Consider the following 51,092-nt stretch of genomic DNA (forward strand, 5'->3'; position numbering starts at 1 on the left):
TTCGTTAGGGTTTTGATCAGTCATGCATTGGGAATTGCAGTAATAATATATATATATATACACTACAAGAAATCAGGCATTTTCCAACGATTTTACAATCGTAGCAAAAAAAATCGCTGCAAATATATGTTATTTCCGTCGATTTTCAAGTCGCCGCTCAATCTCCTGTGTGAAGTTGGGAAATGGAAAAATATAATTTTGGCTTGAATTTTTGTAGCGAATTTTCCATCTTTAGTGGCGACTTTTGTCGCTGCAACAAATAATTTTTATAACAAGCGGTGTTAATTATAGAAGGCGATTTTAACCACTGCAAAAAATATTATACAAGGTAATTTTTTAACACGCTGCAAATAATATGAAGGTATTTCCAGTGATTTTTTGTGTATTAGCGATGATGTAAAACGTTGCAAATATTTTTTCGCAGCAATAAAGAGCTAAAATGTATACGTTATTTGCTGCGTAATTTACAATATTTGCAACGAAAAAAATCGCTGCAAATAAACATTTTTTGCAACGATTTTTTAATTTCACTAGCTAAACTTTTAAATGTCTCAACAATTGCGACGAAAGTCTAGCGTAGTATAAATCGCTGCAAAAAGGTACTTGCAGCGATTTATATGGTTATTTGCGACGAATTTTCGTGCCCGAAAAGACCCTGTTTTTTATAGTGATATATATATATATATATATATATCTATATATAACCCAAGAATACATGAGCTCCAAAAAGAGCGTGCATATACGTACAGTAATATCCAATTAGTCACATAAGTAGTAGTAACTAGCTAGTTCATACATGATATTCACAATATTGCTGACAACCAGCTTATACAAATAACCACAATTTTGGGGCTTACAATGAAGTGCAGTAAACTGGCAGACCGTAAGATTCCACGATGGAATGTCCAGCTGCACAGTCAAAAAACAGTACCATCTGCAATCATACCGGTACACCAAGAAAGAAAAAATCCCACCGACACCAACCAGAGAGATTTCAGGTATGTGATGGCTCATCATGTAGGCCATCAGATCCCACGTCACATTCCTCTAAATCACTACAACCTGCAATTTCATTTCATTGGGGCACGGCTTGACATCACAGTAAATTAATAATGCATCACAGCAAAAGTTTTCAATCACATGATCATCAGGAATAATATAACTTCTTACAGAAACACGGGAGATGTGAGTTATAAAGGTGTCTCTCTTTCCCGCACCAAGACCTGGAGTCCGCCTCTAAAGGAAGCGGTGAGCCCCGGGGAGAACAAGGGCGTGCGGCTCGGTGTCTTCAATTCGATGTGGAATCGTCTAAGCAATAAAAGAGAGAGACATTTTAGCTCCACTAAAGCCATTTCTTTGCCCAAACAGACCCTAGGTCCAGCTTGGAAAACTGGGTACTTAAAAGGGTTTGCTGGGAAGAATACGCCATCTTTCAACCACCTTTCTGGCTTAAATTCTAAGCAATCTGGCCCCCAAATTTCTTCGATCCGACCCATTGCATAGGGATGGTAAGTAACCCTAGTGCCTCTCCTCACAAAGATCCCATCAGGAAGGACATCATCCTCTTGACAAAACTTTGAATCGAATTGTATAGGAGGATAGAGTCTCATACTCTCATGCACTGCAGCTTGTAAATAATGGAGCTCTCGGAGCTGTTCGAAGCTTGAGAGCTCCTGGTTTGCTCCGATGACTCCGTCTGCCTCCAGCTGGATTGCTGACCCCACGTCCGGATGGTTTGCCAATAGCCAGAAGAAGCTAGTCAAGGCTGACGCAATGGTGTCACGACCAGCTAAGAGGAAGCTTATAACGATGTCTCTCAAATATGTTTCATCACTTACAGTGCCCATGAAACGAGACAAGAGATCTTTATGAGTGGAAAATCCCATTTTGCGCTTCTGTCTTATGACTTCTTGAGCCAAAATGTTTATCGTACTAATAGCTTCTCTTAATTTCTTCTCGCTACCTATATTGAGCATCCGTTTGATCTTCCACACAAGCGGGGAAGCAGTCATGGCTCTCTCGGCTGACAATTTTGAAGCTAGGTCAAAGGAAACAGCGAATTCGGACATAGGAAGTGACAACTCCAGGCACATGGGGTCCAACCCAAACGAGAATCGGCATATGCTATCGAACGAAAATCTTCGAAACACGTCTTGTAAATCCAAAACTCCATCTTCTTTGCCTGCAGTAGAGGATAAAAGCGGGACAAGTCGACTTTTAATCTCGCAATTGACTATCTCGAACGCATACGATATCATGGAGTACTTGTTGAGCTCTAGATTCCCCATCTTTCTCTGGAATTTCCATAGGTCCCCGTCCACGTTGAATATACCTCGACCTAGAAAATCACCCAAGATCATGGAGAAGGGTTTGCCTTTTGGGTAATTCTCAAATCTTGTTTTGAGCATGTACTCGACGTTACCGGGGTTGGCGGTGATCGTGTTTCCAAGAACATGTATGTGGATGGTTCCACTCGGAGAGGTTTTCAGAAGATGGGCATACCAATCACAAAGATTATCGAATTGTTTGGACCAACTCGACGTGAGAAAACTATGACAAATTTCACAGTTGCACCAAGGCTTTAGTGTAACCAGGCAGAGCAAGAAAAAAAATATTAGAAAAAATAATGCAAGGAAGCAAAAGCAAGGGTACTGAAGAAACTGCAAGAACCAGGAACCTTCAAGCTCCATTGATGGAAAAGCATAAAAGAGGGTAGAGAGAGAGAAGAAGAAGAAGAAGAAGAAGAAGAGGAAGAAATTATATCAAGGGAGACAAAGGAGCGATGGGAGGAATTATTATATATTGGACGCTTTAGTATAATATTTGTTACAACAGTGATAGAGTGAAGTACCGGTATTCTATGTTTGCACTGAAAAATAAAATTATAGAAACTGATTAATAAAGGGAACAGATATAGGAGCATTTAAAACTCGTGCGAAAAAGAAAAAAGTCAATTACTATAGGCATCTTCGATCTGCGTCATATATATGTAATTTGTGAGGATTGACCCACGTGCTTTGGTTCTTATCGTACCAGCTTTTTCTAATCGACATGACCCAATATTTTCTCAAGCTTTTGTAAGATATGGCTCACCATACTAATTATTAAGTAAATACATATTTGCAAAAAGTATATTTATATTAGTTTTTCAAATGAGTTGTTGTACGTATCAGTCACTGTTCATAACTGATCTGCAATACACCTTGCCTGTATATCGTTTTGCATCCCATTCGAATCTTCCCGACCCACATCCTCCCGCGAAATTGGAACAAAATCCGGAAGCTATCACTCCCTCAGCCAGGCCCCTTGCTCTTCTTCTTCTCCCATTGAAGAAAGCAAACACGTACAAATCACTAACAATTTCTTCGGTATTTTCCATTTTACTCCTCCAGCCATTGTCAGCTACTCGATTTGGAACAAATTCTCCGGAATCAGCACTTTAGGGTCAGAAGGACTCGCTCTCTCTCGCTCTCCGATTCATCTCTTTTGGCGCTTTCATAACAGTATCTCACTGATACGCACACGGTGCAAAAGGATCTTATAGTGTTAACTCTCTCTCTCTCTCTCTCTCTCGTCTATGTGCGCAAAGAGCTTTGAAAATGCAGGCAAGCCAGTGATTTTTTTGGGTTTTAAAGCCGGTTGAAACATCTCTGAAGATTTGATCGAATCGGATCAGCTCTTGATTGGAGCTTTGTCTGATTTTATTTCATGGAGCTAATGGTTCATTGTGTAGAAGATATAGTCTCCTAGTGAAACAACAACAGCAAAACGGGGGGGAACAGAAAAGAATTGAGCAATGCTACACAGCCTTCCAACTTCCACACACTATATTTTTTAAAATATTAAATATTTTTTATTTTTTTTAATTTATTCTTTTTTAAACTAATTCAGTTCTTGTATTCATTATTCATATATTAAATATTTGATAAAAAAATAATAAAAATTAAAAAAAATATAGTGTGTGGAGGTTGTATGAATAATAAGAAATTGTGTAGATTTTTTAAAAAGAATTTGAGATAGGGTTATCTCCAGAATTGAGAGAGGAGGGAAAAAAAAATCGCTGCTGACATGTAAGTGTGCTCCAGTTGCTGCCAAATAGTGGCTGATACTAAGATTTTTTCTTTTTAAATTAATAATACATATGCATCATATATATATATATATATATATATATATAAGTACTAGCTAGTAGAACTTGAAATCACACACACACATACATATAATACATTCATTATTTGATAAATTAGTTGGATAAAAAATAGACTGCCTTCTTTGAAGGAGGAAATAAAAATTAAGAAGATAAAAACTATTTAAAGACATGTGAAAATAATGAGCTAGCTCCTCCTCTTGCCCGCCGACCTTCAATTAATGGTTTTTCCTTGTTTTGTCTATTTTTTGCTTATGCGCTTAGATATGTGTGACTTTATGTTACATGCGTGTCGCCCATGCACTCACCCCTTGCCTGGGAAGAATATTGACGTCTCGCAAGGTAGCTCGGCCACCACCCACATTAGTCGAATAATTCAGTACTTATATATAAGCCGGCAGCTCTGCGTTTTGCCACAACTTCATGCTAATTGTGGTCTTCTAATTTTAGAGAGTATATCTCTCAACAATCCAGTTTAAAAATTATTATGGCGATTAGAGCATTCATAATGGATATTATAAAATACAGTTTTTTTTTTTTTTTTAAATATAAAGAAATTTGTTCAAAAGATCACTCCAATATATCTTGTTATTCATCTTTATTTTACATTTTGCTACAGTACTCTCGCTAGATGTGGAGGAAATTGTTTATCACTGTAAACATTTTAAATTAATTTCTCTCCTCGGTTGCTAATTTTTCCCATTTATTTGAAAGTTTACTATTTTCATTTCAGACCATCTCTCTCGTTCCCACGCTTTCTTCTGTTTTTGCCGCCAAAGAAACAGTTGTGGGTGAAGGCACCATCTTTCTCTGACTATGCTCGTCGACTCCATCACCGATCAAGGTTGTTCTTAGGGGTGTAAATCGGTCCAAGGGGTGATGGACTGAAATTTTCGGTCCATCATTTTCCCTGGACCAGGCTGGTAGCTATCGATTTGGTCCGGTCCGGTCGGTTCGTTCGGTCCGGCTCAATTATTATTATTATTTTTTTTTCAAAAAAATTACTTAAATTACTAAATTAAAATTAAGTGAATTATTAATGTGGATTATGTAACTAATTCATTAAAACAATATTTTATATGGTCAATAATAATAAATTAGATCAAAGTTACATCATTAACTTATATAATTACTATATAAAAATAATATATTAAATTATTAAAAATAGTTTTAAAATATATATAGGAGTTTGGGTTGATTCTGCAAATTAAACAAGGCTTTAGCATATTTTGCTTATCAATCTTGTTTTGGGTTGAGTTTGAAGTGTCTTCTGTTGGAGCGAAACTTCCACTTTCAACAACATCCCAAAGATCAAGTGACATGAAGCGAGTCTTCATCTTGATACTCCAATAATCATAATTCTCACCACCAAATATAGGAACTGTGGTAGAGGAACCAAGAGTAGCCATAACGCCCTTCACATATTGAAGTGGCTCTGATGCTAATTGTTAGAAGACAATAAGAAAAACAGAGAATTGCAAGGTGAAACTTCAATCAACGACCTGTTTGATTGATTCTTAATGTTCTGCCCGTTACATTTCCAAGGGTACAAGTTTATATAAACACCTTGTAAATAACATAGCATTAATCAAAATAACTTCCAAGATAGGCTAATTAACAGCATGGTCTAAATAAATCAAACTAAACTATTAATATAGTTTATTGAAAAACTACTTCAGCTCCAATACGCATTGACTTCAATACAGCATCTGGAGAGAGTTTACGTCTAGGGATTTTTAGAGTTTAGGGAGAGTTTGCGTCTAGGGAGAAAGTTTGCAGTACAAAATCCATTATGAATATTTTAGAGTTTGTGAACATTTCAATTTGGTTACATAATGTGTATTCCATTTGGTTTCAGGCTAAAAGGGTCCTAAGTATTCGAGCAAAACTAATTTCCCCTATGGGTTTTTGATAAAATGCTCATCTTTCTCATTTGGGTTTCTCCAATTTAGTTCGGCTAATTTTTTGGTTTTCCTTTTTCACTATATTTATAAGATATGTATAGCATTTGATTTATTCTATTAGTTTAAAAAATCATATATCAGGATTCCCAGAGCAAACAACCCAATTAAAATTTGCCCTTAAATCCAAGTTCAGTTTGGATTTGATTTCAATCCTCGTCTTTGTGGCCATGTCTATACTACAATTGGACTGAATGTGTTTGTGAATATGCTGCTGCGTATGAATGTTGTGGAATTACCTATATTTTAACGTGATTGTGGAAGTGTCATTTCGTTAATGCACATGCATATGTAAAGTATTTCTTCCCCCTGGAGGATGATCTGCTGTTGTACGCTTTTTGCTCTTTTATGGCAATGGAAGTGGTTGGTTCAAGACCAAATTTAGCATTCCTGGAAACTCATGGCTCCCTTTAATCTCATAATTGATACCATTATTTGTTTTTAAAGCCTAGATCACTCCATATATTGATTAGAACTAGTTCCACTTTGGCTTTTATTTTCTATTTATCTGGTGGGGACGGGACTCTAAGGTGATCATGAAGAACTCTCTTTTTTAACTTTAGTTATCAATAATTATGTATTACCTTTGAGTTTTTGCAACAAGGTTGTGTGTTATTTAATAGAAATGGATAGAATATAGATGAGGCATGCCTCCAATGAAGCAAGAGTATTTTCATTGCCTTCAATTATAAATACTTAAGAAGTGAAGGTCTACAAAACTATGACTGGGTTTGGCATGGGCTGCAAATGAAACTTTTTTTTAGAGGTAACAATGCAGCCACTTTTGGAAATTCTATTGTGATCCTTTTTTGTAAAGGTCATAGCACAAACCTGGAAGCCCTGCTACAACACACCACCCAATAGTTAGTTATATATATTTTGATTCTTTTTTGTAAAGAAAGCAAACAAAGTTGGCACACTAAAATGTGAGTAGTCACTAACTACATGGAAGCTGCAACTTTAGTGTAGAAGCAGCCACTTTATATTTGAATCATGTGTTCTCTTCTCTCTTTCGAAATTATGAGGGTGGCACGCTAAACTTTCTATTTTGAATATTGTGGTGTATTTTGGATGTATACATATTAATTTCCATGAATGAATATTGTGGATCTGATCCTATACAAATTGTGAGGCTTCTGGTGTATGCAAAGGACAGGGCAGTGTGTATGTATGGGCTGTATATATGCAAATGAATAGAATGTATATAAAAGCAAGCATGTTTGAATGCTTCTTGCTATGTTATGGGCTGCTGTGACTCCAATCGGTCTATATATATAAAAGCAAGCATGTTTGGCCACAATGTCCTGACAACTTCAATCGATCTGTATATCCTTGTAGACGTGCAGGAACCCGATTGTATATATTTTAAGAATATTTTTATTATATAATTTCTTCTTTTTATTTCTTGAATTAATTTACATTTTGATTTAACTTATAAATTTAGATTAATTAAAAATAGGACCATGATTATATGACATTGTATATATATAGGAAGATATTACAAATATAAAGAAACGTGAGATACCGTTAGTACGTAGTTGAAATAAATATTTAAAATAAATAAAAAATATTACAAATACACCGCGCGTCTTGATAGCTTAGAATGCGAAAAACAAATATATATCATGATCTTATCCGTAAAGAAAAACAAATTAAAAATATTGTGTGACATATAGCATGCTTTTGTGACTTCGATAGCCTTACGTATGATCTCATGGTACTGTATGCGATATTATCAAGTACTCGGCTTTTTGAGAAACGAGGGGCTATATGATTTAACAAACGAAATGATAGTGCAAGTCCCACTAGCTCTCTGCACTTGCACTATGATTATCGTCACGTCTCAAACAGATCTGATGCATGAATCACGTGACCACATGCAGGTGTGTACTCAGCATTCCACTGCATGTCCCCCGCTGTATAGACACATATATATAATTGATCAACAAAGTTGATTATCTTTTCGACGATAACTCTGAATTTCAAGTTGCAACTAATTAATATATATCTAATAAAAAATTTACTCAACCTCCTACTATTCATATAACCTCAACATTCTATATTATTTTTATTTTTTATTTTTTTTATTAAATATTTATTATATAAATAATGAATAAATAATTTAAAATAATTTAAAAAGAATAAACTCAAAAAAAAATATTAAAAATTTAAAAAATTTAAAAAAGTGTGGAGTGTGGAGTGTGGTGGAGGTTGTGTAGCAAAGCTCTATATCTAATTTCAAGTTTCTACTTTCATGATTGTATTCATGTAATGATCGTCAGAAACAAAAAAGACACAGAACATGCATGTGTTGGATCTATTTTAAAGCAAGTTGTATTATGATTCATGATTAAACAGACTAACTCATGAACCAACGGCCGTGGAATATGTGGATATATAATATAGCAAAACGAGGAAACGGCGGCCCCCAGACGAATCTGGTCATCAAATGCAAGCAAGAGTTGCAACCAAATGCCTAAATTAACGTACTTAATTTACCAATTGAACAAAGTGAAATCGACATCTCTTTATCCAATCGATCCATATGTGGGCGGTCAGCACCTTTTGTTTTGTACCTGATAAGTCAATATCATGTGTGTATAATATATGTATAGATAGTATTTATATATGAGTACTGCTACAGTTTTAAATAGATTATATAAAAATAATTTCATAAATTGACATGACTTCATATAATCTATTAGATTTATTTTATAATAAAAATAACTTTACAATTTAACTAACCACATCATATCGCATCAGTTTGTGAAATTACTTTTGTACAATTTATTTGTAGTTAGAGTATTTATATATATATATGTATGCAGATCGACTTATACATCTTTTGGTGATTGAGGTCTTGTTTGTTTTTACAATTCATCTCATCTCATTTCATTTCATCTAATCATTACAACTTTCTCAAATTTTCACATAAAATAAAATAAACAATTCAATTTTTTCAAATTTTAAAATAAAAATAATATTAAAAAAATATATTCTTATAATATTTTATTTAATTTTTAATTTTAATTTTAATTTATCTCATTTTAACTGTGAAACAAACCAGTCCTAAATTGTCGTTCGGTCTAACCCCACCGCAACATCTCTATACGCCCGACCCTCTGCATGTGCTCGTACAGTAATACACCCCATATATAGAAACTCTATTATTTTAATTAATTCTGATCTTTCAGAATTCAAGGAAGACAATATGAGTACTGTACTTTGCCTTATAATGGACAGAATAAAAGCCTTCGCTTTATGGAAACCGTTTTTCGCAAGTGCGGCTATTCGGTGATGAAGTACTACCACAGATCCTATCAAATTCACTACAAGAAATTTGGCCTTTTCCAGCGATTTTAAAATCGTCGCAAAAAAAGCGCCGCAAATATAGAGTATTTCTGACGATTTTTAAGTCGCCGCTTAATTTCGGTGCGATGATGGGAAATCATGGAGGAAAAATGTACAAATTATTTTTTGCGGCGAAATTTGTACCTATTGCGGCGATTTTTGTCGTCACAACAATGTTCTATTAACTGTAGCTCATTAAATTTCCGTCGATTAAATAAAATCGCCACAATATGCACTATTTGCGGCGAACATTATCGCTGTAAAAACGAATGCGCCCATTTAAACTTATTTGCGGCGAGTCGAAAGCGCCCGGAAAAGCTCATTAAATTTAAAACCCCCGCCTTAGGTTTTCCCCTCATTTCGTTCCCTCCTGCAGCCGTCTCTCCCCCTTCACCCTCTCTCTACCCAGTCCCTCTTCTCCCTCAAGCCTCCGCCGCGCACAGCCCGTCGCCAATGGCCCCAGCACGCCTCCGCGACCTCACCTCGACGGCCACCCCCTCCTTCTCCCCCAGCCCCCACGCCAATTTCTTTCTGGCCTCACCTCTCTCCCTCTCTCTCTCTTTCTCTCTCGGATTTCTCTATAATCGCCGTCGCTGGGGGCGCCATTCGCAACCACCCACACCTCGACGCCGTTTCCAGTCTTCCGTCGGAGCCCCTTCTCCTCTACGCCTAGCCCAGCAGCCCGAAACCCTCTCTTGCTCTGTTTGCAACCCACTGCGACCAAATGAGGGGGAGGCGCAGGGAGTAGGGCAGATGAGGCAACTGAGGCATAAGCATTTTATACAAGAGGTACACCTAGCTCTAGCAAGGCATTATATTATTTACTGGGATCAATCTGTGCAAATGCTCTAATCAATTCCTTATACATTGATTTCTGAATTATAAATTAGGTACACTGCGTTCTGGTTGAAATAGTTTCTGCTGCAGCAAATGCTACACCAGGTCTTGGAAGATACCCTCCATTCAAGAGAGAGGTATGGTGCCAATCTAATCACTTAAAACAGTGGACTGAATATATTGAGAAATTTCTTCCAAAACATACTTGTCTTCATCGAGATCAAGACCAACTTTTGCCAATCTATGAGCTACCATATTAGCATTCCTATCTGAATGAACAACATACCACTTTGAGCATCTTCAATTAGTAAACCACCTAAACTTAGGTATGTAGCAACCTTGTTTGCCATGGTGACCACTTGCAATACATCTCCTTCGAGTATAACCTTTGACAGCCCCATTTCAAGATTGGGTGATTCTTAAATGTGGCAATGTGCATCCCAAATGTGCATCTTCATGTATTTTAATTTTTCTTAAATGGTTATGGAAATGATTATTAGTGAATTTATAATATTTTTTTTAATAATTAATCATGTTTAAAAAATATTGGAAAGAAAAAAAAAAGTACATTAAAGGCATATTTGGGATACACATATTGGAGTCATCCTAGATTCCTAGCTACATTTTAAAATGTTGTAGAGAGAAGATGACTTGAGGCCCAGGAGGAGCTTTGCTTTATGGTTCTGAGAGCCTTCGTAGTGGGCTCAGTAAAGCGATTGCTTAATGCTTGGCTATATTTTAGCCATTTCCCAGTTGAGAATATTCTACAGCGAATTAGTTAAATGAACAATAAAAATAGTTAGAGCTTTTTTTCAAATCTGTTGAGCCAAATACGTTGGCCTAATCAAATTTTTTTTACTTATTTTATTTCTTTCTTGTCTTTCTAAGCTATCATTGTAGAAAAGAACTAGGGCTCTCTAGGTACTATATGTTCTGTTTTTTTTTTTTCTGACTGTATATGTTCTGTTGTTATTAGAGAGAAACAAATCAATAGAAAAATTATCATATTACATTTTGTTGGTGTATGTCTGCCAGGTATGGTTTTAAGAATGAGGCAAAGAAAATGGTTGTTGCACTAGTTGATATGGAGCGAGCCTTTGTGCCCCCCCAACATTTCATCTGTTTGGTGCAAAGGAGGTATTCTTAACATGTTTTTTGCCTGAAAATAACATTTGGTTTCATACCAAAGCATGTTATGTAGCATCTGGTTTGAAATTGTATGTTTTCTTTTGCAATATTTATCTGGAGCTTATTAGGATGATCTGTTAATTTTTTTCTCAGGCTTTTACCTTTTTTTTTTAATAAAATCTTCAATTACGTGATAAAAAATCTTAGGATGGAGAGACAGCGCCGAGAGGAGGAGCTGAAAACTCAATCTTCAAAAAAGGGGCAAGAGGCAGAGCAGGCAACACTAAACAGAGTAGGATATCTCCTCCGATGTTTGTTGTAGAACAATTACATTGAGTTTATTTTGTTTTATTTTCCTGAACTGTATATCTTGTTAATGAAGTCATTTTGGTCTTCCCATGCCTTGCTCATTATGCGTATCTTGTTTCCTTGTCAGGCAACTAGTCTTCAAACAGGTGGTCAGCAAACTGGTGGAAGCTTGAAATCAATGAAGGAAAAACCAGGGCAGACAGAGAAAGAAGTTCAGGAGAATTCAGGTTTAAAGACTGCAGGTCCTGAAGGAGAAATAACAGCAGGTTTGTGTGCAAAATGCATGCTCATTTGTGACAATAGGTTCTATTATATAAGAATCTAGATACCTGTATTTCAAAATCAAGATTCAGGCATTTAATTAATGTAGATTTCCTATTCCTCATTTCTCTATTTATGGAAAACGCTACAATTAAAAATAAAATGGGGACAACATTTTGGTTATGAGATTGAAGCTGGTTTTATTGCATGCTATATATCACATTGTTACAATGTTTCAGATTATGAAGATACCTTGCAGTTAGATAAATTTCTTCTTCTTGGTTAGCAACAGATCATACTCCTATCTTATCACTGTATACCAGTTTTTTGGTTATATGTTTTAATTACATATGATAAAATGTAAGTATTCTTCAACTGAAAATAAATGAGCAGCTGGTTTTTTCATCTTCCATTCATTTATCATCCTCTCATTATTCCATAGGGTGATATTAAATGTTTGAGAAATGTTTTTGTTATTTTCCACTTGTTAATCAATCATCTAATACCATATAATGATGAGTGGGTATGATGATAAATTATGGTTTATTACATAAGGGGAAAATATCTTCTTTTCCAAAATATACACATTTCCTAATCAATAAGTTTTTCATCAAGTTGACATGCATTTTTTATCAATGTGTAGTTTTTTCGATTTTTGTATTCTGTCTGTTATTTGCTTATATGTTGTGGGTTTGCATGTTGGGAGTTTATTGTGTTTAGTTTTTTCTTCATGCATTTTTTAACTTCTTCATTTTTGGGTTGAGCGCTAGAAAAGACCATTTTTCTTGTAGTGTTTGAGGCTTCTTAAATTACATTTCTTCAATGAAAATTCAGCTTTTCTTGTTCTCTTTTAGGCATCTATCACCAATACAACCATGTTTATATTACATCTCAGCTGGATGTGTAATGTGAGTTTACACTTAGTGGCAATCACTGTCATAGGCTAGTCTAACCTCCCTGTGATACTCTTCAATGATACTGCTTCCTGTAAATGTGTTTTTTTAAAGTACTTTGTTCCTAGTATAGTTACTATAGATCTTTGATTCTTTTTTGAGTATATAAAAAGAATATTAGGGCAATCCATAGTGTAAAGTAAAATTGTGAAGCCTGCAAAACTTGGATGTGTATCATATTTTCTCTATACTGTTTTGTGCATTTTTTTTTTTTTATTTTGTGAAATATCTTTTCCGGCGAGTTTTGATCGCCGGAAATAATTTTTTATAGCAGAAATTTATTTGCGGCGACATGAAACCGCCACAATAACTTTTTTCCGGCGAAACTGACCCGCTGGAAATACTTCCTGATGGCGATAATTTTAATTTGTTGAGAAAAATAATAAGTTATTTGCGGCGATTCCTTAATTTTTTGTGGCGATGCATATCGCCTGAAATAACTATTTCCGGCGATTTTAAAGGTAAATCGGAAGTCCATTTCTGTCGATTTTTTGAGCATTTCCGACAGACTAAAATCGCCGGGAATTGTAGATTTTCTGACGATTTTTTCCAATCGCCACAATTGATCAAAAATGGCTTTAGGATTGTGGCGAACCTGCAGCGATTTATAAATCGCCGCAAATGATCAAATGTAGCGATTCTGAAGGGTATTTGCGACGATTTTGAGCGCTGGAAAAGATCATTTTACTTGTAGTGAAAGTACTTTTGTTCCTAAAGATATTCGATGCCGGCGAGAGTGAAATTTAAAGATCAAGATTTTCTAAATGATTGTTGAACTAGGAAGTATCCTTTTTAATGAGAATCTTATGAATATGGCCGTGATCGATGAATATATATATATATGAAAATAATTTACACATAATATTTTTCACAACACTTTATATAACCATATTTTAAATGAAGGATATTTTTATAAAATATCTTATAAAAATAATATTATTTTATAAAAATATTCTCATCTTATAACATTGTTATGAAATATGTTATGAAAATATTATATATATATATATATATCATTACTCAAATATATCTATTCGGAAAATATTTGCCGCACAGTATGTTTGAAACCTATATTCATGCAATCAAATTATACTAAAGGTTGATGAGAAATCGTATAGCACACATGAAGACAAGACATTTGTTGAAATACCTCAAAGGGCGGATATATATTCAGAATGAATATTCCATAGAGTATTTTCTTACATACCGAAGCACATTGTGCTTGTACACTATTTATAGAGATATTAGTAATACTAATCATATTTACAAAGGTATTCAAGATGTTTCCACAGTCCTTATCGTTAGGATCCTGAGGTGCCATTACACGATTTGTTGCCTTTCTGTTGTGAGCAGTTTATTGTGCATTCTATTGAGGTGTACTGATACAAGATGCGTGCTGTGAGGTGCTGTGCAAGGGTACCGAATATTCAGGTGTGCTAACAATAGTGAACTTTATTTTGAACAGCTAGGAAATGAGCTTGAGTGTTTATACTTGTTCATGCGCTATGATTTTATGATAGTGATGTCCATTAAGAGTTTGTAATAATATTCCAACATATATGATGTGATATATATAATTGATCACTAAAATTGCAAATATGCATGATATATAGGACAAGATCGGTAAACGGGTTATAATTATAATTTATGGGTACTTAATTAAATTTAATCGATCAGTTCTTTCTAGAAGTTTTGTTAGATAGCCGAAAATTCAGTTCGAGAAGATTTGAAATTGAAAAATATTTATATTTATAATATTTGAATGTTGAGATAAAATTATATGAGATCATATTGCAATTCAAACAGGACCATAATTAGAGTACTATTGGGATCAATATTACACAATAAATAAAAATAATTTGATCCTAAAATCAAGTACTTAAAAAGGGGACGAAACAAATCCAAATTGATCAGATTCATGTATAATCCAACCATCCATGACTTGCACCACTAAAAAAAAAAAAAGACTCATTTATATGTAAAGAAAGCTCAACAGATGAATAAAATTTTATGAGAAAATACCATGGCGTGTAAATTTATGCTTTTAAATGTAATTTTATCACTATTAAGTTTTCCCAAAATAAATAAAGACGAGTTTAATTATAGTATATATCTCATTGCTAGCTACACCAGGGATAATATTCAACTATTACTCATTATTTTATTATTACTTTTTACTTATTATTTAATATTTTTTTTTTATTTTTTTACTACATTTGAAATCACATCACTGTCCAAACGTGATATGGGTAATAGTTAGTTTGATAGTAAAGTATTTTCACTATTATTTATTATTATTTATTATATATTTTTATTAATATTTATTAATATTTAATATTATTTAATATTTTGTTATTATTTTTTCATTATAATTCTAAGATCATGGCATTGCTATATATCTCGTGACTAAGGCTGTGTCTGGGTAGTCAATATATCTCAACACTTTTCAAGCATTCTCGTATTATTAGAAATACTTCACATGCCAAACGCAATGAACCATCTTCGTATCAAAATCTTTCTAAAAATCACTATAATATTTATCACTATAATATATAAATAAAAAATAAAATCAATATAATATATAAATAAAAAATAAAATCACTATAATATTTAAATAAAAAATAAAATCACTATAATATATAATAAAAAGTAAAATCACTATAATATTTATCACTATAATATATAATAAAAAATAAAATCACTATAATATTTATCACTATTATATATAAATAAAAAATAAAATCACTATTATATATAAATAAAAAATAAATCAATATAATATATAAATAAAAAATAAAATCACTATAATATATAAATAAAAAATAAAATCACTATAATATATAATAAAAAATAAAATCACTATAATATGTATCACTATTATATATAAATAAAAAATAAAATCACTATTATATATAAATAAAAAATAAAATCATTATAATATATAAATAAAAATAACATTACTATAATATTTATCACTATTATATATATGAAAATAAAATCATTATAATATTTATGTCTATTATATATAAATTAAAAATAAAATTATTATTATATTTATCATTATTATATATAAAAATAAAATAAAACACTACAATATTTATTAATATTAAAAAATCACTATAATAAAATTACTATAATATTTATTATTAAAAATAAAATCACTATAATATTTATAAAACACACATCCTTTTTAACTATCTATCTAAAAATTAATAACTTAACATATTTTATATATTTTAAAATACTCTTAATAAAACTAACAAATTCATTCTAATCTCTATTCATCACTATTTATAAACATTTTTAATACTTCTTAAATATTCTTACCAGTTAAACATACCCTAAATGGACCTACGGACTCGACAGGCGAGGGCAGCTATAAAGCCAGCCTGTTAGAGCATTCTCATTGGATTAGCTAAAAGTTAAATCCAATGAGAATTTAGCTATTAGGTCAATAAATTGCTCACATTGAATTAGCTATATTCTAAATATTTGGAATATAGCTACAGTAATATCCAAACTAATTTCCAAATTTAGAACATACTATTCATTCATCAAATCCTTTTTATATTATTTCTTTCTCTCTCCTTTTAATATTAATTATTTCTCTCTCCATTTTAAATGACAATTAAAAAAATATAATTAGAATACAATTACAAATTAATATATAATATTATGAATAGTAAAATATGATAAAATAAAATAAATTTATAATTAAAAAATTTAAAAAATTTTTAAAATTATTAATTACTCATTACTATATAATGAATAAATAGATAATTCAATTTGGAGATTTGATGTGAATAGTTAAAATTAAATTCATCTTATATTATTTTATTGTCATATAATAAAAAAATAGCTATTCCAATGTGAAGATTTATATAAATAGAATAGCTAAAAGTTAAATTCATCTTACATTCATAAAAAATATACTTTAATTTAGCTATTTCAACGAGAGTGCTCTTAGTACTTTCCAGTTTGTGGAAGAGGTTAATCCAGACATCAATTGTGCGTTTGCGTCTTTTCATGAACTCCACGTGTATTGTCATTTTGTGTTCCTGAAATCCATAACTCCTGCCAACGTACAGCATGGCTATGGTTTGATTGGTTACTTTACACGTTTTGTTTGTGTCTGCATGTCTTCGTGTGCAACAAGCTTCAAAATTCAAAGGGTAATCATATCCGAATATAATAAATATATTTTAATAAAATAATATTACTTAAAAGTTAATTTATAAAAAATAATATTATATAAAATATTATAAAAAATAATGTGTATGTATCATTTTTTAAATTCAAATACATCACCCAAAAAGAAAGTTGGGTAAATACCGGAAATGATTAGTCTAGTTTGTAAATAATTTCATCTCGTTTAATTATTATAATTTTTTAAAATTTTTTATACAAAATATAATAAATAATTTAACTTTTTAAAATCTTAAAATAAAAATAATATTATAATAATATTTTATTTAACTTTTATTTAAACTCATATCATATGCATAAACAAACGAGATGAGAGTGAGATGAAATAAGAATTTTATAAATAATAATAAGATAATTTGTAAATAATAGTGAGATAATTTAAATTGAGTATTTTTTTAGTTTTGGGAAAGGAGAGAAATGTTGAATAAAAAATATTATAAATTTTAAATATTATTATAATATTATTTTATAATATTATTTTTATTTAAAATTTTGAAAAAATTAAATTATTTTTTATTTTTTATTTAAATGTTTAAGAAAGTTATAATAATTAGTTTGAAAATATTATAATAATTAATTTAAAAATATTTGTATTTGAATTATATATATTTAAAAATGAGATGTGATAACATGAAAATTTTAAGATGAGATCTATTTCCAAATAAGCTCTCTTCTTGCACACTTCTGAAATTGGCGAGGAACTAAATTAATTATTTTATGACTTTTAATACGTACGTAGACAGATAAGAATGACACAGCATCAACGAGACATGTTTTAATTCATGATTAATAATTTAATACAACTTTGAGATTGAGAAAAATGATAATTTTCACCTCCTCCGGATTAATATAAACTCAGTCCTCCATTAATTATTTCCTTCTTGCTTCCTTCTCTTGTTTCTTTCCAGTTTGATCTTCTTATCCCTTGTTCGGTTCCTCCATTTTTTTTCCGGTCAATTAATTTTTATTTTTATTTTATATAGGTATCATATTTATTTTTCTTTTCAAAATAGTTATACAATACTTGTGTACTCCACAGTTGAAAATATCAATTAAATATCTATAATATTCTCTGAAAAATTAGTGAACATATCCCATGTTATTTAAATGGAAAAAATTTTCGGACCTCCGAATATTGCCTTGATTAAGAAAATTTTCGGACTAATTTTGATTTGAAAATATATTTTTTTTCTTTTTAAAGTAGACCAGTTTTTTTTAAGATTATTGTTTAATTATGCAAGTAATAATAGGAATTTTACCTTTTCGGATAAAATTTCCCATACGGCATTTTTTAGTATAAACATTTTCTACATAAACTGAGAGTAGTTCATGATCTATTACTTGGGGGGCGTATACAGCTTCTTCCTCGACTAATTTTTACGTACTATTCGCCCTTGATCCTGAATTTATTTAATTAACCTTTTCGAACTTTCAAAATAAATGTTATTAATTCGCCGCAAGATTAATTCTAATAGTGTAGGCCGGGCGTTACAACTAATTAATATATTACACGTGGTTATAATCGTACGGCACCTCGTATGCATTGTGGATTTCCTCCTTCATTCTTTATAAGCTAGAGTTGGTATTAAATTAGGTTTTTCTGTAACTGAGTTTATGGCAGACACGAATTATAAGGTTTGGGGCACCGAGCTGGGATATTGGCCCTTCAAACATATATACGCAAAAGTGGACTAAGATCATTTTCATGTATTCAAAGACGTTGAAGGTCTCAGGCACCACAAGAAAGCTGCTACGTACGTACCTAGCATTAATGGTCTCCAAAATTCCAAATTAATTGAATAATAAATATATAGATATCTCAGCCCACTCTCCATTTATCAACACAACCTATTGGCTGGCCGCCTAGCTATCTTTATATATATATATATATATATATATATAATTGAATCCACAACGAGTGGAAAATTCAACAAATTAATTAAAGCAAGCTTTCAGTAAATTAATGATCATTGATGTTAATAATCCTGATCATGATATATATTCCGTGTTTAATTTATTCTCTGTATACTTATGATCATTATTATTTATATATAGTAATTTCTAGACGTAAAATCATGCGCGCCACACAGACACACATATATATTGGGTCGACAAAGTTTCCAATCATTTATATATATGCCCGTAAACATATTGGTTTCTGTTTTAGTCGCCGACTGCTCGATATACCGAGTGTGGTGTAACCGTGTAAGTAGCATTGCAAGCGCAGCCATACAATATGTCGGCCACTTTTGATGTTAAGTGTTAACTACTCATTCGCCCAATGAAAATATATCACGTACTTATGGCTCAAATTAATTGCAGCTAGGAGGATAATTGTTAACATAAGTCATCTCTCTCTCTCTCTCTCTCTCTCAATTTGTTTTTGTTTTTGTTTGCAAATTAGTCAGTTATAAGTTATTAATAATTAGAATGTGATCATTTCAACGTGACATTCCTAAAGCACTGCCACCAGAAAAGTATGATTAATAATGGAGCACTATATATCTAGACAAAAGACAAAAGACAAAAGACAAACATACGTTGGGAAGAGAAATATTTGGGATGGTGAGGATCGATCATCATGTCCTGATAGCAGTATATTGATTAATTATGGTATAGTTCATATCTATATATATATATATATATATACATATATACATACATATATATATATATACATACATGAAAAATTCTACATATCATCCTCACACCACACATTACACATAATTTTTTTCTCTTATCAAATATGTGATGTATGCAGGATGATGAGTAAAATAACTCAATTAGTTTAAAATAATAAAATAAAAACAATTTAAAAAAATAAAAATACGTGTGGTGTGTGGGGAAGATAAATAACAAATTAAGCTCTATACATACATACATACACACACAGAGATATATATATATATATATATATATATAAATGGTGTTTCTTCAGCAGAGGTACGGAATCAATTTGAAGATGACTTGAGATGACTTGAGATGAGCTGAGATGAGTTGAAATGGATTGTGAATAGTAATGAGATGAGTTGTGAATAATAGTGAGATTTGTGAGTTGAAATTGCTGAATAGTAATTAATAGTAATGAGATGAGTTGAGATGAGTTGAGATGACTTGCGAATCCAAACAATTAATCTTTGCTGAAATCATATAGCTGTACATTTCAGACAACTATCAACATAGCTGAACATAACTGCTGTAAATCCTTTATACATGTCAATATACGAGTCATGCTCTGTGTGGGCTATTTCAAACTTACAGTATGATTGAATTAATGCGAGCATGATCCTGAAGTGAAGTTCGTCACTATCAAATTAAAACACTGCTAAAGGTGAGATCTAAAATATCAAGTATATTGCTCCCTTAATTAAGTAATAAACTTCACATACAAACTGTTATGAGTAGTAAGCCCATTCATGAAAACCTTGTCTCCGTGAAAACCTGAATATTACACGATCGGCCAGTTAGTTTGGAAGCCCACAAAGTTAGAAACTATATATATATATATATATATATATATATATATATATATATTATGGTCAAGCTAGCCCATTCATGAAAGCCTGTCACGATCTGGAGAAAAGGGTCAAATGTACGACCAATCTCACGTTTTTATGAAAAACAGATCTCCAATTTTTCAATTTATTTCTTGAATTCGATCGAGGAGGTTTAAGTTAGATACTTCGTTCATCACTCCTTAATTTTCAGTTATATACTACAGTGAACCATAAAATAAACAGTTCTGCTACAGGTACCCGTCTTCGGGTACCCGTAGCGGAATCGCTGACGTGGCTAATGCCACGTCAGCGATTATTATATATTAAATAATAAAATTTAAAAAAAAAAAAAAAGGGGAGGGAAAGGCCTCGTTTCGGAGCGCCATTTTGCCCTTCTCTCCATTTTTGCCGAAACCATTTTGCTGTGGGTTAATCGTTCTGTAGATTGTTTCGAAGCCATTTTGCGCTGAAAGGGAAAAGCCATTTTTCTCTAGATCGTATCATTTTCGCGTTGAAGGCCTCGTTTGCCGTCGGACCTAGAAACCATTTTCGGCTCTGAGAAAAAGAAAACAGGTTCGTCTTCTTCGTCTGGTTTTATGGTTTTTTTTTTTTCTTCCTTCATCTTTGGCATCACCGGCTCCATCTCGATCTACTGGTACTAGTATTCCTCTTGGGTGTCTGAAGAAACGATATGGGCTTGCTCTGTCTCAAGAAATGCTAGTCTAAACAGCAGCCGATCTTCTTCTTCCTTCTTTAGCATAAATAAATAGAACATAAATAAATAAATGATACGGAGATTGAATGTAATGTTTTATTTGTTATAAATTTTGTTGTTCGAATCAATCCTGTTGGTGGTTTTCATATTCATTGTTTTTTTTGTAGTAAATGTGTTTGTTGTTATGCCACGCTTAAGGACGCACAGCCATTAACTTCATCCTTTTGTCTGGAACATGATTATTAGCTCATATGGTATTGGTCAGAATTTGCAACAAATGGTACACGGTGGGGACGTCGCTCAACTGAGCTGAAGAAGATGACCACCCTCCGTGAATCGTCGTCTTCGTTGCTTGCTTGGGAAGATTCCTTGGGTTCATCGTGCGGGATTCCATGGTCTTCGTGGCTGAACTGAAACTGCTACAGGTCGAAAGGGCTTGAAACGATTTCGTGGCTGAGCTGAAATTGGCAATTTGAACGAGCAAGTGGGATTATTAAAACGAAACCGCACCGTTTTAATAATCCCACGTGGACTCTCGGGTACGCGGGGGTACCCCTCCCGTGTACGAGCAGCATTTTTGTAAAATAAAAGAACAGCGGCCTCCTATAGTACCCACATAAATCACGTGGTGAATCATGTACGTACAACGTGGAAGGTACGTTTCAAGTTATAAAATAATTTTTTATTGCTTTATTACGTATGATTTACCAATAAATTTATTTTTAACCCCATTTATTAATACATCAAAGACATAAAAATTCGTCTCATTAATTTATTTAAAATTTATTAATTATTATTTTTATATAAATATTACGAGTTTATCCGTACAGAGAATAACTCATGATATATATATAGATAGTGGCATGGACTCCAAGCATCACCTCCTATATATATAATAGCAGCGCAAACCAACAGGAGATAGAACCCTGCAGCCAGCTATTCAATACAACAAAGACGATACGCGGGACGACAGAAAATAGCTAGGAATTACATAAAACAATACGAACAATAATATTACCACGTACAACATGCATTTTCCTCCCTTCTTTTTGGTGAATCTAATGAAGTTAATGTTGGAGATCAGTGGCTCTCAAAGCAGAATACACAGCAGTCCATCCCGCCTGAGTAGGATGAACTCCGTCCCAGAAGAATGCTGATTCTGGGTCCTCACAAACTGTGTATTTCTTGGCCCCATTTTCATCTACACTCCCACAGTTGTATTTGCTGCTTATACCAAAACAACATGGCTTCAGTGGGTTCTCAAACTGTGTACCTCCTGCACACGAGATCATGAAGATATATATTATATGTTGCTGATCTATTAGTAGATCAAGACTGCAAGGAAAATGCATGGTTCGATTCCTTAAAGCGAACCAAACTGATTGAAAAGTACTCGGAGTTGATGTCCATTTATGGGCTGGTCATGTACAATATTGTTAAGACTTAATTAGGACAAGGCCCAATTAATCAAAGTACATATATATATATATGCCATAATGACTAATAATTAGGTGGTGATAAACGTACGTACGTACCTTTGTTCTTGATTACTGAGAGGAAGGAGTCATAAAGATCAAGAATGACAAAAGGATAAGAATCCTTGGCTTCGCTGTTTAACTTTGCCACGGCTTGCTGCAACAACAGGTTGTGGAAAACGACGAGAGAGTTTTCCGTTTCATTGCATTGTTGGAATGAGGATATGGCTGTCTTTGAAGGGACGCATCCTAAAGGCTGTAAAGCGTTCACAATTATTTTTTTAACTCCCATGCCATGAATACGTCTCAAGTTGATAGTGAGTTGATTGACCACTGCTGTAATGAAAGGCTTCCAACCCTAGAATAGATTATACATTCAGAAGAAGGTAATTAATTCAGTTCTCACCTTGGAAAGTTTAAAATATAGTAATATTAATATATGAGGACAACAAAAACAAAACAAAAAAATAAAAGTCTATCCCGACAATTCCTACGTACTATACGTATTTGACAATATTCTATTAAGGCCAACACACTCGTGACCTTAATCCATTTCAAATTAATTATTCATCATGAGATTCACTATTTTTTTTAATTTTTTTATAAAAATATTAAATCCATCTCAACTTCTTTTATATATTTAAACACACATATCAACCTATTTATATTTAAATACATCTTAATAAGATCTGTAAAATATTACTATTAATAGATCAACTCAAATTATCTGAAATCATCTCAACATCCAAACGCAATCTTAACAAGTAGCCGGAAGTCATTATCAGTAAATTAATTTATAGATCAGAACTTCCGCATTTAGCAGAAAACAAATTACCCAGAAGATCAAGCTATCGTCATTCGTTTTATCCAACATATCCCTTATCATAAGATCAAACGATCGATCTCCATAACTAATAATTATCCAAGAATTTTCTCCACATAAGAGAAAAGAATTAACATGATATTGCTTTTATATATATATATATATATATATATATATATATATATATATAATCTTGCAGGTAGCAAAATTTCAACATATCCGTGTCATGCACGGCGCTGATTTATATAATTTATCAAATTAATTGTTTAAATTTTACGTATGTATATGAATGTACCATTAATTCTTACCTGGGCAGATCCATTCCTGATAATGTAAGTAGAGAAGTCATTGCCAGCTAGAGTGACAAGGGTCATGGAAGACTCTAGGTCTGCAGCGGTAAAAACATTGTCTCTGATAAGATTTTGGAAGAAACCGATTTGGGTGGTCATGTTTGGGCCAGATTTCAATAATGTCTCAAACACACCCGTTCCTCCATAAGCAAAGTTCATTCCATATGTCAACAATGAGGTCTCAATATTCCTCTGTCTATATGTTATCGGAGTCCTCTTTAGTCCTATGGACTTAGCTGCACGTACGCATGATGAATACGATTAAATTAATAAATATATATGCATTAGTACAGTGTGTGAAATTACTTAATAGTCATATCAATATGTATAAATGCATATATACACAGCACGTAATTAGCCTAGAATATCTAATTGTACATACACAGATAACTTCGTGCTCAATCTTCAAGCTGAAGCATTGAGGCCACTGGAGAAAGAAATAATCAAGTTATAATATTGCGTATGCAGTAGGTTACATACCGATGAAATCTGTCAGGACACGGCCACTGGAGAAACGGTCGGCCGGTTTACCAGGAAAGGTGATGCCATAGGGATATTTCCAAGCGGACTGAGTTTTGTTGGTGTTGCCTGTGTCTGAATATGAATCCCCAAAGACAAAGAGCTTTGACGGATGAGAATTAGAAGCTAGCAGCACACGTCCTCGCACCACCACTTGCTGCCCTGTACGTAATAAGTCGCACAAATATATCAAAAAGTCTAGTTGCACACGGCGTGGGAACCCCCCCGCGTACCCGTCCCTCCACGTGGAAAAATTGAAACGGCACGTTTTATGTTTAACCCAAACGACATGTCCACTCACGAACAAAGCATGAAGGGGTCTTCTTCTCATCTTCTTCATCTACCCACGTGTTGTTGAACCCAGGTTTGGTTCTTCTCATCTTCTTCTACCCATGTAGAAGATTGGGTGATTGTGGCGTTTTTTCACCCGCTTCACGCAAGAAACTTTTCTTCCTTTTTTTTGGAACGAAACAGACAGGGTTGATTTTAAAATCAGGTTTGAGTCAAATTTTGGTGACGATCCAACGAATCCATGATGTTGATGCTTGCTTTTCTCAAAGAGAGGTCGTGAACAGATAACAGATGCAACCTAACAGTCTCAAGAGCTTTTCTTTGGTTTCTCTTCACAATCCACTCTTACAATTTATATTATTATTTTTACTCACCAAAAATTGATAGAACTTAGTCCATGACCATTTCCATTTTCCCTTGTTGTGCACGGACAGAGAGAGATTGGCAGAGAGATCCCTGTTTTCCAGTTCTGTCCTTGAAGAATTTACAGTGGGAAAACACCCGGGTTCCATGCCACGAGTAGTCCCCTCCAGCTAAGGTAGTTGAAGAATTTGAAAGTTTTTCAATTCCCATACCCCTTTCTTTGGCACACGTATAATGATACCCTTGAGAGGAGAGAACCCAAATCTTGAGAGAAGGAAAGGTTTGATCTTGAGAGGAGAGAGTCCAGATCTAAGAGTGTGAACTTGAGAGGAAAGAGCCCAGATCTTGAGAGGAGGAGAGGTTTGATCTTGAAGTTTTGAAGTAAGTCAAATATCGCAGAACGTGATTAGAGAGTAGAGATGGACTTCTGAAGTCCTCGACTAGCGTGCAGAGTTGAGAAAATAAACTAAAAAAAAAAAACTCAATAATTATCCTTTTCTGAAATCGTTGTTTTTTTTTAATAATAATATCAGCTGCGTCAGCCGATTCCGCAAAAGGTACCCATCCTCGGGTACCTGTAGCAGAACTGCAAATATATATATATGCATGCACATGATAAATTACGTCATTAGCAAGAAGTATACAATTCATTGTTTTCAAAAAAAAAAAAAAAGAAGTATACAATTCATGATGGCAAAGGTGATCAAAGTACCCATAGAATATTTATAATATAGATATTGTATACTGTAAGATCAAGTACCTGAGAGCATGGACGAGAGGAAGCAGCAAAGAACAGAAAAGATCAGAAGCTTTTGCACGTACATTATAGCTAACAATTAGTGTTAGAGAAAGACTAGAGATTGTAAAATGGCATTAAAACTAAACACACAAACTAATTAACTTCTATATAATATTTAAGGATCGAGTTTAGAAACTCATCATGTCTAGCCACAAGTACATGTTTGAATTCAAAATGGTAGGTTAATTTTAGCATTTGGTGGAGGGAAGAGAAGCACAACCATCCATGGCCATGGGTTTTTTCTCAAGGCCAAGGGAACGCTGTTAATTTTTATTCAATAAATCTCACAATTTCTTCGCACTTTACATTCTAAATTTTTTTATAATTTTTATAATTTTTTTTATTTATCAAATATTTATTATATAAATAATAAATAAAAAATTTGAAATAATTTAAAAATAATAAACTCAAAAAAAATTTAAAAAAATATTAAAAATTTAAAGATATGTAGAATATAAAATATGATAGAAATTATATTGCAAAACTCATTTTTATTTTTCACACTCGTACGTATATATGGACACGTACGTACTTGCTCGTTTAATAATCCCGAGGGTACGTCCTTTTATATGTGAGGTCACAGTCGGCGCCTAATGTTACCCAACAAGGGTGACAGCGTGTTCGTACTTTTTCACGGGTGACTGTAAGCTTTTATAAAACGACGAAACCTGCTCGCAGTACTAATTTGTGGCGTATATGGATGCAGTGAATAATGGTATGAATATATCTTCCTTATCTTAAAAGCACGTATAAAGATGAACAGTAGTGAACAGTGGCACCGTTTTTTTTTTTCAGTTCACTTTTCTCGTTCCGTTTTGAAATTCAGTTCGAATTTCAGTGTTTCCCTTCCTCTTCCTCTTCGTTCGGTTAGCACCGTTTACAGACTAAAAATATCTAATCCTTATGTAAAATATCTAATATTCACGTATAAGAGATGAAATATCTCATCTAATCTACACACAATTCACATTTACAGAACAATTCCCAAACTCAACTCGAAGAAAAAATTTTTCCGTGCTCCTGAGATTTCTTCTCGCCGTTGGTACGCCGTTCACTTCTATTTCACCTCTAACTTTGTTTTTCTCTTTTCTGATTCTCGAATATATTTTTCTGTTTGTCCGTGTGCCTTTGAGTGGGGGAGACGGAGGGAGACGAAGGGCTGCGCGTGGGGGACTCCGAAGGTGGGTGCGATGGTCGCTGCCTTGAGGGGAACTCCTCGGTGGTGGCTGTGAGCTTCGGTGGCGACGTACGGCGGCGCGAAATGAAACAAATGGGTGAAACCCATTTTCGTTCGGTTTCCGTGGGGGAGACGGAGGGCTGCGCGTGGCGGCCTTCGAAGGTGGGTGGGATGATCGCCACCTTGAGGGGGACTCCTCGGTGGTGGTCGTGCCCTTCGGTGGCCGCGTACGGCGGCAAAAAACCACATAAATGGGAGAAACCCATTTCGGTTCTCTTTCCATGGACGAGAAGCATGGCTGCGCGTGGGGAACATTGGTGGTGCCGGGGATGCTCATCGGCGTGAGGGGAACACGCCGGTGTAGGCGGTGATGATGGCCGGCGCTCGCCGGCAACGGGCTTCGCTGGAGGAGAGGAGCCGAGCTCCGGAATCGCGTAGGAGAGAGAGAAACTGCTTTCAAAATAAAATGTTTCCGAAATCAAATAAATTATTAACTATTTATATGTTGTATTATTTACAATTTTTCATCTGAAAATATTAAATAACAGTAAATTTTTTTTTTTTTTTTTTTACAACTCTACTTTTGTTCTTACTAGAATTTTATATTGTTGAATTTTTTATATAGGTTGAGCTCCATGAAATTGAAAGTGGAAACAAAATATCTCAACAACTAGCTGCTCATATAAAAATATCAAAAGTATGGATCTTTTAACTTTTTAGTTTCATATTGTGAACTGATAACTGAAATAGTTTATTTTGCTTCTCTGATTTTAGAATCTTTTAAATTAATTATTTAATATCATTTATTCAATATTTATTCTGTTTGAACTTTGAGCTGTATTAAATTATAATTTCAAAATAAATGTTATTCCAACATATTTAAATGTTATATCTTATTAGTTACATATGCATGTTTATAGAAAAAAAAAATTTAAAAATTGTTATAAAATTACTCATAAAATTCTACCGACAAATTTACTTCTATATGTAAATACTTACATCAATATTTACAGTTTTACCCATATAATTATACATAATCAATTAGTACAATATTAAAATTTTTAAAAATCGAAAATTTAATTAAATAATTTGATAAAATAGAGTATACATTCAATAAAATCAATATTGTGCATAAACTTATATTTTAAAATATGCTTCAAGAACAAAATGAAATAAAAATTTTATAATAAATATTATACATATAATAAATATTTGATAAAAAAATAATAAAAATTAAAAATAATATGGAATGTAGAGTGTTAGAAGGTAATGAAGATTTTTTTATAATAAATACTACTAACCAGTATAAATAGTAATTAACAGTCCTGTAGTATATGATACAATAATAAACAGTACTGAACATTACTCGTGAATAATAATAAACAATTACAGTAATAAATAGTTCTAAACAGTAAAATAAATGATAGAATTTTATTAAATATTTTAAAAAATTAAAATCATGTAAATAATTAGAGTTTTTAATATAATTTAAATCTTATAATATTTTTAATTAACTAAAATCTTTTTATCTAAATGATTTTCTATCATTATAATATCTTTAGAATTTTCAAAATAAAAGAGATTTACTTTAATAATAAAAAATGTGAGAATAATATAAAAATAAAATATTCTGAATTTTTTCAATGCTCCTTGAGTCATTGAATATTATGATTGAATTTTACAACTTGTATTTTAAAATATGCTTCAAGAACAAAATGAAATAAACATTTTATGAATATTAATAATAAAGTTTGTAAATAATAGAGATGTACTTTCCGATTAAATAATTATTAGATTTTAAAAAATGAAATATAACAGTTGAATAAAAATTATTATAAAATTGAAATATTCTCAAATTATATTTTTTTAATCATACCTCTTCTGCTATTATTTTATTACTAAACAATTTGTTTTCCTTTTACTATTTATAGTTGAATTAAAATTTAAAAATTGTTATAAAATTACTCATAAAATTCTACCGACAAATTTAGTTCTATATGTAAATATTTACATTAATATTTACAGTTTTACCCATATAATTATACATAATCAATTAGTAAAATATTGAAATTTTAAAAAATCCAAAATTTATTTAAATAATTTCATAAATACATAATCAATTAGTAAAATATTGAAATTTAAAAAAATCCAAAATTTATTTAAATAATTTGATAAAATAGAGTATACATTCAATAAAAATAATATTGTGCACAAACTTGTATTTCTTCAAGAACAAAATGAAATAAAAATTTTTTGAATATTAATAATAAAGTTTGTAAATAATAAAGATATACTTTCTGATTAAATAATTATTAGATTTTAAAAAATGAAATTTTAGTAGTGGTATTAATGAAAGTTTTTATATATATAAACTTGAGACAAGAAATTCTACCGACAAATTTAGTTCTATATGTAAATACTTACATCAATATTTACAGTTTTACTCATATAATTATACATAATCAATTAGTAAAATATTGAAATTTTTAAAAATCGAAAATTTAATTAAATAATTTAATAAAATAAAGTACACATTCAATAAAATTAATATTGTGCATAAACTTGTATTTTAAAATATGCTTCAAGAACATAATGAAATAAAAATTTTATGAATATTAATAATAAAGTTTGTTAAAATATTTTTAAATTATAATTATATAATTATACTTCTTTTACTATTATCTTACTACTAAGCAAATTTTATTTCCTTTTGCTATTTATATCTAAATTAAAAACCTCATAATTTATTCTGATTACAGTTTTACCCATATAATTATACATAATCTATTACTAAAATGTTGAAATTATTAAAAATCAAAAATTTAATTAAAGAATTTGACAAAAACTTGAGACAAAAAATATATATAAAAACTTGCAAACAAAATATAACATTTTCATGAATTTCAAAATTTGTTGTTTCCTTTTATTTGTTTAAATATTTAATTTAACTGTAAGTTTTTTATTTCTACTTTCTTCATCAGCAATTCATGCTATAACAATTATATAATTTCTATATCTATTGGTGGTTTATTTCTAATTTTCATTATCTCTTTTTTACAGCTTCGTTAAATTTGCTGAGTTGACTGAGTTTTTTTAGTCTTTTATCAAGACTACCAAGGTAACCAACGATGTTATAAATATATCTTTTTCAATAGGTTGTTTTATTCTGTTGGAATACATACTTAGATTAAAAAGGTTTTTCAATTTGCATCATTATGAGTTTCTCTTTTATCCAGTTATCGAGAAGAATTATTTCATTCCATATATAAATGAAAAGTGGTAAGCTTATATTAATAAATTAGTACAAATTTATCATTATATGATTAATTAATTCTTCGATATTCTTATAACTTTGATTCTTGTTTAAAATGATTCCCAAGGTACTACAAAACATTCTAAGATAAACAATTTATATGAGACTCTTTCTTTAGAAGAAAGAGAACATATACGACAAAAAAAGAAAGAAAAACATCTACAACAAATGAATTTTACGAATGATACTACTCAACATGAAGAACAATTTTTCTCTCAACCAATCGTTGAGGACGAAACAAATGTGTTGGGAGATCATATAGAATCCGTACACAATAATGAAGAAGTCAGGCCATATTGTACAAAAAGACAACGCACTTTTCGTGCCGGAGCTGGAACCAGTGATATATCCTCCGTTGAACAATTCGATTATAGCTTTAATATTGGTAGTTCTGGAGCACTCTATCAGGAAATAAACACAGTTGAAATTACATCAACAAAATCTCTATTTCGGGGTAAGAAAGATGTATAAAATTAAATCGTATTTCTTTTCCTTCTTTTCCTTTCTTATATACAACTTCATTCAATGATACCACCATTTGAAACTATAGCAACTTTAAACATTTACCTCACTTTTATGATTCATCTTTCTTCCATAGGAAATCAACATCAACAATCAGCTGGTCATAGGAAAATATTACAAACAGTGCCATTTGAGGCAACTCTCTTACCATCAGTACCATTCTGTAAATTTTGTGAAGCAAAAAGATTTCAACATGAAACAAAAGGTTTTTGTTGTGCCGATGGAACAATCTCTTTAACTACAAATGATGTTCCAGAACAACTTTACTATTTGTTTACTTCCAACACAGTTGAATCAACCAACTTTCTTACGTATGTTCGCACATACAATAACAAATTTGCTTTCACATCATTTGGAGTTAAATTTGATAGAGATTTGTGTAGAAGGAACAAAGGTATTTACACATTTCGAACTCAAGGTCAAATCTATCATTATATTAATGATTTGATTCCTTTGGATGGACATCCTTCATATCTACAATTATATTTTTATGATACCGAACATGAATTGGACAATCGTGTTTATGACATTGGAAGATTGGATTCATCAACTGTTGCTCAACTTATGGATATTCTTCATGTTAATCCATACTCAACATTCTTTCGAACTCTTGGAGATCTGCCCAATTTGGAAAATCACAAAATTCATATCAGATCAGATGTGGGTTTGGATCAGCGTGTTTTTAACACTCCGTCAGCTTCTCAAGTAGCAGTTATTTGGATTGAAGATGATGATTCAGAACATTTGAGAGGACGAAATATTGTGGTATTCAATCATGCAGGTGGAAGTCATATAGTCCAATACTATTTTGGCTGTTATGATCCACTGCAGTATCCATTGTTATTTCCTTTTGGTGATACTGGTTGGCACCAAGGAATATTAAGAATAAAGAAAGGTGATAGACTACCACAACAAGTAACAAGAGCATCAGTCGACCCTCAACAATCAGTATCAGCAGAACAACTGCTTATAAAGGAACAAGAAGGTTAAAATAATAATTCTTCTTTTAACTTTTAATTGTTCTAATATAACAATGTTACATTTCTAATTTATTAAATTTATTATCTTACAGTGCTGAAAAAAAACAGAAAACAACAGGTTGTCTCATGTCGCGAGTACTATTGCTACAAACTTCAAATTAGGAAAAATACAAAATCTATTTTACTATTCTCGGGCCGTTTACTGCAGCAGTTTGTTGTTGATATGTACGTAAAAATTGAGACGTCAAGATTGGATTATTTTCGTAATAAGCAACAAGAGATTCGATCTGAAGTATATCAAGGAATAGTTGACAGTCTATCAATTGGACAAAGCAATGCTTCTAAAGTTGGTAAACGCATCATTCTGCCTTCTTCTTTTATTGGAGGTCCAAGAGATATGCGTAAGAGATATATGGAAGCAATGACTTTAGTCCAACGCTTTGGAAAACCGGACATCTTTTTAACCATGACATGCAACCCAAGTTGGAAAGAAATCTTAGATGAATTGGGTCCACAAGAAGAAGCACAAAATCGTCCTGATTTGATTGCACGTATCTTTAGAGCAAAATTAGAAGAACTGAAGGATGAATTATTCAAACGGGAGATATTTGGAAAAGTTTCAGCATACGTATACGTCATTGAACATCAAAAAAGAGGACTACCACATGCACATTTCTTGATCATACTACAAAGAGATTGGAAAATCTATACTCCAGAATCTTTTGATGAAATTGTATCAGCAGAAATACCTGACAGAGAAAGAAATCTACATTTGCACAAGACAGTAAAAAGACATATGATGCACGGCCCCTGTGGAGTACTGAATCCGAACAATGTGTGTATGAAAGCAAATGGCAGTTGTAAAAACCACTTTCCAAAAGGTTTTGTACCTAACACAACCGTTGGAATCGATTGTTTTCCACAGTACAAACGTTGTGATAATGAAATGACTGTCAAAGTCAGAGGTAAAGATTTAGATAACCGTTGGGTTGTTCCACATAATCCATATCTCCTCGCAAAATTTGATTGTCACTTGAATGTAGAAATTTGCTCAACAATCAAAGCAGTCAAATACCTTTATAAGTACATTTATAAAGGTCATGATCGTGTTGCTTTCAACTTGATTCCTGGACAAAACATCCAAGATATAGATGAAATCCAACAATTTCAATCAGCCAGATGGATTGCTCCACCAGAAGCTATGTGGAGAATATACGGTTTTATTCTTAATGAAATGCATCCATCAGTTTACAGTTTACATCTACATCTTGAAGATCAACATCTGGTAGCTTTTCATGCACATGACAACCTTAACAATATTCTGAGATCTGATTTTACGGCAAAATCAATGTTGACTGAATTCTTTTCAACAAATCAAACTAATGAAAATGCACGAAAACTACTGTACAAAGAATTTCCTGAAGCTTTTGTTTGGAACCAACAACACAAAATATGGACTCCAAGAAAGAAGAAAACTGTTATAGGCCGCATTGTTACAGCAAGTCCATTCGAAGGTGAAAGGTATTACTTACGGATATTGTTAAATCATATAAGAGGCCCTTTATCATTTGACCACATCAAAACAGTTGGCAACGTCACTGCACCAACCTTTCGTGAAGCAGCTACATTACATGGTTTGTTACAAAGAGATACCAGTTTGCAAGATTGTATGCAAGAGGCTTCCTTATACCAAATACCACACAGTTTAAGACGGCTATTTGCAACAATTTTAGTATACTGTAATCCAACAAATCCTAGAGAACTTTGGGAATATTTTGAACAAGATATGTCAAGTGATTTCCAAACAAGTGTTGCAACATCAGCAGATATTAGGACAAAAGTCTTACGAAGCATCTCTTCTACACTTGAATCGATGGGAAAAGACATAAACATGTTTCATTTAATAGAACATGATGTCTCTTTTGATCAGAACGAAACTGAAGCTAGAGAAATAAATGATGAATTTGCAGTTTCAATACCAGAAGAAGATCTTATGGCTTCGATGAGTCTTAATTCTGAACAACAACACGCATATGAATCAATTTTGCAGAAAGTCCTTCTAAATGAATCTGCTGCATTTTTTATTGATGGTCCGGGCGGAACAGGGAAAACATTCTTATATAAAGCACTTCTCGCTACAGTAAGATCAAGAAACTTAATTGCTCTTGCAACTGCATCGTCTGGTGTTGCTGCATCTATTTTACCTGGAGGTCGAACAGCCCATTCACGCTTCAAAATTCCATTAGATCTTGACAAAAATAGTACTTGTTGTGTAAGCAAACAAAGTGCTCTTGCCAAATTGTTACGTCTTGCAAAGCTAATCATATGGGATGAAGCACCTATGTCTAGAAAAGAATGTATGCAAGCATTGGATAAAATGTTACGAGACATAACTGATTCAAGATTACCATTTGGTGGAAAAATTATCGTATTCGGTGGAGATTTTCGTCAAGTCTTACCTGTGATTCGGAAAGGCACAAGACAAGAAGAAGTTAATGCCAGTTTAGCATCGTCATATTTGTGGTCTACTTTAACTAAGATTAGGTTGAGTGAGAATATGCGAGCAAGATTCGATCCAAACTTCTCAAATTATTTACTTCAGGTCGGAAATGGAACAACACCAATCACAATTGAGAATAAGATCAAAATTCCCAATGAAATGCTCATTCCTTACAGAAATGATGTGGAGTCTTTAGATGATCTGATCGATGCAGTCTTCCAAGATATTGGCAGCTATTCAGAAAATTTATCCGAAATGACAAATCGAGCTATCTTGACACCAAAGAACAACTCTGTCGATGAGATAAATACAATACTTATTCAAAGATTTCCTGGTACAGTTACACAATACTATAGCTTCGATGAAACGATTGATACATCAGAACAAGGAATCATGGAGGATTTTTTAAATACATTGACACCAAATGGACTTCCACCTCATGAGCTGTTATTAAAAAAAATTGTCCCATCATGTTACTCAGAAATGTCAATCCTTCAGAAGGTTTATGCAATGGAACACGTCTTATTTGTCGCAACTTTGAACGAAATATCATTGATGCTGAAATTGCAGTTGGTCACCACACCGGAAAAAGAGTTTTCATACCAAGAATTCCTTTCTTGCCAAATGCAGATGACAATAGTGGTTTTCCATTCAAAAGAACACAATTTCCTATCAGATTAAGTTTTGCAATGACAATAAATAAAGCACAAGGACAGACATTAGATTTTGTTGGTGTATACTTGCCTCAACCTGTATTTTGTCATGGCCAACTCTATGTAGCACTATCAAGAGCCAAGACTTCTGCTTCAGTAAAAGTTCTTATAAGACCAGTATCAACTCAAGATTGTGAAGAAGCTGAAACAAATAATATTGTTTATAAAGAATTACTAACACTAGCATATCCATCATAAACTTCTGTAAGTAATCAAATTTCAATATATACCTCTCAATTAAATACAATTTGTTTTTCCATTATGTAATTTTCAGAACTTCCTGTTTTTCTATTATTGAAATTGTCTTATTTAAATTCAATTGTTTAAACTAATATTTTTTTTCTCTTCATTTATAAGTAGGCTTCAACATGCGGACTATCTATACCTCAATCAAAGACATTACTCCAAGTACAAAAAATTGGAGCATCAAGATGATTGTGTCAGACAAATCTCCCAAACGTACTGCACAACATTCACCGACAAAATATCAAAATCTGACATTGATAGACCCTGAGGTAACATTGATATCATTATCATTCTTGCAAAAATATACTTAATATTTATATTATATTCCTTCACATGATATATCCAAAATAAATATGTTTTCCCCTTACAGCATAGATTCATTCTAACTATATTCTCAGATTAAATCTTATATATATTTAATAAATACTATTTTACAATCAATAGAATAGAAATAACTATTCATTTATACAATATTATGCAGGGCAACCGACTACAAGCAACAATTTTCGGCAAAGATATAGACCTACGTAATGACATGTTGCACATCTTCCGGTCTTACTACATCAGTAATGCTTATGTTAAGCCTTTAGATCCCAGGCATAGAATTGAAGCGCATGAATACCAGTGGATCTTAAATTCAAGAACAATCATCGAAAACATTCAAGATAATGAAGTGGAATTACAACCACCAGAATATGATATTATCCCATTCACCAATCTGCATGAGTACAAAGACACTGGAACTGAAATAGGTAAATATCACATCGATATATTTAACGTACATCTTGATACTCTCATTCAGTTTTCACAATTTTTTTTTTAACATAATTGGACAGCTATTCTGGCGATCGCAATATACATGAAACCTCCTAGAGAAATTACCTCAAAACATGGGCCAACAAAAATTCAAGAAATATATGTTATCGACCAGAGGTAAAAAAGATTTCTCAACTATATATGTGATATTAATAAATTCTTTAATTAACTTATTTTCAATACTATTTCATCATACTACACTTTTAAATATTTTCTCCTAAAATTTACAGCCTAATGCCCATATGGTTGACTATGTGGAGTCGATTTGTGGATGGTGAATGCCGAACAATCTCTGATATTATTGAAGCTAAGCCAACTCTACTCGCAACACGTATAAAAGTTGGTTCATACAATGGTATATCACACAACTTATAGTATCAACATTTATTAAAAATAGAATGTTATTATCTACTAACAAATATCTTTTCTTTATAATATAGGTCTCTCTCTTTCGTCTCAACCAACAAGTGTATTTACCTTAAATCCTGTCATCCCTGCTGCAACTCCATTATGTCAATGGTAATTCTTTCTTACTTTATTATATACATATACAATTTGTACCTACTATATCTTTTCCTCCATTATTTCTCTCATTCATTTTAAATTATTTTAAAAATATTTAGGACAATGCTAAACCATGCACTGCTTGAAGAAATCGTCGAAAAAAATCTACATCACACAACGGCATCAGCATCAGCATCGACATCAAATGTTGACATGAAAGACATAATTAAGCTTGATGATCTTGCTGGTTTTCTTAAATCATTACAGCCGATGACGGTACATTTCTAACTTTATCTTAAGACTACATATTATTTACAACCACTAAAAATATATATCTGTTGCAAAATTAATGCAGAAAGCAAAATTTTGGATTAAAGCAACTATTTGTGTGGTTGATCTCCATCAAATATTCTTCTACATGTCCTGCATTGGATGTAAAAAGGGGACTGGATATGAACAAAATGAAAAATTTCAATGTTATCATTGCAAATACATGAGTAATGCACAACCACGGTATACATCTTATATTCATATTTTACGTCGTAAATGTTCCTTTAATCAATTTTATATTATATTTAAATTATTGCTTAATCATTCAGACTAAAAAATATAGTTTGTTTATATAGCTGTCGAGCTTACATCGAAGTTGACGATGGTAATGGACGACTAGGAGCTGTCATGTTCGGTAAAATCGCAGAAGAAGCTCTAGGTTGCACAGCAATCGAACTAATGGAACATACAGGAGAGGTAACCAACTTATTCAAATTCCAATTTATATTTTAAAAACATTTATTTTTAGATATTCAAATAGGAAGTTATTAAAAATATATTTTACATTAAATTTATTCACCATACAGGAACATTTACCGTATATCCAAAATATTGCAAAATTATGTTCAACAAAAAAATGGATCATACAATTGGGTGCAGATTTAGATCAACTCCAAAAACAACGTCACAAAAACTTCAACGTTCTCTCCATAAATACTGCGAATGAGGAGAACAATGCTATGAATGAGGAGAACACACCACTTTGAATCCATTATGTAATATTCAGTTGTTTCAAACTTTACTTTTAGTACCAAAAAAAACAATTATGTAATATTTAGTCGTTTCAGACTTTACTTTATGTAATATTTAGTTGTTTCAGACTTTACTTTTAGTACCAAAAAAACAATTATGTAATATTCACTTTCCTGACTTGCTTAAACATATAGTCTGTCTAAATCTATTATCAGAGACTTTAAACAATTATAATTTGCTTAAACAATTAATTATGTTATCTTCATAGACCTTATCATTAATTTCTCTTCTTCTACACTAGATGTTTATATTTTAGAATAATCTAACACAGGGCAAACGTGCATCGCACGTAGATCCACTGCTAGTATATATATATATATGTATATAAAATTATTTTATCACTTCGGTTTTATAGTATTATTTCATTTTTATATATAATCATATATATGTAAAAACGAAGGCGGTGATACGAAATTTGAAATCTAAATTACGAGAAGTTTGAAATTTGAATTATGAGAAGTTTAAAACTAATTTTTTTTAATAAATTACTATTATCTGCATATTGATTAGGCTTAGTTTATTTTTACAATTCTTCTCAACTCATTTCAATTCATTTCATTTCATCTCATCTAATCATTATAATTTTTTAAATTTTATATAAAATATAATATAAATAATTCAATTTTTTTAAATTTTAAAATAAAAATAATATTAAAAAAATATATTTTAAATATATTTTTTTTAAATTTTTATTTTTATTTTTATTTTAATTCATCTCGTCTTATTTTATCATCTATGAAAATAAATGATACCCTTGCTCTAGGTTCTAACAAAAAGTATTTCATAATTGGGTACTTTTCCCAGTTTTTATGTTTCACTTCCTCAACTTTTGGCAATTAATTTGTCTCTTTTCATTTAAGAGCATGGTTTCCTTGCATAGTTTTTTATTCGGCCTTTTCTAACTTAGTAAGATCAAATAAGAATTTTGTGCTAATTACATTTATTTTCATTTTTTATTTTATTTCAAGAAAATTAGAATACAATAAACAATTATATGCACCAGCACATCATATTATTTCTCTTTTATAATTTGAAATTATCTAGGTGAAACATATTATTAAGAAAAATATAAAACTTAGTTTATCATTGACATGTAACTTATTTCCTATATAGCTGATCATTTCCATAGTCAGCTTCTTCTTTTAATTGCAACATATAAAAATATTAAATGTAAATTGTATAAGGAATGATGACAGAATTCAAGCAGCTGTACTAGTTATCTCAACAATCTACTCAAGTCAATTAATGTCTATATTTAGGAAGTAAATCAATCTGTCAACTGTATATAGTAGTCTGATTAGCTATGTATTTAATCTGTATTTCAACTATACTCAGAGACCTTGGAGTGCCATTACTGAAAACACCATTTCTTCACTGTGACAACATGAGCACCTAGCTTGTATATGACAGTCAATCTAGTTTTACATACTAGAACAAAGCACATAGAACTTGATTACCATTATGTTAGGGAAAAAGTGGCACTTCGCACTTTGGAAACAAAATTTGTTACCTCTCTTACTTAATTTGCAGATATCTTCACAAAATCTTTGCTAAAAAATTAGTTCAAGTTGTTGCATGACAAACTTGGTCTTTGTTTTCTTTCACAGCTAAGTTTGAGAGAGAATATAAGGAATAATGACAGAATTGAAGCAGCTGTGCTTCAATCAAGCTGCATAGCACAAGATCTACGCAATCTTCCCAAGTTATCTCAACAATCTACTCAGGTCAACTAATGTCTATACTTCGGAAGTAAATCAATATGTCAGTTGTATATAGTTGTTTGATTAGTTGTGTATTTAATCTGTATTTTCTATATAGCATTCTTTCTATATTTTGTACACTTTCCATATATGGATCAGCTTGTATATGCTACTATAAATATGGAATGAAAGCACATTCTCTATCTCATCTCGTGAGATAGTAGTTTCTCAAAACATCTTTATGGTATGAGAGCCTATATGGATTGATGGAGAACTATGTGTTTTTTTTTTCCTATCTATGGATTCCTCTGCAATCTCTGGTTCCTCTACCAACTCAGACCCTTATCCTTATCCAGTATCACAAAATGTCTCCAATTATGTATCTTTCAAACTGAATACAAGCAATTTTCTACTTTGAAAAACACAAATGCTAAACATACTAGAAATTTATGATCTTTAGGGATTCATAACAGGTGATGTTTCAGCACCATCACAATTTCTTCTAGGTGACTCATTTTAGCCTAACCCACTGTATCCAAAGTGGCACAGGTTTGATAGATTAGTTAAAGGCTGGCTTATAACTACACTCTTTGAAGAAGTGTTAGGCATTGTTGTTGGTCTAAACACTACCTCAAAAGTGTGGAATGCTCTTTTTCATGCATTTGCAAGAGTTTTCTCTGATCGAAGTCTTGCTCTTAAGCACAGGCTCACCTCCATCACAAAATGATCTGATTCCTTAAATGATTACCTAAGGAGGTTTAAGACCATTTGTGATGAACTTGCTGCTATTGGCAAACCAATTGCAAAGCACAAGAAGTCTTGGTGGCTTCTCAATGGCCTTGGTAAAGAATTTGAAATTTTCACAGCAAACGATCGATCGAACAAATATATATGTGGTACGTACGAGAATTAACGCAAGTTTTTCCCTCGGGCGATTAACGAAGGAACCAATTAAGTAGTACTGTTTCCGTGTCTAACGGGTCTTTTTAATTACATGCATTAATGTTAGGGTTTTTTATCTTGACTTTTTATATATAGATCGAGGATCGACTCTATTAACTATATATCAAGATTTATATATAATTTAATGCACATTAAATTATGTGGCGGACGTACGTACAACATTTAAGATAGACTGCATATATAAAATAATCTTTTATTGCATTATTAATACAACATCATGTACTGGGGCTATAAATACGTATACATATATCCCCGCATGCATGGGAGAAACAAACAAAGACGTAGAATTCATCTTGAATTAATTGTATAAAATAAATTACTATTTTGAATATAAAATCACAACATGAATACTTTTGTCCATTTGTTTTGTGCATAGGCAGGTCATGACTCTAGTGGTATAGTTGTTTAAGAGTGGCTTGCAAAGCTGGAAACACAGCACGCCATCCCTGCTGCGTAGGATGACTTGCGTCCCAGAAGAATGCTGATTCGGGGTCCTCACAGACTGTGTATTTCTTAGCCCCATTTGCATCTACACTCCCACAGGAATATTCACTGCTTATGCCAAAACAGCATGGCTTCAGCGGGTTCTCAAACTTTGTACTTCCTGCACAAAATTAAAATATAGTTCTATATATTAATTATTGCATCCAATATTAGAAGTCGATCGATTTGCATATATGATAGGTACCTGAAAGTGAACCAAAGTTTTATATAGGACGAATTAAGGGAATTTACAATGGAAACCTCCAGCCCGGCCGGCCGGCCTAAGAGATCTAGTAGCTGTAAATAAAGTTTCTTTTAAATTTGAATTTGAATTTTATAAAACTTGACGTGTACTATTCTTTCACCATAAATGAGAGTTATCAATAAAATTGGAGTATTGTCATCTTCTTAAAAAAAATTATAAAACTCAGTCCTTAAAAAATGATATTAATAAATAGGGTTTTTCTTATTTGTTTGTTTATTTTTTAGAAATATAATTTAAATTTATTATAATTTTTGTCTATAATGCTGCTTATATAACAATAATAATAATTATATAATGATAATAATAATGATAACATGACTGGGTCAATTCATGTGATATATATATATATACGTTATTTGTCCATGAATTTCTTGCAATCGGTAATTGTCAATCAAGCATAGGTGCCTTTTTTAATGTATATGTGTATATATGAGTTATACCTATTAATTATTATTTACCAATAAAATCCTTTAATATTGCTTATAAAAAAATAAATAAGTAAAAACTGGGGGTTGTTATACGTACCTTTGTTCTCCAATACTGACATGAACGAATCATAAAGATCAAGAATAACAAAAGAAGAGCGACCAGTACTGGTTTCGTTGTTCAACTTTGCCACCGCTTGCTGCAACAAAAGGTTGTGGAAACTCACAAGAGAGTTCTCAGTTGCGTTGCATTTTAGAAATGAGGAAGTGGCTGTTCTCGCAGGGAGACATCCCAAAGGCTGTAAACCTGTCACAGCTATTTTTTGAACTCCCAAGCCATGAATACGTTTCAAGTTGACAGCAAGTTGGTTGATCAATGCTATAATGAATGATTGCCAACCCTAAAACAGATGAATTTTGGGATAAATATTAACAGTACCAGTACATCATGAAGGATAAGTAATTAATCATGGAACTCAATATTAGAGTACTAAACATTTACAATAATATATGCATGCATGCATGGTCGACGTTGTTATATAGATGATCGTCTTGCAAGGAGGACGGCCGGCCTGCCGGGAATCTATATCGATCTGAAGTAGAAGATATATGGCGACTAGAATTTAAAGAAGTGTGACCGCTAGCTATAAATATATATATATATATATATATATTATATAATATGGTTGAGATACATAAATTAAAGAAACTTGGTGCAATATTAGTCGGCTAATCATAGACCATGCACCAAGTGGGTCCCGTATATACCACATTAATTAATTCATTTGTCGAGAGATCATTCACCTAACCCACACCCACGAGGCGGCCAGTGCTTATGACATCTATTCTCTATACAGCGAGCATAGATATATAGTATGCTGCCAAGAGTAAAATCATACAAACATATATAATTTGAATTAACAAAAGAAAAATAAATAAAAGAAAGAAATATTCCTTGATCTTTGAAACGCCAAATTCTTAGCTAAGACTTTGTCTGTTCTGTTTAATTAAGCTAGCGCTTGTCAATAGTCGATCCTGACAATATATGCTTATTGACCAATTATAATTTTTACAGTCATTATCATGTACTAACTAGTTTAATTCGTTTTAGACAGCTAAAGTGATGCTAGCTAGTAGGCCTGCAACCCGACCTGGTAAAGCCGGGCTTGTACCCGACCCAACCCGTGATCCTCCTCATAAGGCGCCAACCCGAACTGACTTGACCCGAACAAAGTCAAACCGGGTCGAACCCGTATGACCCGACCTTTAAAAACAAGTTGTTCTCCTTCTCCATGCTTCTAGAAACGAAAGCTTATCTTTCTCAAAAAAACAAGAGAAACGAAAACTGATTCAGGTTGAGGCATGGAAGGAGAAGTCGTCTTGGGATCGAAGGAGAAGATCTCACTGAAAATGTGAGTCATCCCCAAGCCTCGACCTGCCCAACACCAGCAACAGCGGCGGCGGCAGCAGATTTGTAAACGGCGGTGTCTAGCTCGAGCAACCCTACGCTGAAGGCACAAAAGCAGATCTGTAAACAACAGTGTCTAACGGCATCTTCTAGACTCTTCTCTTCTCTTCTCTTCTCTTTTCTTCTCTGCATATCAAGCTAAAAAAAATTCATCCTCTTTTGCTTCTCTCTAGGCTCGGGGGCTCCAAGACAACTGCTAAGGAATTTAGTTGATGGTGGACGAGAAGAGGGTATGGGGTATTGGGTGGAAGGAAAGAGATGGCCTCCAAGACAAAAGAGCGAGAGAGGGAGAGACGATGAAGATGAGCTTGGACTCACCATGGCGTAGGAGTACCGAGATAGTACTCGAGGGTATCTCCAGCACCTTACTACACCGAGATTGAGCATAGTCAGCGAGATTTTGCCACATTATTGGCTTTTGGCCATGAGTTTCAACTTCCATACCGGTTTCAAGTTCCATTTTTTTACTCTTGATTTTTCTGTAATATTTCTGTTGTTGAATTCTGATTTGGTGGTGAAGGTAAGATTGATAAGATGAATATGGAAGCTTCGCGGTGGGTACCAAGTACAAGTCCAATGATTGAGTAAGCAACTGGTTAGGGTTTGAGGAACTCTCGGACGGGTTGACACCAATTAATAAACCCGTTAATTTAGTCGGGTCGGAGATCCGCTCAAGTAATACCCAATAAAATACGGGTTGGTTCGAGTCAGCACAATCGGGTTCAGCGGGTGCTCGGGTCACATGCGCACGTACCCCTACTAGCTAGCTAGCTATTAGTGAATATATATAAAGTATCTATAAATGATGTTGAATATAGTCTTAATTTTAGAGGGATCATCGTGACCATATGTATGAAAATTGTATAGGTAAAATTAGAGAAGAATTTCCATTAATTTTTCCGCAAGACAAGCTGCCATATATTATATGCACGCAATTTAAATTGGGGAAATATGATAATACACACCAATATTTCTAGATACATGCAAAAGTGTGATACTGATCACGTCACTCATTTTTCCTAGCTCTAATCATGTGGCCAGCATCATATAGAAATTGACTCAAAACGCACACTAATGGCGGCATAGTCGATCCGCTTCCTATATATATGAAGCTCAGAAAAAAATATATCGATCGTGTGAAAAGCCAATGACCAAAACTCCACAACTAGTAATTACCCAATTAATAATTTCTTTCTACTTAAGGGAAATAATGATACTGCTAGATCATAATTAAGAACTAGTGGCAAAATTTTCACATATGATCAGTACTTATACTAATTTATCGATAAAAAATTCTCACCTGTGCAGATCCATTCCTGGCAATGTAAGTAAAGTAGTCATTACCCACAAGACTGACAAGGCACACAGAGGACTTCAGGTCTCTAGCAGTAAACACCTTTTTTTTTATGAGATGTTGGAAGAAATCGATCTGGGTGGTCATGTTTGGGCCAGGGTACACAACAGTATCAAATATACCCGTTCCTCCATAAGCAAAGTTCATTCCATATCTCAATAGTGAGATCCCATATTTCCTCCATCTATACTGAATCGGAGACTTGACTCCTATGAACTTGGCTGCGCACATATACATATATAATAAGGTTCAACACACAAATATATATATATATATATATATTAGAGATATATGCTTAATTATAAGTGTGAGAGAGGGATCAGACACACCAACGTACGTGATATGTAACATCGATGGTAGAAAGAAATGGTCAAATCATGTGAGAGAGAGACAAGAGACACATACCAATGTAATCAGTTAGGACACGGCCATCGGAAAAACGACCGTATGGTTTACCGGGAAAGGTTATGCCATACGGATGTTTCCAAGCGGATTCAGATTTGTTGGTGTTGCCTGTGTCTGCATATGAATCCCCGAAGACAAAGAGCTTTGAGGGATGAAAATCAGAAGTTAAATGTCCTTGCACCAGTACTTGTTGCCCTGCAACAAATCACCAATATAACTAAATATGAGAGGGGTAATTATTTTTGACCGAAAATGCAAAAGGAGCAGACTTAAAAGTGATAGAACCTGAGAGAAGGAACAAGACTAGGAAGTAGCAGAGAACAGAATAGAAAAGCTTTTGCTGCGCATCCATTATAGCTATGATCAAGAGAAGCAAAACGTGTGCAACGAATAAATACAGGGTGCAAAAGCAATTGATGGAAGTGATATTGAAGGCCTAATGTCATTATATATATATATATATATATATATATATATACACACATGCTCGATCTAATATATATTATATACATAGTGGCCGTGGCCCGCGTGGCACACAAGTTTACCCATTCGTTACCTTATACCGAGGTCCTCGGCTGGCCTAATTATTATATCACATTCTCTCCCTCGCCTACTCATCAACAATACATAGAAATTATATTTGCATTTTAGAATTTGTACATTTTTTTTTAAAAAATGAGTAAAATTGTGACCATATATATATGAAAAAATTATTTTTTAATAATAGACCATACTTTATTTTAAAAGAAGTATGTAGAATTTGCATAAATGTATCTAACATTACTCATACATATATAATATATATGGACGAGTAAGTTGTTGACCATAAAATATTATAAGTTGAAATATGAAAGTTCATTCATTTTTGGAATGGCATGACTAATTGATCTGTCATTAAAGGCGGGCTAGATTAATTGGATAACGTCAACAATTATGTGCATAATTGTATAATGGATGATTAAATTAACGTTCCTAATTAATTGGCCAACGTGAATGGTACGTAGTCGGTTTTCAATAATCAAATTATAAATATGAACATGATGCACATGAGACTTTGACAGCTAGCTTAAAAGATCATCGTGCAATATGCAATATAATATTTATGACGAGAATGTAAATACAGTACTATAAAATTAATCTCGAGATCAGTCTATATATATATCACGCTAATTTCGTTGACCTACTAGTAACATATTAAGCGCCACGTACGTACATGATCACCCTTTCAGAAAGATCAAGCTACGTCAAGGACCAATGATGTTGTAGCTTCATTTTAAGAGATCATGAAGTAAATATGAAAGAAAAAGAAAAGAAAAATTAGATCAAGAAGATTCATTGAGAAGCTGCGAGCGAGGAGACACTCTGATCTTACGTAGATACAATTAAAGCTAACCAATTAAGTCAAATAACAAATGCGGAGAGCGGCCATGATCTAGTCCAACTTAATTCCCTACAACTTGTATATATGAAGCGTCTATTGAATCTACACAAGGAAATCTCGATTTCTCCAACCGCTAACAAAATCCCTATATGGCAACTACACCACCAGATCGAAGCCATGCCCACTGCCCAACGGCTACAAGCACAACAAATATGGAAATTCTTTTATTCTCCTTCTATATTTGTATGAGAAAATCTCTTTTTTGTAACGTTACAACTCTCTATAATTTTTCCCATGACGTATATATATTGAAAGACTCTCTATGGACTCTCACGGTATGCGAGATTTTTCCACAAACACCTAGAGTGCAATTCTCTTTATGGTATCAAGAGCCTATTGAGAGTAAGAGAGTCTTACTCTGCCCATGGCTTCCATCTCACTCATTGTGAGCAACTTCGTAACACTGCGATTGACACAGGGGAAATACCCCTTGTGGAGGGAACAAATCATGGCCTTGGTTGAAAGCTAAGACCTTATGAACACCACCAGAGAGCTAAGTGAAACATACCTCCAATGGTGCAAATGCAATCGTCTCCTCTGTGGTTGGATTATCGGCACCCTTTCAAAAGAATCCCCCAGCTTAGTGGTCAGCCTAGACACCGTACACCAAGTATGGCAAGCCCTACAAGAGGCCTATGCTCAAAACTCCAAAGAGAGGGAGTTCCAGCTGACTCAAAAACTCTCCTACATGAGGAAAGACGTATCGACATCCTTGGCGAAACACCTTCAAAATTTTAAGGGAGTGTGCAACAACCTTGTTGCAATTGGCCAGCCGGTGAGTGATAAGATGCCGGTCTTCTCTCTTCTCAATAGCCTCGATCCGAAGTATGAAAATTTCACAACAACCATGCTGAAACCCCCTATGGCGATGTATGGAGAACTGGTGCCTCTGCTCCAAGGATTCGAGATGCACTCTCAGTTGCATGAGTCACTCTCTCCACAGCCTGTGGTGTTCTATGGATAGAAGGGCTCTCATGCTTTTTCCAAGGGCCAGCAAAATTGTACGCACCCAAAGGCTTTTTTTCATCTAAGGGACGTGGCTTCTCACAAGCTAGCCACACCACACGACCTAACGTTACTAATTCTAAAGTTCTTACTGGAGGTCCTCCAAATCAAAACCAAAAGCAGATGGCTACCCCTGACCCATCTCGTTCGAGACGTGTCAAATTTGCAAAAAAAAAGGACATCGCTTTAAAATGTTGGCATCGGTTCAATCACAGTCTCCAACCCGACGATATCCCGCAAGCCTTAGCCATCATGACTTTACATGATTCGTCTCACGAACCTGAATGGACAACTGATACTGGTGCCTCTGCTCATATGATAAGTAACTCAGGTATACTTAATAACATTCGTTGCTACCTTGGCAATGATGCAGTAATTATTAGTGACGGTAGTCTTCATGAAATTACACATATAGGTGACACTTTTATTAGTACTGGTACTTCTTGTATTATGCTTAAAGATGTCTTACTTGTCCTGGATTTAACGAAAAATCTTTTCTCTATTAGTCAATTAACGTCTAATTATCCTTATGCCTGTGAATTTTATGGTGTTGATTTCTCTATTAAAAAATGAACGACCAACTGCACGCTTCTAACCGGACATTGCAAGGGTAATCTCTACATTTTGACCTCACCTACTAAAGCACACTTCTCCATCTGTTTCTAATCAGTTACTGAACAAGTGTGGCACCAACGGCTGGGGCATTTGCAAGCCTATACACTTCAAATTCTACGTTCTAAAGGCCCTATTCAAAATTTAGGCAAAAATAAAGGTGCCTCTCTTTGTGAGAGTTGCTAATTAGGAAAAATGAGCAAACTCCCATTTTTACCTTCTAATAGCTCTACTCTAGGTATTTTTGATAAACTTTATTGTGATTTATGGGGTCCTCCACCCGTTCAATCTATTGGTAAAGTCCAATTCTATACTTGTATTGTTGATGCATTTTTCAAATATATGCGGTTTATTCCCTTGAGAAAAAAAATCTGATTTTTTTAATGCATTCTTAATTTTTGAAAAATTTGTTGATCATCAGTTTAATAAAAAAATCAAAGTCTTTCAATCTGATGGTGGGAGAGAATTCGCCAGCAATGAATTTAATTTGCATTTTCGATAGCAAGGTATTCTTCATCAATACTCTTGTCCGCATACACCCGAACAAAATAGTTCAGTGGAACGGCGACATCGCACCATCCGTGAACTAGGTATGACTACGTTTTTTTATAGTGGCGTACCCAAACGTTTTTGGGTTGAAGTTTTTTCCACTACCGTTTTCTTAATTAATTGGCTCCCTTCCACATCCATCGAACTTCAATCCTCGTTTTACTTACTTTTTGGAAACTATTCGGACCATACCTCCCTAAGAGTTTTTGACTTAAAATGTTACCCATACACTTGGGACACAAAGCATAATAAATTTGACTACAAAACACTACCATGCATTTTCCTAGGCTACAATGATAAACACCAAGGGTATAAATGTTAAATGGGTCTTTTAAGACCAAACTCAAGGCGAATGACACTCTTGACCACCTGAAAGCTCAACTTATCGCAAAAGGTTTTCATCAAGTTGATGGTGTCGATTACAATGAGATGTTCTTTCCGGTTATCAAACTTGGCACCATTTGGATCTTCATCAGCTTAGCACTCATTAATCACTGGGACATTCGCCCACTTGACGTCAAAAATGCATTCTTTCATGGGGACCTCAAGGAGTCTGTCTTCATGGAACAACCTCCAGGTTTTACCAATCCTACTTTTTCTTCATATGTTTGCAAGTTGAATAAAGCTTTATATGGTTTTAAATAAGCTCTTCATGCATAATTTGATAAATTTAGTACTTTTCTCATTTCTGATGGGTTTACGTGTAATATGGCAGCGTCGACTAGTCGTTTTGATTTTGAAATTATGATATAATCCAATATGAATAGAGCGAGTAAGCACATTTTGCAATAGAAAAATGATTTATACGAGTCTCAAATATAGAACTCTCGTGTAAGCTTTTGTAAAAAATTAAACCCACCTTAAAAAACAAAAAAAAAAATCAGTGTAGCCGTGTTTTTTTATAAAGAAGGTGGGCAAGACTCGTCTATTTGAACTTGACTTTTTTGCAGTAATATGCGCTCATTCCCATTCGTGAACAATGTAGCAACTGGCCTGACACTCTTTTATTTAAGTGTTATTTTGGGTTAACGTGCGAATTGACCATAGTGGAGATCTTGGACCTGGACCATATCTAAATCTCCAGGCAATGTGCTGGGAGCTTCAGCCTGGTCCATATTTTTCTATGGGCTCAGTCAAGAAGATCTGGAACTACCAAGTTTTACTATAAAATCATATTTGAGTTTAAGCGCAGGCCCATATTTTAGGGGGCGGATAGACTATAACCTGAATCTGGCGTCCCACTTTTAGCTGTGTTGGTGGTGGGCAATATTCAAACCTAACAGAAATTGGTACCGCAACCCCTTCTTCCCAACTTTTTATGGCATCGGGAGGGAAAATGCAACTCTCTCTCCCTCTAGCGGTAAATTACGATATCTTCTTTGCTCAATCCGGGAATTACATTCATCTGTACTTGTTTTAGAGACTGATCGATCATTAACAAATACCACAAGTTTCAGGTCGATCTGCGCCATATCTCCCACACATACACACATGACATATATATACATATAGATACGTATATATAAATTCTTCTCAAGACTTACAACTTGAAAATTAAGCAACAAAATTAGCTTAATTATGAATCATGAGAATAACGGGAATCTACCTATTCTTTAAAGGAGTAATCTTGATAACGAGGCCAGGGAAAACATCGTCTGGGTCATGGATATGTGGATTTTCTTCGACAATATATGGATCCCCACATTTTTCACCGATAGATTGCAGTGTCTCTCCTTCACGAACAACGTAAATTTCATCGCATGGCTTGTTGATCATGATATTCTTCAGTACCGTCGACCGGGCCGCGAATTCGCTTTCACTTGACTCGCAACAGCTCAAAACCAGCATTACGGCTAAGAACAAAGCGGTGTAGCAAGAAATCCTCTCGGCCATTTCAGTGGATGAACAAACACCCACCATGGCCAATTTTTATCGCTCAAACTACGTAAGTTTGCTTTTCTTTTTTGGCTTTCTAAAGCTTTTTAGCTTAATTAGAGGGCATGCATGCTTTCTATAAGGTTTGTGAAATAGAGGTTTTATATTAGATCAGAAAAGGGCCGGGGTCCTTTCGTTTGGTGGTTGGAGTGGGTGCAATTCTTGGCGGGAGTTGAGACGGTGCTCTCAGCGTGGTAGGTATGATCTGTCAGGAGTTCGAGTACGAAGACTTGCAAAGAGAAAGGAGATCGAGGAGAAAGAACTGGTTTAACTGCTTTTATTATTAGTGGATTGGTGTTGGGTTTGACTTGCTTCTTTTTTTAATATGCTTTGAAGGCTGGCGGCCTTAGCCCTTTACTGCTCAAGTGTTTCTCTTGCTTAATTTGTATGTAATTTTCCGACGAGATATATACTTTTATAATATTTTATGTAATTATGTTTTAAGTAAAAGACCGTGATTACATTAAATTTAACAATTTTATATTTTCAATAAAATATCACTACCACATTAATTATAAATTAAAAGATATATAATTATTTGAATTAATATTTTTCAATTAGTTTCGTGTTGATACCCGAAGATCATATATACATAGTCCATGACACTCAACCTTGCTGGGAATTAATGAAACGTGCGTTTAACTAGAG

At 33.2% G+C, this 51,092-nt stretch overlaps 6 protein-coding genes across 8 annotated transcripts; 2 read left to right on the plus strand and 4 right to left on the minus strand.

Annotated features, from left to right (window-relative positions):
• Positions 1-754: 754 nt before the first annotated feature.
• LOC108983421 (cytochrome P450 94C1-like) lies at positions 755-2,829 on the minus strand. The gene has a single exon (XM_018955042.2). The coding sequence runs from the start codon at positions 2,688-2,690 to the stop codon at positions 1,191-1,193; it is 1,500 nt and encodes a 499-aa protein (XP_018810587.1). The 5' UTR covers positions 2,691-2,829; the 3' UTR covers positions 755-1,190.
• A 7,383-nt stretch (positions 2,830-10,212) lies between these two features.
• Positions 10,213-21,779, plus strand: LOC109016825 (dynamin-2A-like). The gene is made up of 6 exons (XM_035688252.1): positions 10,213-10,248; positions 10,375-10,433; positions 11,332-11,433; positions 11,632-11,716; positions 11,861-11,999; positions 21,631-21,779. Exons 1-6 carry the CDS (start codon positions 10,213-10,215, stop codon positions 21,777-21,779), a joined length of 570 nt encoding a protein of 189 aa, XP_035544145.1.
• A 423-nt stretch (positions 21,780-22,202) lies between these two features.
• Positions 22,203-25,974, minus strand: LOC109013606 (GDSL esterase/lipase At5g03610-like). 3 transcript variants are annotated; one of them, XM_018995749.2, is made up of 5 exons: positions 25,947-25,974; positions 24,494-24,694; positions 23,972-24,249; positions 22,901-23,198; positions 22,203-22,641 (listed from the first exon to the last, which is right to left on the minus strand). In XM_018995749.2, the coding sequence occupies exons 1-5, from the start codon at positions 25,954-25,956 to the stop codon at positions 22,433-22,435; spliced, it is 996 nt and encodes a 331-aa protein (XP_018851294.2). In that variant the 5' UTR covers positions 25,957-25,974; the 3' UTR covers positions 22,203-22,432. The 3 variants fall into 3 exon arrangements, with proteins under 3 accessions (XP_018851294.2, XP_035544474.1, XP_035544473.1); XM_035688581.1 differs by lacking the exon at positions 25,947-25,974 and adding an exon at positions 24,834-25,345; XM_035688580.1 differs by lacking the exon at positions 25,947-25,974 and having other exon boundaries at positions 24,494-25,345.
• A 5,587-nt stretch (positions 25,975-31,561) lies between these two features.
• On the plus strand, positions 31,562-39,572 carry LOC118347924. Its single transcript, XM_035688253.1, has 6 exons — positions 31,562-31,762; positions 32,186-35,119; positions 35,918-36,188; positions 36,693-36,771; positions 37,383-37,503; positions 39,447-39,572. Exons 1-6 carry the CDS (start codon positions 31,562-31,564, stop codon positions 39,570-39,572), a joined length of 3,732 nt encoding a protein of 1,243 aa, XP_035544146.1.
• Positions 39,573-40,675: 1,103 nt separating this feature from the next.
• LOC108981115 (GDSL esterase/lipase At5g03610-like) lies at positions 40,676-45,313 on the minus strand. The gene is made up of 5 exons (XM_018952197.2): positions 45,188-45,313; positions 44,903-45,097; positions 44,444-44,718; positions 41,776-42,076; positions 40,676-41,106 (listed from the first exon to the last, which is right to left on the minus strand). The coding sequence occupies exons 1-5, from the start codon at positions 45,252-45,254 to the stop codon at positions 40,892-40,894; spliced, it is 1,053 nt and encodes a 350-aa protein (XP_018807742.2). The 5' UTR covers positions 45,255-45,313; the 3' UTR covers positions 40,676-40,891.
• A 4,798-nt stretch (positions 45,314-50,111) lies between these two features.
• On the minus strand, positions 50,112-50,429 carry LOC108981112. The gene has a single exon (XM_018952194.1). It carries the CDS (start codon positions 50,427-50,429, stop codon positions 50,112-50,114), a length of 318 nt encoding a protein of 105 aa, XP_018807739.1.
• Positions 50,430-51,092: the final 663 nt, after the last annotated feature.

The sequence above is a fragment of the Juglans regia genome, chromosome 3, assembly GCF_001411555.2.
Source record: "Juglans regia cultivar Chandler chromosome 3, Walnut 2.0, whole genome shotgun sequence".
Lineage (NCBI taxonomy): Eukaryota > Viridiplantae > Streptophyta > Magnoliopsida > Fagales > Juglandaceae > Juglans > Juglans regia.

Excerpts from the sequence above, each read along its gene's own strand:
- LOC109016825 (XM_035688252.1), top strand. The coding sequence starts at position 10,213 with ATGAGGCAACTGAGGCATAAGCATTTTATACAAGAG. Across the intron at positions 11,434-11,631 it reads ATCTGTTTGGTGCAAAGGAG|GATGGAGAGACAGCGCCGAG; the intron begins GTATTCTTAACA and ends AAAAAATCTTAG. Across the intron at positions 12,000-21,630 it reads TGAAGGAGAAATAACAGCAG|AATTTGCAACAAATGGTACA; the intron begins GTTTGTGTGCAA and ends GGTATTGGTCAG.
- LOC108983421 (XM_018955042.2), bottom strand. The coding sequence starts at position 2,690 with ATGGAGCTTGAAGGTTCCTGGTTCTTGCAGTTTCTTCAGTACCCTTGC.
- LOC108981115 (XM_018952197.2), bottom strand. The coding sequence starts at position 45,254 with ATGGATGCGCAGCAAAAGCTTTTCTATTCTGTTCTCTGCTACTTCCTA. Across the intron at positions 45,098-45,187 it reads AGTCTTGTTCCTTCTCTCAG|GGCAACAAGTACTGGTGCAA; the intron begins GTTCTATCACTT and ends GATTTGTTGCAG. Across the intron at positions 44,719-44,902 it reads TGTCCTAACTGATTACATTG|CCAAGTTCATAGGAGTCAAG; the intron begins GTATGTGTCTCT and ends ATATGTGCGCAG.
- LOC108981112 (XM_018952194.1), bottom strand. The coding sequence starts at position 50,429 with ATGGTGGGTGTTTGTTCATCCACTGAAATGGCCGAGAGGATTTCTTGC.
- LOC118347924 (XM_035688253.1), top strand. The coding sequence starts at position 31,562 with ATGGATATTCTTCATGTTAATCCATACTCAACATTCTTTCGAACTCTT. Across the intron at positions 36,189-36,692 it reads AGACACTGGAACTGAAATAG|GTCTCTCTCTTTCGTCTCAA; the intron begins GTAAATATCACA and ends TTTATAATATAG. Across the intron at positions 36,772-37,382 it reads GCAACTCCATTATGTCAATG|CTGTCGAGCTTACATCGAAG; the intron begins GTAATTCTTTCT and ends TTGTTTATATAG.
- LOC109013606 (XM_035688580.1), bottom strand. The coding sequence starts at position 24,872 with ATGAAGAAGATGAGAAGAAGACCCCTTCATGCTTTGTTCGTGAGTGGA. Across the intron at positions 23,199-23,971 it reads TCAGGAATGGATCTGCCCAG|GGTTGGAAGCCTTTCATTAC; the intron begins GTAAGAATTAAT and ends AATCTATTCTAG. Across the intron at positions 22,642-22,900 it reads CTCAGTAATCAAGAACAAAG|GAGGTACACAGTTTGAGAAC; the intron begins GTACGTACGTAC and ends TCTCGTGTGCAG.